Source organism: Lemur catta, chromosome 10 (genome assembly GCF_020740605.2).
Source record: "Lemur catta isolate mLemCat1 chromosome 10, mLemCat1.pri, whole genome shotgun sequence".
Taxonomy (NCBI): domain Eukaryota; kingdom Metazoa; phylum Chordata; class Mammalia; order Primates; family Lemuridae; genus Lemur; species Lemur catta.
In genome coordinates, this window is record NC_059137.1 from 83385835 (window position 1) to 83457923 (window position 72089).

At 39.4% G+C, this 72089-nt stretch overlaps 1 protein-coding gene and 1 long non-coding RNA gene across 10 annotated transcripts in view; one reads left to right on the top strand and one right to left on the bottom strand.

Annotated features, from left to right (window-relative positions):
• The window catches only part of LOC123645820, a 6675-nt gene extending 6418 nt beyond the window's left edge, over positions 1 to 257 (top strand). The window contains exon 3 of the long non-coding RNA XR_006737715.1: positions 1 to 257. This exon is cut by the window's left edge and continues 719 nt beyond it. This is a non-coding gene — a long non-coding RNA (uncharacterized LOC123645820).
• A 16099-nt stretch (positions 258 to 16356) lies between these two features.
• ZNF782 (zinc finger protein 782) lies at positions 16357 to 49940 on the bottom strand. Of its 9 annotated transcripts, none has more exons than XM_045562754.1 (7): positions 49855 to 49940; positions 48805 to 48843; positions 48192 to 48402; positions 47620 to 47678; positions 43972 to 44098; positions 22847 to 22948; positions 16357 to 19820 (listed from the first exon to the last, which is right to left on the bottom strand). In XM_045562754.1, exons 3-7 carry the CDS (start codon positions 48238 to 48240, stop codon positions 17971 to 17973), a joined length of 2187 nt encoding a protein of 728 aa, XP_045418710.1. In that variant the 5' UTR covers positions 48241 to 48402; positions 48805 to 48843; positions 49855 to 49940; the 3' UTR covers positions 16357 to 17970. The 9 variants fall into 9 exon arrangements, with proteins under 9 accessions (XP_045418710.1, XP_045418707.1, XP_045418712.1 ...); XM_045562751.1 differs by having other exon boundaries at positions 48566 to 48843; XM_045562756.1 differs by lacking the exon at positions 49855 to 49940 and adding an exon at positions 49499 to 49789.
• Positions 49941 to 72089: the final 22149 nt, after the last annotated feature.

The following is a 72089-nucleotide window of genomic DNA, read 5'->3' on the forward strand; positions in this document are numbered from 1 at the left end:
GCTCCGGTGGAGGCGGGAGATGGCAGTGGAGATGGGCCCCTGGGCTCCTGGGAGGCACCACTGTCTGTGGCCCCATCGGAGGTTGATCTGAGGTTAAAAAGAAAAAAAGGCTGTGCCTGATGCAGTCTCTCCAGACGTCAGACTCACCCTTCCTCAGGAATAGAGATTGCCTCTCCTTTCTTTGACCCCTGTCACCTACGACCCCAAGCCCCCTGGCATTTGCTTCCCGTTTCCCCGAGGCTCAGTGATAAGATGTATTAAGCTACTCTTTTTTTTTTTTTTTTTTTTTTGAGACAGAGTCTCACTTTGTTGCCCCGGCTAGAGTGAGTGCCGTGGTGTCAGCCTAGCTCACAGCAACCTCAAACTCCTGGGCTTAAGCGATCCTACTGTCTCAGCCTCCCGAGTAGCTGGGACTACAGGCATGAGCCACCATGCCCGGCTAATTTTTTTTGTATATATATTTTTAGTTGGCCAGATAATTTCTTTCTATTTTTAGTAGAGACGGGGTCTCACTCTTGCTCAGGCTGGTCTCGAACTCCTGACCTCGAGCGATCCACCCGCCTCGGCCTCCCAGAGCTAGGATTACAGGCGTGAGCCACCGCGCCCGGCCTAAGCTACTCTTAATATCCAGGTGCCATCTTAGAGGAAGAAATGAAGTCTGAAAGATCCAAAACTTTATTCTCAGGACAGGTATCTAAAAGAGATCATTTACCCTCAAGAGACTGGGATACTATTAATCAACAAACTTAAAATGCCTCCCCCCAACTGTGGGCTGCAACCGGGACATATGCTTCAAAGGAGTTCACACACTGTGCCCACAAGTGCAGGATGTGGCCTAGACCATAAGGTCAGAGGAGGATTCCCTAAGATATACTTGATATCTAAAGGATTGGGAATTGTCTACGTGAAGATGGGGAGGGAAAAGCTTTCCAGGCAGAGATGACAGAGGGATATTGCCCATGGCACAAGGCAATAAGACAGGAATAAGGGGTTAAAGAAAGGCCACATGGTCAGAGCTGAGCAAGTGAGGAGTGATCTCACGAGAGATGTACCTGAAGAGGTGGGTGGGGACCAGACAGTGCAGGGTCCTGTAAGACCTGCTGAAGAGCTTTGCTTTATCTTAAGAGCAATGGGAAGTCACTGAACAGCATCATAAGCTCACATTTGCTGCAGTGCGGAAGATGGATTCACTGGGGGTTACGGGGTGTTCACAGTCAATGACAGTGGACCAGTTAGGAAGTTACTGTGGCTTAATTTTTTCATCTAGTGGGGTGAGTCTCAAAAAATATAAACAGCCTTATTTTATTCAAAACAATTCTTAACAATCTTATTTTTCTGTTTTGATATTTCTTGTCATGTTTTACCAAACATCAATCTAATATTTTAAATAAAATTATATTAAATCTATGTGGTTCTTAGTGGATATTGTCACCTTTCCTGTATTCAGCTAAACAAATGAATTATATAAAGCCTCAAGTGTCTGTGTAAGGCTCTTAACCTCAGTCTTAACTACCAACTATCATCACCTTAAACAATCTTCCTGTAATTAGAAAAAGTCATGAAGCATAGGATTATTTTTTCCAGATTTGCAAAAATGATGTTGGTGTTTTAATATGGATTGCACTGAATCTGTAGATCACTTTGGGTAGTATAGACATTTTATGGAACAAAAGAAGACCCCGTATAGCAAAAGCAATCTTAAGCAAAAAGAACAAATTGGGAGGCATCAATTTATCAGACTTCAAGCAATACTATAAGACTATAGTACCTAAAACAGCATAGTACTGGCACAAGAACAGAGACATAAACCAATGCAACAGAACTAAGAACCCATATATAAAGCCATCCTCATATAGCCATCTAATCTTTGACAAAGCAGACAATAACATACACTGGGGAAAAGAATCCTTATTCAATAAATGGTGCTGGGAAAACTGGATAGCCACATGTAGAAGACTGAAACAGGATCTGCACTTTTCACCTCTCACAAAAATCAACTCACCGTGGATAACAGACTTAAACCTAAGTGTGAAAGTATAAGAATTCTAGAAGAAAATGTTGGAAAAACTCTTATAGACATTGGCCTAGGCAAAGAATTTATGAAGAAGACACTAAAGGCAATCATAGCAACAACAAAAATAAACAAATGGGACCTGATCAAATTAAAAAGCTTCTGCACAGCCAAGGAAACTATCATGAGAGCAAACAGACAACCTACAGAATGGGAGAAAATATTCACATGCTACACATCAGATAAAGGGCTAATAACTAGAATCTATATAGAACTCAGGAAAATCAGCAAGAAAAAAATCAAACAACCCTATCAACAAGTGGGCAAAGGACATGAACAGAAACTTTTCAAAAGAAGATAGATTAATGGCCAAAAAACAGATGAAAAAATGCTCAACATCTCTAGTCATCAGGGAAATACAAATCAAAACCACAGTGAGATATCACAATCTGCAGTGATAATAGCCCTTGTCAAAAAGTCCCCAAACAAGGCCAGGTGCGGGCTCACACTTGTAATGCTAGCACTCTGGGAGGCTGAGGTGGGTGGATTGTTTGAGCTCAGGAATTCAAGACCAGCCTGAGCAAGAGCAAGACCCCGTCTCTACTAAAAATACAAAGAAATTAGCTGGACAACTAAAAATATATAGAAAAAATTAGCTGGGCATTGTGGCGCATGCCTGCAGTCACAGCTACTCGGGAGGCTGAGGCAGTAAGATTGCTTGAGCCCAGGAGTTTGAGGTTGCTGTGAGCTAGGCTGATGCGACAGCACTCTAGCCTGGGCAACAGAGTGAGACTCTGTCTCGAAAAAAAAAGAAAGCCCCCAAACAATAAATATTGGCATGGATGTGGAGAGACAGGAACACTCATACACTGCTGGTGGGACTGCAAACTAGTGCGACCTCTGTGGAAAGTAATATGAAGATACCCCAAAGAACTCAAGTAGAACTACCATTTGATCCAGCAACCCCATTACTGGGCATCTATCCAAAGGAACAAAAGACATTCTATAAAAAAGACATCTGCACTAGAATCTTTATAGCAGCACAATTCATAATTGCAAAGATGTGGAAATAACCCAAGTGCCCATCAATACATGGGTGGATTAATAAAATGTGGTATACGTATACCATGGAGTTCTACTCAGCCACAAAAAACAATGGTGATGTAGCACCTCTTGTATTATCCTGGATAGAGCTGGAAGAATGGAAAAACAAGCACCACATGTACTCACCATAAAATTGGTATTAACTGATCAACACATAAGTGCACATATAGTAATAACATTCATCAGGTGTCAGGCAGATGGAAGGTGGAAGGAGGGGGTATATTCATACCTAATGAGTGTGGTATGCACTGTCTGGGGGATGGACATGCTTGAAGCTCTGACTTGGGGTGGGGGGGCAAAAGCAATATATGTAACCTAAACATTTGTACTCCTGTTATATGCTGAAATAAAAAAAATTAAATGCAAAAATAAATAAATATGATGTGGGAAAAAAAAAAGAAAAAGAAAAAGTCGCTACCTCATCCATACAAGATTGGAAAAGAATAAAAACCAAACTCAGTTTAGATAAATTCTCCACTGCTCCTGAATTATTCTGATTTTCTTACAGATCTTACAGGAGAACCTCATTTTGTACCCTCCAAAATTCTCTGCTAGAATCATTCACATTGAAAATTGTCTATTGCTTGCAGCTGACTGAAAGCCAAACATTCTTATCTAGGATAATCCACTGCACTTCATACGGGCTCCAGAAGGGAAAGTATTCTCAAAGATACTGTAGAAACAAATGCTGCCAAAGAGAATGCTTCATCTTTTCTTTCAAAGCATCACAGTAGCAGAGAGTGGCGGCTGCAGTGCTGACAGCTAAACTCAGGTATTAGAGGTCATGGCGGGGAGAAGGTGAAGTTCTGGTTCAGACAAACAGGAGAGACTTCACTGAGTGCCTTGGCGGTTTAGTTGATGCCTCAGGAATAAGGACTACACTACATAAATGCTATACTGCCATGGGATGAATTGCAAAAGAGAAATAAGCCTGTCTTAAGTATAAAACCAAAACTGATAAGATCAAAAAGAACTGCAAGACATTTAACAGTATACCAGAACAAAACTCAACATTCATTAAGGTAGACAACAAAATTCAGACTCCTTACATTGTACTATTAAAATATCCAGCATAAGATAAAAAATTACCAGGCATGTGTAGAAAAGTATAATTTGTAATTAAGAAAAAAAGCTGTCACAATGTCCCAGATGTTGGAATTAGTAGCCTAGAGGCTTTAAAATTGCTATGTTAATATTAAAATGTGTTCAAGGACACAGGAAAAGACTATAATGAATGGAGATGTAAACTCAAAGCAGAAAAATGGAAACTTATATAGAGTGAACCAAATGGAAATCCAACAAATGAAAAGCACAACATCTGAAATGAAAATTCATTAGATAGGCTTAACAGAAAGTATGAAATTGCAGAAGAAAAACAGTGAACTTGAACAGAGAGCAATAGAAATTATTTAATCTGAAAATTAGAGAGAAATGAAATTTTTTTTTAAAAGGTGAGTCACAGTGACTTGTGAGACAATATCAAGTGTTCAAATACACATGTAACTGGAGTCCCAAGAGGAGGGATGAGGAGGAGATTGGGGGGAAAATTTTAAAGAAATAATGGCTGAAAATTTTCCAGTGAAAATCACTAACCTGCATCCAAGACGCTCAGTAAACCCCAGGAGGATAAATAAAAAGAAAACAACACCTACATCACAGCTGACTGAGTGCTCACAAATATGTAATCTACCCTTGATTTGACAAAACTGGTCAGCTTCCTCTCCTCACCTCAGGCCCCTAATCCTTGGCTCATCCGGAAGCTAGAGCAGCACTAAGGTGCAAAACAACCTCCCTTAACAGTCATCCCAAGTGTCAACCAACCACAGAGAAAAGTATTTCCTGTTCAAATGCCCTAATTTTGCCACCTGCTTCACCCCTGCTACTTGCCTGAAGTCCCTGCTAGCTCTGCTTACCCCTCCCTATAAAAGAAAGCCTTTTTCTGTTTGATTTGGAAACACTTGCAGATCTTGAGGCTGTTCTATTGCAATAGTCTTTATGAATAAAAGCTCTCCTTATCCAAGTACAGATTTATTTTTATTTGACATAGTGAAATTGCTGAAAACTAAATATAAAGAGCTAGGTGCAGTGGTTCATGCCTGTAAATACTAACAGTTTGGGAGGCCAAGGCTACTCAGGAGGTTCAGGCAGGAGGATCGTGTGACCCTAGTAATTCTGGGCTGTTGTGAGCTATGCTGATCGGGTATCTGCTCTAAGTTTTTCATCGGTATCTAACCTCTTGGGAGTGGAGGACCAAAAAGTTGACTAAGGAGAGGTGAACTGGCCCAGGTCATAAAAGAATCAGGTCAAAACTCCTGTGCTGATCAGTAGTAGGATTGTGCCTGTGAATAGATAGCTACTGTACTCCAGCCTGAGCAACATAGCAAGACCCTGTCTCTTAAAAAAAGTAAAAACCCAGTAGAGGGAAAAAAGACATTGTGTATTGGGGAAACAATAATATAAATGAATGCTGACTCCTCATTAGAAACAATGGACACCAGACAATATTAGAATGGCAGCTTTAAAATGCTGAAAGGAAAAAATTATGGACTCAGAGTGCTATATTCAGTAAACATATCCACTAAAAATGGGTGAAATAAAGACATTTTCAGATAACTATAACGTGAGAGAATCTGTCACCAGCAGACCTACATGACAAGAAATGCCAATGGGGAGATTCTTCAGACTAAAGGAAAATGATTTTAGATGGAAATGCAGATCAACAAGGAAGAATGAAGAACACTGAGCAGAGAACACTGAGAATGATGGACATGCGTCCTTTCTGGTTAAGATGTGGGTAGAGAAACCACTAGATCTCAGAAATGTTAATACTTATGATACAACCAACATATGAGCCACATAGCGTAGTTGGTTTAGAGTCGGACAGTTCCAGATGTGAATCCTAGCTCTACCACTTCCAGGTAGCTACCACAAGCCACGTTGGCTGAGTGAGCTCCCCTGACCACCACATTTGAGCTGCCCTCAGAGCAGGGGCAGCTCCCGCTCCAGGTCCTCAACGCTCTGAGCCAGGCGGACTCTCCTAACCTCCAGCTCCAGGGCCCAGGCTCCCAGCTTCTCCCTGTCTGGGCCACCTGCCTCCTTTGGGTTAGGTCTGTCTTCCTGCCACTGATGAGGGAAGATGCTGGAGCCATGTGGAAAGGACAGGGGTGGAACGAGGAGAGATGACCCCTGAGAGCTCTCAGCTCACTCTGCCTGAGCCCACTATGTAGTCTTAGCCATGACTTTTGTCACTCTAACACTCTTGAGGTGTCAACACCTACCACACACTTGGCAAGATGCCAACGAGCTCCCTTCAGGGCTGACCTGGTGATTAATTAATGAGCATACAGTGTTCCTGGAGTTTATGCTGCCACATTAATAATGCACAGCAACAGCCAATCATATCATCATACGATGGTCACGTTTAATAATTTAGAACAATTATTGAATGATTAAATCTCACAGCATTTTATAGCACTTCACCTTATCCTGGTTTTTTTCCTTTCATTAATACCAGGGATATTTATGCATAGTGTTTCTTTAAGAATGAAGTTCTCCTGTTACTTTATCCTCACCAAATCACCACCTTCTGACCCCTCAATGAAGCTGGGGACAGGTCCCTACACCTGGTCCCTCCACTGTGGAGCTGGCTTCACAGCTGCCTGTCTGAGGTAGAGGGAGGGAGGCTGCAGAGAGGAACTGACCCCTCAGCTTAGCACCCACTGAGTCCAGATAAACCTTGGGGCCAGAATGATTGGCACAGGAAGCCAGCAGCTGCTTTGGAGTTTTACAGGATGGTCCCATTTTAGGGGCTCAGGGATCCTGTAGGGCCAGAGGAGACATGGTTCCTGCAGCCGTGCTGGGAAGGGCATCCCCATTTCATGGCCAGTACTAGGGCCCGCCCTGCCCTCTTTGTTCACAAGAGAAATTTTCCCTCAGTGGTTCAAGGGCACAAGTGCCCTCTCTTGTCATTTTGTCTTAGAGAGAGGCCAGATTTAGAAGAACTGCTATTCCAGACTCCTGATGTCAACGCCCAGGCACACACGGGCTCCTGGAACTCTCCATTTCAGGTAGCATCCCGGCTCTCCCTGCTGTGTGGAAAAATGAGAAGAAAAGCCACCCCCAGGTCCCTCCTTGGCCCCACTCCCAGAGTCACTGGCAGGGAGCAGGTACTGGGAAGAGGGGATTCCGGGGTTTCAGAGGGTATCCCAGCCCAGACGCCCATTCTGGAATGGTGGTGAAGGGCAGTGTCCAACTGCCCCTCCACCACCCAGGGTGTTATCCATTTTTAGCAACTCAGGGACTGGGGTAGGGTGAGGGGTCACTGGGCTCAGGTGAGAAAGAAAGGATGACAAGGAAGCAGCTAAGCACAGAGAGAAGGAAAGCATTCTAGCCGGTCTACAGCATGTGCTGAAGCTCCACTGCAATCTCCTTCTAGCCAAGACAGAGTAACAGGTACAGATTTACTTTCTTATTGGAAACAACCAAAACCAAAAAGATAAAGTACATTGAACAATGATTTTCAAGACAGAGGACTTCAGGCAATGAACACTGTGACCACTGAAAGACAGGAAACATATGAAGGAAGCCTTATGAATGCCCTAGCTCCCTGCCTTGACAGACTCTCCAGCCCATGACCCAGGGAAGAAAAACTGAGGTCGAGTCTACCAGACTCCCTGGGTAGGGGTGATGAAGCTGAGAGTCTAGTAAAACCAAGGCAGACAGAGATCACAGGACAGAACATGGGAGAGGAGAGAGCAGCACAGGGAAAGAACCACGGACACCTGCAGAGATCCCTCTTGGGCATGTAGAAGCGCGATGAACGATGCATGGGTGCTAGGACACTACTCAAGACCAAGGGAAAAAAGTCCTAAAAACTTAGAGGAAACTGTGCCTGGTGCTCACACAGTGCCAGGAAGAGTGTCCCTTCCCATGAGCCATGTTGGAAAAACTCACACTTCACAGGACAATGAACAATCAGAAAGGTCTTGACTCAGGAGAGGGAAATTAGCCCAAAACATAAAAGCAAGACAGGAAAGGATCAAGCTGTTTATAAGTAACTCAACTGAGTTCCAAAATGAAGCTCAAGCAGGTAAGCAGAGGTATGGAAGATATGTTTTAAAAACCAAATTGTACTTGTGGAGATGCGAATTACACTGTCAGAGATGAAAAGTACGCTGGATGAAAGGAAGCACAGATTAGACATCACAAAAGAAAAGATTCACAAATCTGAGACCTCAGTGAACTATAAGAAAACTTCAAGCAGCTAATACTTAAGTCCCAAAAGAGGGAGGACGAGAGACAGGAAAAAAAATTAAAGAAGGGGCTCCTGCTCCGTCCAGGATGATACAAGAAGCGCTAGCTCATCGGGTGTCGGGCAGGCGGTGGGGGAGGGGACGGGCATCGTCACACCTAATGGGTGCAGAGCGCACCACCTGGGGGCTGGGCGTGCTAGTAGCTCTGACTCGGTGTGGCAAGGGCGATATATGTAACCTAAACATTTGTGCCCCCATAGTATTCTGTAATTTAAAAAAATATTAAGAGAGAGCGCGGTGAGACGCGGAGCAGCCAGTTCCCGCGGGGCCAGCCCTGCCCTCCGGGTCCTCCGGGCCCTGCAGCTCCGGGTGAGCTGGGCCCCCGCCCTGCGGACACCGGAGCCCTCGCCGGGGCTGCCCCCGGCCCGGCCGGGCCCCGAAGCAGCGGCGAACGTCTCCGCCAGCCCCATCTCGGCGACCTGATGACGGCGGCTAGGCCGAGCCCCCTCCAAGCCTCCGGGACGGGGCGCCGCGGGAGGCGGGCGTGGCGGGGCGAGAACGGCGGCCCGTCAGGGTTTGGAGCGCCCGAGAAAGCCCTCTGTGGACGCCAGCTCGGTCACCTCCTCGTGGAGCGGCGCAGATCCGGGTCTTGCTGTGACCGCGCTGTCCCAGCCGGGCGAGCCCTACTTGGTCCAGACAACGACGGACAAAGGCCTTGGGGCCTGGAAGCGGAGCGGAGCCGGGATGACGACGGGTGGGACGGCCGGCGGGCCATCGGGCGGCTGGTCTCCCTTCGTCACCAGACACAAGAAAAAAACATCCCACATTTGGAAATGCCCACCACCCTTTGGGAAGATTTACTGGCTGATTATAGAAGAAGTCCTGTGTATATAATAGGAGAAAGCTGCCCTCAACTTTCCCCCAAACCTTTTAAAAGAAAACGTTTACTACATCTAATCCTTCTAGATGTAAAGAGGTTGCCGACATAGGATAGAGTTAGAAAATAACGCATCTTGTAAATGCCCATTTGTTATAAAAAAAAAAAAAATAGGAAAAGAATGTCTTCTGGAAATGACTTTTTGAAATGGAATTGTTAGACCACCTCTGGAAGCGACGCTTGTCCACCGTTTGTTCAGTGGGTTAGAGGACATGGAGCAGAAGACCTTGAGAAGGAAGAGAAGATTCTGTGCCAGACTGGTCATATTTAGAAGACATTTTCATAGTACAAGCATTATGGTGCTGAAACATAGTCCAAAACTGAATATTCATCAAGAAAAGCTAATGGTGTCTGTTTGGTGGTCCAGGCTGGTATTGTCCACTACAGCTTCATGAAAACTGGTCAATCGATTCTGTAGATGTCTACTGCAATCAACTGGATGAAATGATGAGGATGCTTGCAATTAAGCAGCCAAAACTGGTCAATAGAGACAGGCCAATCTTCTTGCAAGATGATGCTGGACCACATGTCGCCCAAAGAACACTGTCCAAACTACACAGGCTGGACTTGGAAACTCTGTCATCCACAGTATTCACCAGAACTTGCAACAACTGACTGCCGCTTCATCCAGGCTTTGGACCACATCTTGCAAGGAAAAATATTCAATTCTCAACAAGCTGTGGAAAATGCCTTTCACAATTACATCACCACTGGCTCTCCAGGCTTCTTCACTGGCATAAACAACCTACCATTTAAGATGGGAAAACTGTGTCGACTGTTTAGGTGCATACTTTGATTAATTGTACTGTTTCTTGTTTGAGATATAATAAACTACACTTTTGATTCGAAATCGGACATCTCATATTTAATGACCTAATAGTAATCATTTCACTATGTATACCAAAACATCAGGTTGTCCACCTTAAATATATGCAATAAAAAAGGCAAATTAAAAAAATAGAGTCCTACATCTGGCAAAACTGTCCTTCAGAAAGAGGGAAAAATTAAGGAATTCCCAGGTAAATAAAAGCTGAGGGAATTTATTACAACTAGACCTTTCTGTGATAAATGCTAAAGGGAGTCTTTCAGATTTAAATGAAAGGAACTCAAGGCCATATGAAAAAATAAGGATCTCTGAAAAAGGAAAATATACAATCATAAAAGTTAGTGTTGTAACTTTGTAACTTTTTGTTTTCTACATGACTCATGAGACTAATGTATAAAAAATTATCAGTCTGTGTTTTTGGTTAGATACTATATAAAGATGTAATTTTGTAACATCAATAACTGAAAGGGGATAGGAGCAGGGTTTTAGTGTGTTATTAAAGTTAAATTGGCATAAATTAGTATTATAACTTTAGGAAGTTAAATGTAATACTCATGGTAACCACAAAGAAAGCAGTTACAGAATGTAAACAAAGAAAATGAAAAGGGAATTTAAATGTCTAATTACAAAAATCAACTAAACACAAAAAATGACAAGTGTAGGAAATGGGGAACAAAAAAGCTATAAGGCATACAGACAACGAATAGCAAAGTAATAGAAGTTCCTCTTATTAGTAGTTACTTTAAATGTAAACGGATTAAACTCTCCAATCAAGAGAGAAATGGACAGAATGGATAAAAAACATAATCTAACTCTATCTATCTATAAGAGACTCAATGCTGTCTATAAAAGACTCACTTTAGATCCAAAGTCACAAACTGGTTAAAAGCAAAAGGATGGAAAAAGATATTTCATGCAAATAGCAACCAAAAAAGAGCAATGGTAGCTATATTGTCAGACAAAATAGAGTTTAAATCAAAAAAGCCTACAAGTGACAAGGAAGGAGATTATAAATTAATACAAGTTTCAATAAAGCAAGAAGACATAACAATTATAAATATTTACACACCTAATAGCAGACTGTCAAAATATATAAAGCAAAAATTGACAGAATCAAAGGGAGAAATATAGTTCTGTAACATTAATAACAGCTGGAAACGTTAACACCCCACAGTCAGTAATGAAGAGTACAACCAGACAGAAGATAAATAAGGAAATACAAGACTTGAAAAACAAAATAAACCAACTGGAACTAATAGGCATATGCAGAACACTCTACCTAGCAACAGCAGAATACCTGTTAATCTCAAGTGCACATGGGATATTCTCTAGGATAGATTATATGTTAGTTCATAAATTAAGCCTTAAATGGATTGAAAAAAATAGATACCATACAAAATTTCTTCTATAACCACAATGGGATGAAGTTAGAAGTGACAAACCAAAGAAAAATTAACATTCAAAAATTTGTGGAAATTATACAATATACTCTTAAACAACCAATGGGTCAAAGAAGAAATTACAAGGGAAATCAGAAAATACTTTGGACAAATGAAGATGAAAACACAGTTTACCAAAACACAGTTTACCAAAACTCATGGTATGCAGAAAAAGTAGTACTAAGGGGGACATTTATAGCTAAATAACATGAAAAGATAAAAAAAACATGCCAAGGAGTCTGGCTATACTAGAGTTTTTCTTCATCTTCTTTTTATTTTTTTAGGTAGCTGCAAGATTGTTTAATATACTAGAGTTAATTTAAAAAATTGCATTATTTTCCAATAAAAAATAGGATAACATGACAACAAATTACCAGTGTGTTCATTAGGAACATCATTTGTGCCCTCCTTCTTTGGCATACATCTATTAAGCAGGTTTGATGTGCCCAAGCTTAATGCAGGGTAGACTCAGGTGTGGTCCATAGCTAAAGTCATACTTTTTGTTTGCAGCAGTGGCCACTTTATCCTTTGGGTGCTAAGGCCAGTCTTGCTCACAAAGACCGAGAAGAGGGGGTATGTAGAAGGGCTCCTGAGCAGCTTCGGTGGTGCATGATGCCCACCAGCAAAAGCAAGTGCCATGATCCCAGGCCCCTGCAAGTCCCTGATCTCCACAGCTTCCTGCAAAATGAAGCTCCCACTGGGGGTGGGGCACATAGATGCCACATCATTCTCTGCCCATTACTTTCCCTCTCTGAAAAATCAAGGGGTACCAGAAATCCCAAGAGTTTCTGATTTTCAAGAGTCCTTTCCAGATGCTGGTTTGGGAAATTGCTCAAACTTTGTAGTCCAACTTGCTTTTCTAGAGCCTGGCCATCTGGGGTTTGCTGGGTATCTAGCAGGCCTGTTGGAAGACATGAATCTTTGTGCTACCCATGCTAGGCGGTCACCATCTGGAAGACAAACACTTGGTCTCCAGGCCCAGGATAAGACTCTTTTTTCCTCTTATGGGGATGTGAACACTAGATTTTGCCTTTTCCAAGGATGTTACCAAAGCAAATGATGCAAAGGGAAAAAGTACTGAAATCCTCATTCCTCATTTTAAATATATGCAGATATAAAGTGTTGGTGAGAGAATAAGTTTTATCAATTTAAATTGATGGCACTTAATGGTTTCTATTGCATACTTACAATCAATAATTTTTCCCTATGTGACTATTGTCTGTCTTCTGTCCTGCTCTAGTAATTTTCATATGAAAATAAATTATAGTACCAAATAAAAGATTGCCTTTGTCTCATCACTTGGTTCAATTTCACCTCACCTCACCTGACAAGTATGGTCATACTTATACCATTGATGAAATTAAGCTTGTCTTAGGAATATGGAATGGCCTCTAAGAACTGAGCTCAGTCTCTTCCCAGAATCCTTGTCAAAATTCTCCACTGACCCAGAAGAGAAGTTCTCAAAATCTGGCTCAAGTCATGCCCCTATGAACTCTTCAAAGTCTCAGGGCTCCCTTTAATACTTAAAATGATAGTGTTTTTTTCCCCCCAGGTTCTGGCACATCTGTGGTGAAGGATGATGTTGTCTTAGTCCATTTTGTGCTGCTGTAACAACAGCATAACGGAAACTGGGCAACTTATAAAGAATAGACATTTATATGGCTCATGGTTCTAGATGCTGGAAAGTCCAAGATCAAGGGGCCACATTTGGTGAGGGCCTTCTTGTTACATAGTAACATGGCAAAAGGCATCAAATGGTTAGAAGCATGCATGAGAGACAGCAAGAGAGGGCTGAGTTTGCTTTTATAATATAGCCACTCTCTCAATAATGAACCCGCTCCTGTGATCGTGACAATGATCCATTCATGAGGGCAGAGCCGTTATGACCTAATCACTTCTTAAGTATCCCACCTCTGAATACTGTTGCATTGGGGATTAAGTTTCCAATACATGAACTTTGGGGGACACACTGAAACCATAACAAATGTAAAACCTCATTCCTTCTGCCCATGCTTAGAGCAAAATCAACTGATGAGCTTTTCTTGTGGAGGTCACTGTGATGTAACTCTACTGCCCAGAGAACTCAGAATGCAGTTCCTGTGTTAAAATGTATCATGGGGCACAAATAAAACCACCTCCAGCATAACAAGGAAATGGAACTTGGGGCAACAGTGGCCACTATATGCTGAAAACAGTTAAAGGGTATGTGTGTGCTTTTAGTACTATCCTGAAGTGTGATTTCTGTATAGAATATTTATACATCTGGTGTGTAACTTCTACCTTGGACTGTAACAAAAAACCTAAAGTTGACAGTATTCCAGCTTAGTTCCAACTTCTAAAAGCTTCCATCAGAGGGAAGGTAGGGGTGGATGGAGTCATTTAGGGAGCTTTCTCTTTGTGGAAAAGCAATGAATTCCTTGGAAAATCAACACTTAGAAAGTGTTTGGTCTCAGTCATGTCAGGCAGTTGATAGAAGCATGAAGCCCTGAGGTGTCAAAATTTTCAGAAATGGTCTCATTAGAGAGTTCAAATAGTTGACCATAATAAAAGCAACTCCCACATACCCATCACATCAAAGCTGAATCTCTTTCAGGCCTAAATTATCCTTTTATTATGAGCTATAATCTGTCTTGAGGCTCTTTTAAAGAACACATACATTTGATTTTTAATAATACTAATAAAATAGATAATGGTGATAGTTATTATGTATTGCTTACTCTGTGCTAGGCACCATTTTAAGTGTCTGACAGATTAACTCAGAAAATGCCTCCAAAAATGATTATAGGTAATTACCATCATTATACACTTCTTACAAATGAGGAAACTAAGGCACATAAAGGAGAACTGACTTGTCCAAAGTCACAGCCATAACAGAGGAGGAAAGAGAATAAATATCCAGGTAGTGAAGTCAATAAGCCATTTGGCAAATTCAGAATCTACTGGGTCTCATAACACACTGGGGATTCAATTTTATGATTTTTAAAATCAACTGTATTGAGGTATAACTTATATAGCATGAAGTATACAAATTTTTAGAACATTTTGATGAGTTCCGAAAATTTACAGAGCTTTGTAAACACCATCACAATCTCGATATAGAACATTCCATCATGCTAAAACATTCCCTTATTCCTCTACCCAGTGGATCCTCCCCCTCTCATCCCTAGGCAATCAATGGTCTGCTTTATATCCCTCTAGATTAGTTATCTTTCCTAGAATTTCACATAAATAGAATAATGTGATACAGCTCTACCCTCCTGTGCCTGGCTTCTTTTGCTCAGCATAATCTTATTAAGATTTAGCAATGTTGTTACGTGCATTAGTAGTTTCTTCTTTCTATTGCTGAGTGACATTCCATTGTAAGGTAATATAACTTTTTATACATTTTTCCGTTGATAGATATTTCATTCTTTCCAATCTGGGGTTATTATGAGTAAAGATTCTATGAATATTTGTGTACAATTCTGTGTGTTTCTCTGGGATAAACACCAAGAACTGAAGTTGCTGGTGATAAGTAAGTTATTGTTACCTTTATAAAGAACCGTCAGATGGGTTTGTAATGGTATCACATTAAAGTTTTAATTTGCATTTTCTTTCTTACCAAAGCTTTGGACATCCTTTCCAGTACTTATTGGCCAATGATGTATCTTGTGAAATGCCTCTTTTAATATCTTCCTTATTTTCCCATTATAACTGGGTTGTGTGTACTATTATTACATTATAAACATTCTGTACATAATGTGGATGCAAGTCCTTCATCAGATGTACCTATTAGAGATATTTTCTCCCACTCTGTTGTTCTTTTCATTTTCATAATAAAAGCTTAAAATCAGAAGCTTTAAATTTTAATGAATTCCAACTTATCTTTTTTGCTTTTACATTTCATGTTTGTGTTCTATCTTAAAAAACTCCTTGTACCTCAAAGTACAATTAGTTTCTTCTGTTTTCTGGCAGAAATTTTGAACTATTAGCAATTTTGTTCAGATCTATAACTTATTTTGAGTAAGTTTTTGGTATAAAGATCAAGGTGCATTTAAAATAAATGATTACCATGTTATGTTAGTACCATTTCAAAAACAATCATCCTTTTTCTATTAAATTACTCTGGAACATTTGTCAAAAGTAGATTGATGATGTTCAGTTACAGCTCACAGAAGTGGAGAACAGGAAAGTGCCGTGCTTCTATCTGTGACTCAAGAAAACAGCTGGGAAGACATTAACAACTTTTCTTGAAGGCATCAGATATCTGAGATCACAGAGCAAAAACAGGCTGAAAATCTGGAAAGCTAGGTGGCTGCAGAGAGAAACAAAGATCCAAGCAATTGCTTAAATAAGAGAATGCCAAACGCCATATAAAATGGCTCTAGCAGACAAGCTAGACAATATGCAAGATCAGCTAGGTAATTTTGGCAGAGATGGAAACTACAATAAAATTAAAATGCCAGAAATGGAAACCACAGGATCATAAATGAAGAATGCCTTCTAAGGGCTATTAGTATACTCTAACACTACTGAGGAAAGAATCAGTCATGTTGAAGATACATATATATAAATATTTGCATTTGTATTTGTGTGTGTGTGTGTGTGTGAAATGTACTGGTGACCCTGAGATAATACAAAAGTTAGAAAACAGTCTGTCCCCTTTGAAAACAGGCAGTTTAGCAAAAATAGCCTTTCCTATCTGCACATGTCAGAGGCAGCAGGAGAAAGGGAATGTGGTATGGCACTCTGACCTTTCAGATATTTCCTATAAAAGGTTTATTTGTTATTAATATACATGTGGCAAGTCGTAACTGATGTCAAAATAGTTATTAAACAAGGGGAATATAATTCTATTATAGTGAGTTTGAGTTCCAACACACATATTAATATAAAACAAATATCTGGTAAGTGGCATGCATATACACATAATCACATAAACAATAGAGAACTCAGAAAACAGTCATATACTTTTGATGCAGCTATTTAGTTTATGCAATTTATTTCTTGTTCCTTTTAAGCTTTTTATTCTAGTGAATCTCTATTAATCTATATTGCTATACTTCATTAAAGGCTTTGACATTACATATGAAACAACAGTTTTGATATAACAATCTCTAGATAAAGGCTATTACTTACCTTTCTCAAATTGATAGATTTTCCCCTTGTAACAAACTCTGATACTAAAGTTTAATAATTTGTTGAAAACATTCACACATTCAAAACTCAATTATCAGATATTTCATGGGATTTTTTGGTAAAGAATTCCCTACATGTGTTGAAATGTTGGATTTCTTCCTCTAATATTACCTGACTGATGAGGAAGAGTTGTGGATAAAGGCTGTGGTCATTTGGAATGTTGTGAGAGATTTCTCCTTTGTGACTGTTCTGATATACACTGAATTCAAATGTCCTCAGAAATCATATCCATAAGTTTTATTAAATGCGGCTGCTGAGTTTATGTCAGTATCAAACATACCCCAAATCTTTACAAGCTCAGCAGAGTTGCACAAAGTCCAACTGTATACATGGAGAAGAAAACTCCATTCCACAGAGTACTTCTTTGACTTTGGTTCCTACCATCTTGTACTTTTCCATCAGTGCCTGAGCCCCAAGGTTTCCCTCCATTCCATTCTGATGAGGGACAGAGAAAATATTGAGAATTTGAGTGATGTATTTAATGAGACTTGTCTGTCATTGACCCCACATACCACTAGCTAGAGGTTAACAGTATGACTCCATTTGGATGACAAAGTGGTTGAGAAATTTAGATTATGTATGGCATGAGGGAGAAGTGGAAATGGTTGTTAATGAAGATTTTAATAATCATTACATGACATGCAGTGATTACTTTTGTGTAAGTCAAACTGAAGGTTGACTTAAGGTAGAAGGATTTCCTACATCCATTACCTTCATTTTTTGTCTGTTTTAATATACTGTAAGGTCTCTATCCTCTTACGTATTTTCTGCTGTACTGAAACAGTTGGCTTTTGGCTAAAGGTTATCACACACTTATATTCTAGGCTTTCTCATTATGTGATTTCTCTGATGATGTATGAGTTTTGATTGCTAGCACAAAATTTTCACATTTTTATTAGTTTCTCAGAGCTTTTCTGCAGCTTGAGTTTTCTGAGGATTGAGTTCAGAGTATTTCCCATATTTATTATCTTTATAAGGTTTCTTTGCTGGGTGACTTCTCTGATATCCAATGAGAATTTCACTGTAGCTGAAAGACTGCTCTCATAAAATATATTTCAAGAATTCCTCTCCTAAGTTCTTTGATGTTTTGTGAAGGCTGAAATTGTGCAGCAGAAATTCCAGTATTCACTACATTCACATTCTGTCCTGTGTGTGCTTTTTTGAAATACATTGTGAGGTTTAATTTCCCATTAAGTTTTCTCATATTCTTTACATGCATATGTTTAATCCCTGGGGTGGGCTTTCTGATGTTCTCTAAGGCTTGATTTCTGACTGAAAGTTTTCCCACATTTATCACATTTATAGGGTTTCTCCCCTGTGTGAGTTCTCTGATGTACTCTGAGGTTGGATTTCTGACTGAAAGCTTCCCCACACTGATTACAATTATAGGGTTTCTCCCCTGTGTGAGTTCGCTGATGTTTTCTTAGGACTGACTTCTCACTGAAAGCTTTTCCACATTCATTACATTCATAGGGTTTCTCCCCTGTGTGAGTTCTTTGATGTCCTCTGAGATTTGACTTCTGCCTGAAAGTTTTTCCACACTCATCACACTTATAGGGTTTTTCCCCAGTATGAGTTCTGTGATGTACTCTGAGATTTGATTTCTGACTGAAAGATTCCCCACAATGATTACATTTATAGGGTTTTTCCCCTGTGTGAATTCTATGATGTCCTCTGAGTTGTGATTTCTGACCGAAAGCTTTTCCACACTGATTGCATTTGTAGGGCTTCTCCCCTGTATGTGTTCTATGATGTTTTCTCAGGCCTGACTTCAGTTTGAAAGCTTTCCCACATTCATCACATTTATAAGGTCTTTCCCCTGTGTGAGTTCTCCGATGATTCCTTAGGCCTGACATATGGCTGAAAGATTTCCCACATTCATTACATTCAAAGGGTTTCTCTCCTGTGTGAGTTCTTTGATGCACTATGAGGATTGACTTATAGTTGAAAGATTTCCCACATTCATTACATTCAAAGGGTTTCTCCCCTGTGTGGGTTCTCTGATGTATCCTCAGTCCTGACTTTGCACTGAAAGCTTTCTCACATCCATCACATTTATATGGTTTCTCTCCTGTGTGAGTTCTCTGATGTTTTCTGAGGCGTGATTTCTCACTGAAAGCTTTTCCACATTCATGACATTCATAGGGTTTCTCCCCTGCGTGAATTTTCTGAGGCTGAATCAAGCATGAATTCACAGAGCAAGATTTTCCACATTTATTACACTCACAGTGTTTTGCCCTTACGTGAGTTCTGTGATGTACATTGAAAGTTGACTGGTAGCTGAATGTCTCTGTACATGTGTTACACTCAGAGGATTTATTTGTTATGTGAATTCTCTGATGCACTGGGAGGGCTGAATTATGGCTGAAATTTTTTCCATATTCAAAAGGTTTCACCCCATGAATTCTCTGATGTTCTCTAATGTGTGCTTTTTGGCTAAAAGATTTCCCTTCAGTGTCAGTTTCTTGAGTTATCCTACTGAAACAATTTCTATTTTCACCAAACTCGTACTGACTCTTCTCCTCTGGACAAATGCTCTGAGAGACAATAAAGGTTGATTTATCACATTGGTTTTCCCCAAATTTACTGATTTTATAACATTTCATTTTTTGGTGGACACTCTTAGATGTAAGGAGGGCAGCCTTTTCAAGGAAAGTGTTTCCACTTTCATTATATTCAAAAGCTTTCCCCAAAGTCTGAATTGTCTGATGTTGAATAACTTCTTCCTTATGACCAAAGGCTTTCACGTTTTTACCATAAACAAAATATTTCTTTTGAATACTATTTTTGTCATCTTTAATATTGAGGAGCCATTTCTCACACACATTATGCTTGTGAGCCTTTTCTTTTGAATACTGACAGTGTGGGGCCAATGGGCTGAGACCCAGGTGACCTGCAGTGTCACATTTACAGGGCATGATTTTTGCAGGAAAAATGTTTATGTCCAGATTATATGGTTGTTCTGAAATTTCTTGGTCTGTAGTCAATGATTTGTTGGTGAATAAAACTTGCCACCAATGTTTGTTGTGGTTTTCTGGGCTCTCCTCTGAGATTTCATCAGGTTGGGAGTCTTCTGAAAATGATAAAATTAAAAATACTTTATGATATTTAACATGCTTTTTATGGAATGGCACTTACATACATTTGTCCTATTATGTATTTGATTCCTCAGTTTCTGGCCCAGTTTCCCAACAATAAAGTAATTCCAAGTGCACGTTCCCTATATTTCCTTTCTTTTTTGTTGTTTAATAAAATTTTATCATAGAAAAAAGAGGAAACTAGAAATGAATATACATATGTATTTCGAATCTTGAAATATAAACTTCAAAACTGAATAAAGAAGAGGATACAAAGGAAAGAGACAATTGAGAATGGTGTATATTTAAGAGGGCTGGGTCCTGGGAACAGGAAAAATCAGAGAATGTGATAGATTCAAAAGGATTGTCAACACTAAGTAGATATCAATAACAAAAAAATCAGTGGAGAAAGGTTTTCAGTGGATTTGTCTGTGACAAGGTCTGCATTAAGTAGTAACTAGTCTAGATTCTTACTTAGTCAAATACAGATTAAGATGGTAGGATAATCATTAGCCCACAGGATTCCAGTTGGAGCTCCATTTCCATTTTATACATCAACACCAAAATAAATTTATAATGGCCGATTTCCTCATGTTGAAAGGAACAGTCCTATAGGCCACATTTTAATTCTCTCTGTAGTATTATCACAGAAAAACAAATGTAGAAGTGGAAGTGTAAAAATGATGGGAGTCAAAGTCATTTTTTCACCTAGATTGGACTTACTGCTCTTCCCTGGCTCCGGTGACTCGGTTTATTATATCAAGGTTGTCCAATAGTGAATCTCTCTAGATCATCAAATCTTAACTTTTCTCCTTTCAATTTGCTCACTCATTTTCCCAAAACCAGTCTTGTCTTTGTTCAATTCTTAATTCTGCTTTCCATGTACTTTTTAACACTAGTTTTTACTATGAGAACCTTAAGGATCATATGTTTCAACTGGCCATAGAAACTTTAAAAGTATCCTTTATATTTATTTATCATAAATTTCTTGTATATATATGACTGCTGTTGCCCTGCTGCTACCCACATTCCATGTAAAAATGTCAGGCCTATGCTAAAAATATTCAAAAGCCTTAAATACACTGTCCTTAGTACCAACAGATAAAGACTTAAGATGGGATTCACGAAAACAAAGTTTTACACTCATTATGTCTTGTAGCTCCCATTCCACTAGCTTACTATGTTTTCCACTCTAGCTTTGTCAGGGTATCAGTCCCCACTAAATAGTTCGTTTCCAACAATAATCTCATACTCACGACTCCTTCCCTAAATCACCCTGCATTACAGTCTTAGATCTATGTAGAGTAGATGCCCTTCAGACAGCAAAGGTATTTCCCAAACCACACACAAAAAAGACTTCTCATATCTTTTCACAAATTTAAACATTTATTTAAAATTTGAAAGGAGTTACTGTCTGTATTATTCATTTTAACAAGGGATACATGCAGAATATTCATACATCTGACACTCATTTTATAAGAAAATTACCATCACTCAAATTAGGAGGCATCTTAAAACTGTTAGCAAATGTATAGTTAAATGAGTATTTTCTCTTTCTTTGTTGTACATAAAATAATAGTTCAACTTTTAATCAACAGAACCTTATATAAAATATATTTTATGTAGCTTCGCTCTCCTTTCCAAAGTACAACCCAATTCTGATATACTTTGCATCTGTCTGTAATATAAATTAAGCCAGTGGCCCTTAAATAGCAGTATGCCTCAAAATTACCTAGAGAGCTCTTTCACACACAAGGGCTCAGATCCAATACCAACCTATACCTGATTGATTCAAAAGTCCCAGAAATTTGACTTGGGTATTTACATTTAGGGATGGTGTTTTTTGAATGAATCAGTAGGAAATACCTCTCCCAATTGGCTTTGGAGTTAATCTACAATGTTATTAAAAGTACTCATATGTTACATTCCATGGACTAGTCATATGGGAGACTGCAACAGAGACCATTCTTTTTAGTGCATTACAATCCAGGTGAGGACTGGAGCTCATTCAATAACTGTATGCTTCTTGGCACAGGGTCTCATTTTCTTTTGACATATCTATCAACTAGGTTGTGAGTTTACAAAAGGAAGAGATAAAGTATAGGCTAAAGCATTCCAAGATTATACCACAGAACTAGGAAGAATTTGAGCCAAAACTTCAAATGAATGGTAGTGCTTTTTCCCTTTTTCTAGCTGAGGCTAGCTATTTTATTTAATTATTTTTATTACAAGAAACATTTTTTGGCTTTAAAATTTATACCATTAGTTTTATCTTTATTACATCTTTTACTTTGCTTAGTTTTTCTTTTGAAACTTTTTCATTTTTTAAAATAAGTATATGAGACTAAAAATTTTCTTCTAAGCACTGCTTTATCTATAGTTCAAAGGTATAGATAACGGTTATAATATTCATGTTTTTCACTTTTGAAATTTTCTGAATAGTGGATAATTTTGATTTTGATTTACTCTTTGATTAAATATATTTTAAAATATACATTCATTATTGATATCAAGACAGATTTTAATTCTCATAGTTTACAATTTATAGTTTTATTGAACAATAATATATCTACTTTGTGGAATTTATTGACATTTCCCTAAAATACTTTTATATTTTGTCAATGTTCCAAGATCATTTTAAAGAATTGTACAAACAATATGATATGCTTAACACTTGCTTTCTACCTGAAAGTGTGGAATTTCGGTACGTGCTAGACAGGATGAGTACATGAGTAGCCCACAATAAAAGCCCTAGGGACTTAGTCTCTAACGAACTTTCCAGGTAGACAACATTTCACATGTTTTGTCACAATTCATTGCTTAGGGAACTAACTGTGTACGTATGAACTCAGAAGATTGTGCCTGGTTTCCTCTAAACTTTGCCTCATGTGCCTTTTTTCTTTCCTGATTTGCTTTATATCCTTTCACTGAATAACTTTTAGTCCTGAATCTGACTATATGCTGAGTTGTGTGAAAACCCCTAATGAATCAATGAACCTTCTGCCAGTATTCAATAACTTACCTGGGGAGCTCCTGCTTAAAAATTCTTTCTCTTTCTCTAATAACCATGGATCTTCTCCTTGTTCCAATGTGAAGATCAGTTCTGGTTTTGAAAAGCAGTACCCTGTAAGTGGAAAATAATTTAGGATTTTAGTTAGCTGCATAGATTGTGCTGTTTCTGAACGTGAAGGAAAGTATGGCTTAGAAGGGACACATTACAAATACACAAGTTAAAAATGTAAGGTAACCACTAAAAGCATAGCAACAGAAGGTGTAATTTACAAACCAGTAGAGTGATTAAAAAATACACAGCCAAATCATAAATAGCTGGTAAAAGTATAAAATTACTAAACAGAAGAATACATATAAAATCCAGCTTATTGGTTATTTCCTAGAAGGAAGGAAAATGAATGGAATACAGTTAAGATTGGTGGAGGAGAAAGAATTATCGGCCATATCTGCAACATTTTTTTAAAAAATAAATCAGGCAAAAAAAAAAAAAAGAAGAAAAGAAAGGGGCACACTAAGGTTGCTCATCTCACTGGACCTTTTTGGAGGGAGAAGTGACAACAAAAAACATTTTCTTATGGTCATAAATGATCAATGTCCTTGAACCCTTGAATTGCAAGCCTAAATTACATTAAACTCTAAAACAGTCAATGTTTCGGGTTTCAAGCAAGAGATTTCATGAGGACTTCCATATCTGGCCATAATACAGTAAAAGGAACTGATTTGCCCCTCCAAATCAGACATCTAAAAAACCATACGAAATATATGAAATTGTAATTAGACTTTAGACAACAGACAGTGCAGATAGGGATCCTTAAAAATAGGGAAACAAATGAGGTAAGCCCTATGATTATCACAGGTTACTGCTCAATTTCCAACCCACAGCATAAAAAGAGACCACCAAAACAGAGATGGCAGACTCAGTATGTCAAGGTGACAAAACTGATGTTTAAGGAAACCTTAACAATTAGAATTTGTGGGGGTAAGAAATCTGAGAAGAAGGAACTGTACTGATACAGTCTTAGAGACTGGCAGAAGGTTTTCCTGTGTACTGACTTGTATAAGCATGTAGGAAAGCCACTTGTGGTTAGAGAAAGACCAGTGAAAAAGAATAGGCTGAAAAAAATCACCAAAACATACATGGAGGTAGGAAGTTTATGTTACCACCAGCCAGGATAGAAAAACCTCCTAATTCATGACCAATTGGGTAGAACAACCACAAGGGTACTGCCTTAGTAGAGGGGCCAAATTAGTGCTAGACTAAAGTGAGCTCTGAATGCAACATAAAAAAGCTTAATATAAACCTTGAAAGTATCAAACTAATTTCAAGTAACTTAACTACATCCCCCAAAAGACTCCAAAATATTTAAAATAATACAACAAAACCTAGCACCTAGCAATGTAAAATTCACAATATCCAGCACCCAATCAAAAATTACTAGGTATGAATAGAAACAACAATATGAATCTTGTCAAGGAAAGAAACTGATCAGCAACAGAATAAGAAATGACATATATGATATAACTAACAAGCCCATTAGAAGAGCAGTTATACTCTACATGTTCAAGAAAAAAAAACATGAACATGATGATAAAAGAAGGGAAGTTATTATAAAAGTTCCAAATTGAAATTATAGATATAAAAAATACAATATCTGAAATGAGAAGACAAACCCACCAAACAACAAACAAGAACACACTGGATAGGATTAACAAGCATATAGACAACACATCACAAATGACAAAGATTAAAACTTAAAAAACAGCAATAAAACTATGAAAGAAGAAACCCATAGTGAACTAAGACTGGAAAATAATAAACAGAGTAATCTATGACCTGTGGGATGGTGTCAACTAGTCTAACACATGTATAGTCAACATTCCAGAAGAAAAAAATGAGGGGAATAAAAAAATCTGAAGAAATAATGGTCAAATGTTCCAATTTTGATGATGTGTATAAACTCTCAGATCCAAGAAGCTAAATGAATGCCAAGGAGAAGAAACGTAATGAAAACCACACCAAGGTTTGTTACAATGAAACTGCTGAAAACCACTCAAAAAGAGAAAATCTTAGACAGAAAAAGATTTAATATTTACAGAGGAACAAAGATAAAAATTAAAGCTGACTTCTTGTCAGAAATTATACAAGCCAGAAGATAATGAAGTAACACTTTTAAGTACTAAAAAAATAAAAATCAACCTAAAATGCTATACTTAGCACAGATAAGATGTTTCAAACAAAAGCTAAAAGAATTTATCACCAACTTATGGGTATTATAAAAAAAGTTAAGAAATTTTTCAAATAGGAGAAAACGGTACCATAGAAATTTTGATTTATACAAAGAAATTTATAGAAATAAACAGTACCATAAACTGGACAGAAGAGGATAAAAGCAAAACATACTTTCCTCATTTTTGGAATTCTTTTTTTTACATGGTAAATTATCTTTTAAAACAATAATGTATTATGGGGTTTATAATATAAAATCTAAGTGACACATATGATAACAGCACAAAAGATAGAAGATAAAATGTAGAAATTATACAATTCTTCTATATGAACTAATAAATTATTATTTCAAGGTATACTGTGACAAGTTAATGATATACTATTATAAATGGTACAACAACTACATCCATACATGAGAGGCATAGCTAATAAGCCAATAATGTAGATAAAATGGAATCATTAAAAATAAACAATCTAAATAAGGCAGGAAAAAATGTAACAAAGGAAAAAAAAGAACAGATAGGAAAAATTGGCAAGCAGCCAAATGTTAGATTTAAACCCAGCTATATCAATAATAACAATAAACCTAAATGGTCTAATCACTGCAATTAAAAGGCAGAGATTGACAGATTGGATATAAAAACAAGACCTGTCTTAGTCAATTTTCTCTCTTAGTCTGCTAAGGCTGTTATAACAAAATATTATAAACTGGGTGCTTAATAAATAATAGGAATTTATCTCTCACAGTTCTAGAGGCCAGTAAATCCAAGATCAGGATGCCAGCATGGTAAGGACAGTCTGGACCCTATTCTAGGTTGTAGACTGTTCACTTCTAGCTGTGCCCTCACATGGCTAAAGGAGGAGTGATCTCTCTTGGGCCTCTATCATATGGGCATTAATCCCATTTATGAGGGCTCCACCCTCATGATCTAATCACATTCCAAAGGCCCCATCTCCTAACACTATTATATCTTGGGGGTTAAGATTTCAACATATGAATTTTGGAAGGACAAAAAACATTTAGACCATAGCACCAACTACATAATGTCTACAAGAAATCCACTTTGAATCCATAATAAAAACACAAAATATAAGTAAAAGTAAAATAAAAACATACTATGTATATGTAATTTTAAAATGTCTGAGTGGCTATATTGGTATCAAAGTAAAATTCAAAAAAGAGATAAATACTGTATAATGATAAATGGAATAATTTATTAAATGGACATAATAATCCTAAATGTTTTTCCATCTCATAATACTACTTTGAAATAGATGAAGTAAATCCTGATGAAACTGGAAGAATAACCAAATCCACAATTATAGGTGGACAGTAATACCCCTTTCTCAATAATATATATAATAAGTAGATTAAAAATAAGTATAGAAGACTTTAACCATATTATCAACAAACATGACCTAACTCCCATTTATGGAAAACTGGTCCAAAAAGAAAACATTGTTTTCAAATACATATGAAACATTTAACCAGGAGAAATCATAGGCTGAATTCTGAAATGAGTTTAAATAAACTTAAAAAGAATTAAGACCTTGTTCTCTAAACAGGAATTAAAATAGAAATCAATGATAGTAAGAATTTTTTAAAAAATCCAAAAATTTAAAATTAAAAAAACACTTTCTGCCAGGCACATGCCTATGGTCCCAGCTACTTGGGAGGCTGAGGTAAGAGGATTGCTTGAGCTCAGGAGTTCAAGTCCAGCCTGGGCAATATAGTGAGACCTTTTCTCTTAAAAAAAATTTTTTTTAAAACCTCACAATACTTTTTATTGGAAATATGGAGTAGAGGTACTTTTCCTATTTTCCTAGTAAGTACTGTTAAAAACTCTGGACATTATATATTAGAAAACATAAGATACTGAAAGGTGGAGAGAAGACAGCGGATTGGCTAAGGACCTCGGGAATGACTTCCCCGTGTCTTCTCTTTGGCCAAACTAGAAGCTGGAGAAGCTGGCAACAAGCAACACCAATGTGTGCACACATGGGAGGAAAAACAAGTCAAATAAACAAACAAACAAAACCAACCCAAAGCTTGCTCTCTCCAGCCAAAGGTCCAGGAAAGATGCAGCCTAGCAAGACTGAAAACTTTTAGACAATAACTGTTCTTACTGCAGCCAAACACCACGTAAAAAAAATGCATTCTCCATCCCCACACCTGTCATGAAAGGCTGAGTGTGGAACTTAAATGTCGGTCCTCACCAGGCTGTAAGGAAGCACCCTATGTCCTCCGCCAGCGTGGCATAAGGGTTGAGACTTTCTTCTATGCCAGGCAGTGACAAAGTCCCCTGTCCTCACAGTGTCAGTAGAAGCCACAGAGGGAGTTGTAAGAAAGCACTCCTGATCCTACTGTGCAGGGTGGTATCAGCAAAGGCTCAATGGGGATCCTGAACTGCCAATGATCATTAAGCAGTAATTATAATCCCCTCCCTCCACATGTCAACAGAGGCTGAGTGGGAAACCTAGACTTTCAGTCCACCTTTTGAAATGAGGCAGCACCCCTCTTCTCCTGCCACACTAGTTTCAGAGAATAGCTGCTACATCAGAAGATATAAATAAGATCCAGATCTTATAATTTACAAAATGTATGGGTTCAATCCAAAGTCACTTGTCATACCAAGAACTAAATTTCAACTGAGTGAGCAAAGTCAATCAACAGATGCCAACAGTGAGATGGCACAGATGTAAAAATATCTGACAGGGATTTAAAATCAGCCATCACATACATTTTAAACAAGCAATAGTAACCATGACTGAAACAAAAAATAGAAAGTCTCAGCAAAGAAACAGAAGATATAAAATTATAAAGTGGATATTTTAGAGTTGAAAAATAACTAAATACTCAGTAGATGGGTTCAACAGAAAAAAATGGAGAGGACAGAGGAAAGATTCTGTGAACTTAAAGATAGAAGAGTAGAAACAACCCAATCTGAACAACAAAGAGAAAACAGGCTAAAGCCATAGGGACCTGTGAGACTACAATACAGTATCTAACATTTGTGTCATAGGAGTCTCAGAAGAAGAGGAGAAGAGGAAGGAGATAAAAAGTATTAGAAGAAATAATGGCTTATGAAATTAGTGGTTCCAGGGTAAGGATAGTAAGGGGAGTTGGGACAACTTTAACTATAAAGGGGCAGGACAAAACTCTTTGTGGTAACTGAATAAGTCTGTTGTCTTGATCATGCTGGTGGTTACATAAACCTATACATGTGATAAATGACATAGAACTATACACCTGTTGTACCAATGTCAAGTTCCTGATACTAATATCACAATATAAGATGTGATTCTTGGAACACTGTAGTATTTAGGATTTAGAATTGCTATTTCTTCTTGGCAGATTGACCCCTTTGTCATTATATCATTTCACTCAATTACTGGTAATTTTTTTTGCTCTGAAGTCTACTTTATACTATTAGCTAATAATATAGCCAATCCTGCTTTCTTATGATTAACGTCCCATGGTATCTTCTTCTACTCATGTACATTCAATCTAGCTATTATTTTTAAAGTGAATTTCTTGTAGACAGTATATAGTTGGGTAAATTTTTGGTGTATTTAGACCATTTAATGCAATTATTGCTATGTTAGGGCTTTAGTGTGCCATTTTATTTGTTTTCTCTTTGTTCCCTCTGTTTTTCATTTTTCCTGTTTCCCTGTGGGTCTCTTGAATTTTTATTTTAGAATTCTATTTTTTACTTATTTTCATGTTACTACAGTGTTTTTGAGTGTATCCCTTTACATAGATTTTTTAGTGGTTACTCTATGTAATAACTTATACATATATTACTTATCACAGTCCACTAGTATCAACATTTTACCAGTTCAAGTGAAATGTAAAGATAAAGGGACTCTTTAAGGCCCTTATTTGCTCCCTATTTATAAAATGATGATCTTAAAAATTCCCTCTATATACATTGAGAACCACATCAGACATAATGTTGTAATTTTTCCTTCAACCACCAAACAAAAGTGAGAAAACTCAGGAGGGATTTTTTCTCCCTTCCTGATGCTCCAGGAATCCTTTCATCATTTCCTATCTGTTCCAAGAACTTCTTTTAGCCATTCTTTCCTGGTAGGTATGCTGGCAATAAATTCTTAGTTTTCCTTCATCTGAAAATATCTTAATTTTCCTTTCATTTCCAAGAGATATTTTCACTGGATAGAGCTGTATTCACAATTCTTTTCTTTCAGCACTTGAAAAACTTGCCCTCCATAATTTCTGGTGAGAAATTTGCTGTCATTCAAATTGTTTTTCCCCTATATGTAAGATATTGTTTTCTTCTTGCTGTTTTTAAGATATTTTTTGTTGTTGTTTTTAGTTTTCATAAGATTCATACTATGCTTTGTGGTATGAAACATATGCTGTATGGAATTTGCTCAGTTACTTGAATCTGTAGGCTTATGTCCCTTGCCACATTTGCAAACATTTTAGCCATTATTATTATTATTTTTTTTTTTTCATTTTTGGCCTTTTCTTCTGGGGCTCCAGTGACACAAATGTTAGAGATTTTGTTGTAGTATCCCAGTCCCCTAAGGCTCTTTTCATTTTTATTGAGTCTAGTTTTTTGTTGTTGTTGTTGTTTTTCCTTTGTAAAAACTGAGTTATTTTTATTGTTCTGTCATAAAGTTCAGTGATTGTTTCCTCTGTCCTCTCCATTTTGCTGCTGTGCCCATGCATTGATTTTTTTAAATAAAGATTTTATTTTAGAATAGCTTTAGAGTTATAAAAAAGTTGCAAGGTTAGAATGAGAATTCCTGTATACCTTGAACCCAATTTTCCCCACTGTTAACATCTTAAATTACCATGCCAAATTTGGTCCATATGCTATTCAGATTTCCTTATATTTTTATCCAATGTCTTTTTTTTGTTCCACAACTCCATCCACATTATGTTTAGTCTTCATGTCTCCTTGGTCTCCTCTAAACTGTGTCTTGCTTTATTTTTGATAACCTTGACAGTTTAAAGGACATTGTAGAATATCCTTCAGTTTCAGTTCGTCTGATGTTTTTCTCACAGCTAAAGTGGGGTTATGTATCTTGGGGAGAAAAGACCACAGAGATAAATTGTCTGCCATTCTTACCACATATCATCCAGGGTTCATGCTATCAATGAACTTATCACTGGTGGTATTAACCTTGATTACCTGGCTGAAGTAGTATATGTCACAGTTCTCCACTAAAAAGTAACTCCTTTTTCTGCCAGTGCACACTGTACTCTTTAGGAGAAAGTCAACAGGCACAGCCCACTAAAGGGGTGGAGAATTCTGCTCCACCTCCTTGAAGGGGGAGTACTATATAAATTATTAGGAATTTTGTTGGGGAGATTTTTCTGTTCTCTCCTATTTATTTATTTAATCACTTATTTATTAAATATATCAGTATGGACTCATGGGTATTTTACACTTTGGGTTATAAATCAATACTATGTCATTTATTTTATTACTCAAACTGTTACAACTTTGGCTATTGGGAGATATTTCAATTGGCTCCTCTTTGACATACCCCTGCTATGGTTTGGATGTGGTTTGTCCCCGCCAAAACTCATGTTAAAATTTGACCCCCAAAGTGGTGGTGCTGGGAGGAAGGGTCTAGTGGGAGGCGTTTGAGTCATGGAGGCATATCCCTCATGAATAGATTAAAGACCGTCCATAGGGGTAAATTCTTGCTCTCCTGGGAATGGGTTAGTTCCTGCAAGAACTGGTTGATGAGGACAGTCTGGCTTCCTCAGTTTCTCACTCTTGCTTCCTGTCTTGCCATGTGGTCTCTTTGCACATGTTCACTCCCCTTCTGCTTTGCACCATGAGTTGAAGCAGCATGAGGCCCTTACCAGATGAAGTTGCCCAATCTTGAACTTTGCAGCTACCAGAATTGTGAGCCAAATAAATTTCTTCTCTTTATAAATTATCTAGTGTCAGGTGTTCTGTAACAAAAAAAATGGACCAAGATAGAAAATTGGTACCAAGGATTGAGGTGTTCCTATACCAATACCTGGGAAAATGTGGAGGCAAACATGGAATTGGGTAATGGATAATACCTGGAAGAATTTGCAGAAGTAGGAAAGAAAAAGTATTGCCATGAACAGAGCATTAAAGATGATTATGGTGAAGGCTTATAAGAAGACAAAAAGACAAGGGAAAATTTGGAACTTCTTAGAGATTTGTTAAGTGGTTGTCCACCAAAATACAGATAGAAATATGGACAGCAGGGGCCACTCTGATGAGGTCTCAGAAGAAAATGAGGAACCAGGTATTGGAAATTGGAAAACAGGCCATCCTTACATAGTAGCAAAGAATTTGGCTGCATTGTGTCCATGCCTTATGGCTTTACGGGAGGCAGAACTTAAGGGTGATGAACTAGTATATCTGGCAGAAGAAATTTCTAAGCATCAAAGAGCTCATGAAGCTGTGTGGTTACTTTTAACAGCTTATCATGAGTTATAACAGCAAAGGGATGATATAAAGGTGGAATTTATAATTAAAAGGGAAGCAGAGTGTAGGGATTTGGAAAATGGATAGCCTGGCTTTGTGGTAGAGGATGAAAGAGCATTTTTAGAAAAGAAATCCAAGGATGTGGCTGAGCAACTGCTTGCTAAAGAGATCAGCATAGATTAAAAAAAAAGCCAGGTGCTAATAGTCAAAACAATGGAGAAAAGGCCCTGAAAGCATTTCAAAGATCTTCAAGGCCACTCCTTCCGTCACAGGCCCAGAGGCCTAGGAGGCAGAACGGTTTCAGAGGACAGACCTGAGGTATTGCTGCTTTGTAGCACTTTGAGATGCTGCTCCCTGCATCCCTGCTGCTCCAACTGAAGTAGCCATAGCTCAAGTGGCCCTAGGTGAGACTTGTGCCATCACTCCAAAGGGCACAAGCAGTAAGCTCTGGCATCCATGTGATGTTAATTCTACAGGCATACAGAATGGAAGGGCTATGGAAGTGTGGCTTCCTCCATTGAGATTTCAAGGGCTGTATGGTAAAGCCTGCAATCCCAGACAGACTTCTTGTAGGGGTGGAGCAACTGCAGAGAGCATCCACTATGACAATGCTGAGTAGAAATGTAGGATCAGATCTACTGCAGAGTAGGGGAATGCCAGGTGGAGCTGCAGGGGTGGGGTCACCTCTGGGACCCCAGAATTGTAGAGCCACCAATAGCATGCATCTAGAAAAGCTGCAGGCATTCAACTCCAACTTGTGAGATCAACCATGTGTGCTGGGCCCTGCAAATCCATGAGGGCAGAGCTGCATGAGGCCTTAGGAGCCCACCCCTCACACCAGTGTGCCCAGGGTGTGGGACAAGGAGTCAAAGGAGCTCATTCTGGAGCTTTAAGGTTTAATGTCTATCCTGCTGGGTTTTGAAATTTATGCTGTTCCACCACTGTATCTTAGAAGTAAATAATTTTTTATTTTATAGTCTCATAGCTGAACTTTGGCGCTGGAATAAATTAAGATTTGGAATGATGATGGAATGATTATATTTTGCATGTAAGAAGGACATGAGTTTGGGGAGCCAGGGGCAGAATGCTATGGTTTGGATGTGGTTTGTCCCTGCCAAAAGTCATGTTAAAATTTGATCCCCAATATGGTGATGCTGAAAGGTAGAACCTAGTGGGAGGTGTTTGGGTCATGGGGGCATATCTCTCATGAATAGATTAATGCCCTCCATTGGGAATGAATTCTCACTCTCACAGGAACAGATTACTTCCTGTGATAGTGGGCTATTGAAGAGAGTCTGGATTCTTCAGTCTCTCACTCTTGCTTCCTCCCTCACCATGTAATCTGTTTGCACAGGCCCACTCCCCTTCCACTTTGCACCATGAGTTGAAGTAGCATGAGGCTCTCACCAGATGCAGCCACCAGAATTGCAAGCCAAATTAACTTCTTTGCTTTATAAATTACCCAGCCTCAGGTATTCTGTTATAGCAACACAAAACAGACATAATTTTGGTTTTGGGTTGTTTTTTTTTTTTTATTAATAGCATGTCCCTACTTTTTGGCTCTATAAGACACTCCATATTCATCTTGTACATTCCCCACCTCTGCCCTAGAATCAACCATTTTTCCAAGCAATCCTGGTTCCTTTTATTAGAGAATGGTACTAGAAGGTACTAACAGGTCTATTTGAATTTTCTATTTCTTCATGATTCAGTTTTGGTAGATACATTTCTAAGAAATTTGTCCCTTTAATCTAGGTTATTTGATTTATTGTTCACAGTATTCTCTTATAATCATTCTTATTTCTGTGGAGTTGGTAACACCATCCCCCACTTTCATTTCTGATTTTACTTTTTTGGGTCTTCTCTTTATTAGCTGATCTAGTTAAACATCTGTTAATTTTGTTGATCTTTTCAAAGACATTTGGTTTAATTAATGCCTTCTACTGTTTCTCTATTCTTTTTTTTTTTTTTTTTTTGAGACAGTCTCGCTCTGTTGCCCGGGCTAGAGTGAGTGCCGCGGCATCAGCCTAGCTCACAGCAACCTCAAACTCCTGGGCTCAAGCGATCCTCCTGCCTCAGCCTCCCGAGTAGCTGGGACTACAGGCACATGCCACCATGCCCGGCTAATTTTTTGTATATATATTTTTAGTTGGCCAGATAATTTATTTCTATTTTTAGTAGAGACAGGGTCTCACTCTTGCTCAGGCTGGTCTCGAACTCCTGACCTCGAGCGATCCACCCGCCTCGGCCTCCCAGAGTGCTAGGATTACAGGCATGAGCCACCGCGCCCGGCCTGTTTCTCTATTCTTTATCTTGTATCTAATCTCTATTTAATATTATTTGCTTCCTTTTGCTACCTTTAATTTTAGTTTGCTCTTCTTTCTCTAGCTTATTAAGATGTAAAGTTACATTTTGATTTGAGATCTTTCTTCTTTTTCAATGTATACATTTACAGTTATAAATTTCTACCTGAATATTGTTTTCACTGCATCCCATAAGTTTTGGCATATTATGTTTTAATTTTCATTTCTCTCAAGGTATTTTCTAATTTTCTTTCTAATTTCTTCTTGACCCACTGGTTGTTTAAAAGTGTGTTATTTTCCACATATCTGTGACATTTCCAATTTTCTTTCTGTTATTCATTTTTAGCTTCATTAATTATGATTGGAAAAGATACTTTGTATGACTTTAATTTTTTAAACTTTATTAAGGCTTGTTTTGTGGTTTAACAAATGGTCTATTATGGAGAATGATCTATGTGCACTCGAGAAAAATGTGTATTCTGCTATATTTGGATGGAGTCTTCTGAATATGTCTGTTGGGTTTAATTGATTTACAGTGTTCAAGTCTTCTATTTCCTTACTGATCTTCTGTCTGGTTGTTCTATCCATTGTTGAAAGTGGGATATTAAAATATACAACTATTATTGTAATGCTGTCTATTTCTCCCTTTAACTCTGTCACTGTTTCATATATTTTGAGGCTCTGATGTTTGGCACATATATATTTACAATGGTGTGTCTTCTTGGTGAATTTACCCTTTTATCAATACATGATATCCTTTTTTTTGTCTCTTTGTAACAGTTTTTGACTTAAAGTCTATTTTCTCTGATATTAGTATAACGACCTCTGCTTCTCTTGGGTTACTGTTTACATGGAATATCTTTTTCTACCCCTTTACTTTTAACCTATTTGTATCTAAACCTGTAGATCTAAATTAAGTCTTTATAGACAGCATAGAGTTGGATCACGGTTTAAAAATTCATTCTGCCAATCTCTGCTTTTCGAATGGGAAATTCAATCCATTTATATTTAAAGTAATTACTAATAAAGGAAGACTTCATCCCTTTTGCTATTGGTTTTCTGTATGTCTTATAGATTCTTTTTCCTCATTTCCTCCATTACTGCCTTCTTTTGTGTTTAGTTATTTTTCTGTAGTTTTGATTGCCTTCCCATATTCTTTCTATATAGCTTATAGATATTTTCTTTGTGGCTACCATGGAGATTACCTATAACATCTGCAGTGAATACTTACAATTTATGTTGCCTCAGCATCCATTTATGAATTCAGGTTTAGCTTTCTCTTGCCAGATGCAAAGCTCAGTCACTATTGGCTCAGTTTCCATTTCTACACCACACCCAAATGGCTCAAGCCAGTGGTCAGAGATAAAACCTTAAAGGCATTTCTTCCACTTAGACTGGGCACCCACTTTCCTGCCATTTCTTTTAAAGGGATCACTTAGCATTTGCCCATGAACTTCAAGTGACCCACACCCTATTCCCTTATATATATTGCTACTTGTCGCACTCTCCTTTCTTCTCTCTCTGCCTGAGCTCCTTGACCTGTGCGTGTGGCCTCCAGGTGTGCTGTGTACCTGGAGTCTGTAAGTACTAAAAATTCTTAAACTTTCACATTATGGTTGAGTCTTTGAAGCCATGCCTGCATTCCAGCCCCTGATGGTGAAGCTGCCACCCCACAAGGATTCATGCAGGTGCATCCCTTGCTGGTGCTCTTTTGTCCAGGCCCTGGTGGCTGCTGGAGGCAGTAGCTACCAGCTGAGAGAAACTTGAAAAATTTCATTCAAAACAATACCCTAAAGTTATAACAATCTAATTTGAGTTGGTACCAACCTACCTTCAATCACATATGAAAACTCTACTCTTATACAGCTTTGTCCCCTGCCCTTATGTTATAGATGTCACAAATGATATCTGTATACATTGTGAGATCAGTAACACAGATTTATAATTATTTTTATACATGTATCTGTTAAATTTTGTAGAAAAGAAAAAGTAGAGTTACAAAATTATAGTGCTGGCTTTTATATTTGCTCATGTATTTGTCTTTACCAGAGAGCTTTATATCTTCAAGTGGCTTCAAGTTATTATCTAGCATCCTTTCCTTTCAACCTGAAAGACTCCCTTTAGCTTTCCTTATACGGCAACTCTAGGAGTAATGAACTTCCTCAGAAGAGTCTTAATTTCTCATTTTTTGAAGAATAGTTTTACTGGAAATAGAACTCTCTCTTGATATATATATTTTTTCCTTTCAGCACTTTAAATATATCAGTACACTGCCTTCTGGTCTCCAAGGATTCTGCCGCTAATTTTATTGAGACTCCTTTGTATGTGATGTGTCACCTCTCTTGCTGCCTTCAAGATTTCCTTTTCGTGTTTGTGTTTTGACAGTTTGTGTGGCTCAGTTTGCATCTCATTTGTAGATTCATGTCTTTTATTAAATTTGGAAAGTTTTTAGCTATTATTTCTTCAAGTAACTATCTGTTCCATTCTCTCCTCCTTCTGGAACTCCCATAATGTGTACATCGGTCAGCTTGATGGTATCCCACAAGTCTATAAGGCTCTGGTCCCCCAAACCAACCAAGCAAACAAAACCAAATGCTGCCCCCCCAAAACCCCACAACTACGTCTCCAAGTCTTTGCAGATTCAGTCTCGTTTGGGGCACTCTTATCTAGGCTTGTACTGAGTCTAGGAATCACCATTCACCTAACAATAACTATATCCACTTCACGTGTATCATAGGCATCCTATAACAGATTATTACCTGTGGGCCTTGTCATCCCTTGTGGCACTGCTGTCATTCAATTCACCTATTCATGTTACAATGACCCAATACATCATTACTGTTATAATTTTCAATTGTACACTAGACATTCTACGTATTATGGGTCATCTTTATCTTCTGTTATAGTAGGCTCGCTTTGATACCATGGCAGCTGAAAAAGACACTCTTTTTGACTGCCTGGTGAGGTTGGAAATCCAAGTTCTCCACGTAGCCTCTGCTGCTGGACACCATGGGGTGCCGGTTTTCTCCAGCACCCAGGCCCAAATGTGTTAGGCAAAAATAAAGCTGAGGAAATAAGATGTCATTTCTTGGGTTCTGAGGTCCCTAGTTGGTCTGTTTCCTTCTCTCCACTGTTCAAAGTCTTCTTATGTGTGTTTTATAAATAATGTCTAGTGGTTTTAGCTGTACTTGAGGAACAGGGAGAAGCATCTGTAATCAATCTTATCTGGAACCATCAGTCTCCAGAATTTTCACATTTAAGGATTGCCTTTTAAATTTAGTGTGATTTTTCAATATGCAAAACATGTATGTAGTTCAAAACTCCAAACTGTATAAAAAGGTATATTTGAAGTCTCACTTCCACTCCTGTCTCCGACACTCATTCCTTTCCTGTTCCACTTGAGGGAAAAATACAAGTTCCCCACCACACAAAGAGGAACATTGTGCTGTGCTACCTTTGGGTGCTCAACAAAATTGTTACAAAGTAAATTAAACAGATGCCAACAGATAGTTACCAGGCACAACAGATGTGCCTCAGCACTTTCTTGAGACAGAGACAACTGTTGTAAACCAGCCCTGGCTGCTTTAGAACTGCTTTAGCTAACCTATAGTACTCTTAACTAATTGTAATACTAAAGTCTCCACCTAGTGGAGAATTAGATCATAAACATAACATGGGTTGTATGAAGGCTCATGAGGATTGTCTTGCACATGCTTGATTTGTTTCAATGTGAACACGTGATGATACAGTATAAGAGCTCTGCGTTACTCGCTGGGAGGAGATTTAAGGCCACCAACCATGGGTAGGCGCTGCGGTGCAGTTTTTACTCTCTGAAGAACTTCTGTGCCGCCCAGGACTGAGTGTCCGGAAAACTAAATGTCCAGGGAACTCCTGTGCAAGGAGTGAATGCCCTGTGTAAGTAACCTCTAATAAACCCATCTAACTCAACAAGGTGGCCTTGTCTGAGTCATTCTTTGGTCTCTCTGCTGCCTCTCAGTTAGGGGGTGGGGGGCAGTTTTTCTATACTGTCCTGGGATTTTCCTGAAACACTATTTTTCTTACTTTCTGATTTTTCTTCTAGTATTTCATTTTTGTAAATATAAACAACTGCATATACTCCTGTCCATCTTTCTTTCTTACTCAAAAGATAGCTTTCTATGCACACCATTCTGCTTTCTCTCTTTTTGACTTAACATATACTAACTACTATCACCCCTTATTTGTATATAAGCTCTTGCCTATACTATGGTTGCATAGTCTTCATTTGTGTGTAGATTTAACCCAAGTTTAGTTAACTAGTCAATGATGAACATTTGGGTTGTTGATAATCCACTGCTCTAATAATCCAATGCTTCAATGAATAACCCTTGTGCATGTATCATTTTGTGTATGTCCAGGTATCCCTAGAGATGACATTTCTGGATAAAACATAACGCATCTAATTCTTTTTAGTGCCAAAAATTATATTTCTTAAAGGCAGTTCTGATTGTATTACTGTTTTACTTAAAACCCTCAATGGCTACTCATTGCTTAAAAACTTGAAAATATGGCCTCAAGAATATAGATTATCTTGGTCCTCTGCCACATCTCGCGTACCACATTCCCTCTTGCTTTGTTTGTTCCAGATGTACTGAATCTTTGTTCTGACCCTGTGCTCACTTCTTCCCCTTTACCAAGGTCTTCATACTTGTTCTTTTTTCTGCATGGAATGTTTATATTTCCTTATTTAACTTATTCCTAGACTTTCCTTAAAGCTTTTCTCAAGTGCCACTGATCTTTTTGAGTTTGAAAATTTTCATTAAAAAAGTAAAAAGGATAGCTTAGTGAACCACTCTTCCCTGATGTATCTTTCACTCAGCTTTAACAAATGGCACAAATATTTTCTAGAAAACTTTTCTTGACCTCAGAAACTATTCAAATCACCCTATGAAAATTAAGCATGTGCCATTAAATAAGTTAAAAACTGCACAGGTAGACACTAAACAGTAGATACTAATAAACAGTTGCTAAGTTTTAACTGCATTTCTTCTCAATCATGTACTGTACAAATCAGGGTTCAGAGAAGGAGAACCATTAAAAAATATAAGAGATTTGTCTTATGACCTGCAATTTATATGATACAGCCAAAGCAGTGCTGAGAGAGAAATTTATAGCACTAAATGCTTACATTAGAAAAGAAGGAAGTCTGAAATCAATAGTCTACGATCTCACATTAAAAAACTATAAAAAGAAGAGCACAAAAAACCTAACATAAGGAGAAGAAAAAGGAGTAGAAATCAATGAAATTAAAAACAAAAACAAAAGAGAAAAATCAATGATAGAAAAAGATGGTTGACTGAAAAGAGCAATAACATCAATAAACCTCTAGCAAGACTAACAACTAAAAAAACAGAACATAGAAATTACTAATATAAAGAATAAAATGGGTATAAACACTGATCCAAAAGACATCAAAATGATAATAAAGGAATAGTATAAACAACTCTACACATATAAACCTGACAACTTAGAAAAAATGGACTAATTACTAGAAAAGCAAAAATATCACAATTCGTACAATAGAAATAGATAATTTGAATAGCCCTATAACTATCAAAGAAATTAAATTTAGGAGGAAAAAATGGTGGATTAGTGGTGACCTCCTGGCTCTCTGCTCCCAGAGAAGGAGGTGAAGAACTCGGACGGCTACACACGAGTGGGTCACTCCCCCGTAAGAACAGCATGGTGGATCTGCAGAGAAATAGTGTGGGACGCACAGTGCAGCAAAAAAAAAAAAAAAAAAGGTGAATGAGAGATACGATGGCAAAGACTGGAGATGAGATATACCATAAGGCACAGAGCGCAGGATGGCCGTGCCAGCCCAGCCAGCCAACAGTGTGATCTGACCCATAGGAGGATGTCCGGCTCCCCCACAGACCTCTACACCCACTCAGACAGGGACATACCTAAAGTTGGTGCAAAGTCGTGGCACGGGATGACAGGCTCTGTGGAGAGGAGACAATAGCCAATAGTGGAAACATTCTGAACTCCCCAGTGCTCTGTGCTGGGACCGCACTGGGTCGGGGAGGGACTGGTCGGAGTGGTTATTTCCTACGACCATGTCAGTGGGACCAGAAAAAATGAGGTGAACACAGAAAAGAGGGCTCTGTCTCTGGAAACCGCTGACCATTCGGCTGGCTCAGGGTGGGACAGAAAGAGCAGGACCCTCTGATAAGCAGATGGGAGACTGCGGGACAGTGATACAGAGGTGACAGCTGGCAGCCTGTTGATTCAGCACCCCCACCGCCACCAGCATCTGCCAAATCCTGATTGGTCACCCCCCAGTGCTAGCCCTAGCCACTGTGGTTATGGGTACAGGAACAATACAGGAAATAAATGAAAAATTCTCTAAATAAATTGAAATGTTACAGAAGAACCAAACAAATACTGGAAATGAAAAAGGCATTCAAGGAACTACAAAATACAGTGGAAAACCTTAAGAATAGGATGGATCACGCAGAGGAAAGAATCTCGGAGCCTGAAGATAATGCCTATTGCTAAACAAACCAGATGAAGAATAGGAACACAAGAGTAAGAGACAAACAAGGGAAAAACATACAAGAAATGTAGGATTATGTAAAGAAACCAAATATAAGAATTATAGGCATCCCAGAGAGAGAAGAAGAAAATACACCAGCGCTGGAAAATCTGTTTCTTGGAATACTGGAGGAAAACCTGCCTGGCCTGCCCAGAAATCTAGATATCCAGGTACTAACATAGAACTCCTGGGTGACTCAATGTGAAATGGCAATCACCACATCACATAGTTGTTAGGCTGGCCAAAGTAAACACGAAAGAGGCAATGCTTTGAGCAGTGAGACAAAAACAGCAGATAACCTACAAAGGAAAACCTATCAGACTAATTTCAGACTTCTCTACTGAAACCTTACAAGCCAGAAGGAACCGGGGACCCATCCTCAATCTTCTAAAACAGAATAATTGGCCAACCTAGAATTCTTTACCTGGCAAAACTAAGCTTCATCCATGAGGGAGAAATAAAGACCTTCCCAGACAAGCAATCACTGATGGAATCTGCGAAGACCAGACCTGACCTGCAGGAAGCGCTCAGACCTGCCTTATACACTGAACGGCACAATAGACACCCACCAAAGTAAAATACTCAAGAGTGAACAGTCCAGAACCTGGATTCCACAATGGCTCGAGAGGTAAAATAAAACAATAAGAATTTATCCAACAACATGAACAGAAATTTACCCCAAATATCAATTCTCTCAATAAATGTGAATGGCTTGAATTGTCCACTGAAGAGAGACAGACTGGCTGAGTGGATAAAAAAATCACAAGCCAAGTATCTCCTGTTTCCAGGAAATGCATCTAACCCAAAAAGCAGCTTTCATACTCAAGGTCAAGGGTTGGAAAATAAACTTCCAGGCAAACGGAAGCCAAAAGAAAACAGGGGTAGCTATTCTTATATCAGATAATATAAATTTTAAAATACCAAAAGTAAAGAAAGACAAAGATGGTCACTATATAACAGTGAAAGGAAAAATCCAACAAGAAGACTTAACAATTCTTAATATTTATGTACCCAATACAGGAGCGCCGAGATACATAAAGCAAACGCTGTTTGATCCAAATAACATGATAAACAGTAATGCCATAGTAGCTTGGGATTTCAACATCCCACTAACTGAACTAGACAAATCCTCCTAGCAGAAAATAAGCAAAGAACAGTGGACTTAAACAGAGCTCTAGAACAAATGGGTCTAACAGACATCTCCAGAACATTCCACTCAAATAAAGCCAAATATACATTCTTCTCATCAGCTCATGGAACTTTCTCTAAAATCAATCACATCCTAGGCCACAAATCAGATCTCAACAAATTTTAAAAAATAGAAATCATACCATGTCATCTTCTCAGATCACAGTGGTATAAAATCAGACATCAATTCCAATAGAAACACTCACCACTTCATGAGGTCATGGAAATTAAACAATCTATTGCTGAACGACTATTGGGTCAGGGAAGGGATCCAGATGGAAATCAAAAGATTCTTTGAACTAAATGATAAGGGGGACACAAGTTATCAAAATCTGTAGGATACTGTAAAAGTATTCCTGAGAGGAAAACTAATAGCATTAAATGCTCACATTCAAAAGACAGAAAGCTCACAAATCAACAAACTAACTGTCTCAAGGAGCTGGAAAAGGAAGAGCAAATTAATTCTAAACCTAGCAGAAGAAAAGAAATAACTAAGATCAGAGCAGAACTAAATGAAATTAAGAATAAAAGAACTATACAGAAGATTAACAAAACCCAAAATTGGTTTTTCGAAAAAGGTAAACAAAATTGACAGCCCTCTTGCTAGACGGACAAGAACCAGAAAGGAAGGCCGGGCGCGGTGGCTCACGCCTGTAATCCTAGCACTCTGGGAGGCCGAGGCGGGTGGATCACTCGAGGTCAGGAGTTCGAGACCAGCCTGAGCAAGAGTGAGACCCCGTCTCTACTAAAAATAGAAAGAAATGATCTGGCCAACTAAAAAATATATATAGAAAAAAAAATTAGCCGGGCATGGTGGCGCATGCCTGTAGTCCCAGCTACTCAGGAGGCTGAGGCAGTAGGATCGCTTAAGCCCAGGAGTTTGAGGTTGCTGTGAGCTAGGCTGATGCCACGGCACTCACTCTAGCCAGGGCAACAAAGTGACACTCTGTCTCAAAAAAAAAAAAAAAAAGAACTAGAAAGGAAAGGACTCTAATAAACTCAATTAGAAATGAAAAAGGAGAGGTAACTACAGACATCACAGAAATACAAAACATTATCTTTGAATACTATAAAAATCTATATGCCCCAAAACTACAAAACATGGAGGAAATGGACAAATACTTAGAAACACACAACCTTCCTAGGCTCAAGCACGAAGAAATAGAATTCCTGAACAGACCAATATCAAGCCCAGAAATTGAAGCAGCAATTAAACATCTTCCAACAAAAAAAAGGTCCTGGACCAGACGGGTTCACACCTGAATTTCACCAAACTTACAAAGAAGAACTCATACCTATATTGTAGAAATTATTCCACAACATTGAGAAGGATGGTATCCTCCCCAACGCATTCTACGAAGCCAATAACACCTTGATACCAACACCAGGAAAGGATACAACAAAAAAAAGTTTGTAAGACATACATCTAATAAAGACCTGAATTTCTTCAATGCAACAATAAGACAAAAACCCCTTAAAATTAAATAAAAAATTGGCTAAAGATTTGATCAGGCACTTAATGAAGATTTATGAATGGCTAAAAAGCACATGAAAAAAGGTTCAACATTATTAGTCACCAGGGAAATGCAAATTAAAATCCAATAAGATACAACTAGACATCAACTAAAATGGTCAAAAATAATTAGACTTACCAAATATCAGTAATCAAAGAGCAATGGGAACTCACATATATTGCTATGGGCATGAAAAACAGTAGAGCCAGTTTGGAAACATTTGGTAGTTTCTTATGAAGTTACATACAAACTTACTTACCAGAAGACCCAGCAAGCCCACTCCTAGATATTCACACAAGAGAAGTGAAAATATGTTGACACAAAGACATGTATGTGAATGTTCATAGCAGCTTTATTCATAATAGGCCCAAACTGGAAAAAAAACCTCATACGTTGACCAACTGATAAAGGACAACAAATTGTGGTATATGCACACAAAGGAACACTAACTTAGGATAAAAATAATAAGCTGTTGATACACATAAACACATGCATGAGTCTCAAAAGCATATGCTAAAGAAAAGAAGCCAGACAAAAGACAGTATATACTCTACAATTCCATTTATATGAAGTCTGAGAAAGGGTAAAATTATTGCAATAGAAAGCAGATCAATAGGTCCTAGGGTTCAAGGGGTAGGTATGAGGGAGGGAGACTCACAGCAAAGGGCTACATGGAATATTTTTGGGGTGACAGAAATCATGATTGGATGGTGGTAATCAACTGTATGCATTTTTCAAAACTCAGTGACTTGTATACTAAAACGTGCTGAATTTTATTTTCTGTTAAATACACCTCAATAAAAGTGATTAACATGAAAAAAAGAAAAACGAAAAAACAGAATTTCACTGTAGAGGGAGTCACGTGGTACGGTCTGCTCACCCACTGAGACGAGGTGGCTGTAGTTCTCCAGCATCACATCTCTGTACAGGGTCCTCTGAGCAGGGCCCATCTGCTGCCACTCCTCCGAGGTGAATTCCACAGTCACGTCCTTGAATGACACTAATGCCTGTAATGGCACATTTCTGATTAATCTGAGGGTTCAAAATCAGGAATAGAAAAATACTTTTGGAAACTCACTCGTTTATTGTTGAGAGTTTAAAACAAAATGCTATCAAAAATGCCTAACATGGCTCTAATTCTGTCTTATTCTTTGGGAATACATAATTGGCACAAATATTCTCATGTTCTGATTTGTTTATGTTTATTTTTAAATTATATACATACACTGTAACTTAATATACTGAGGAAGCTTAGTGCCTTATTTTTTAAAGTACAATTATTGTAAATTGGATACCTGTGTACATTTCTCATGCATCAATGGATTATGCCGAGTACTCTGTAGTGCATACACCACAACCTGGAGATCTCTGCTGGGGTAATGGGGAACCAATGAAGAGATACTTGTAAGCCCAAGAGGTATTCCACACAACCAGATTTATATTTCAGAAGCAGGGTTTCTTTAGCGTGGCACTACTGACTGTGGACCAGATTATGAATTTTTGTGATGGACTATCCTGTGCATTTTAGGGCGTTTAGTAGTATCCCTGTCTTCTACCCATTAGATGCCAGTAGCATCCCCAGTTGTGATAATTAAAAATATCTTCAAACATTGTCAAATGTCTCCAGGGGAGCAAAATCACCTCCAGTTAGGAACCATTGCTTTATGTGAATAGCGGACTTAAACAGCAAAACAAAAGATCCAAATTAAGAGATGATTTATATTAAGGAAAAACAACAAAGAAAGGGAAGCTAATCCTTATAGGAAACAAAATGTGTTCGTTATTTTCTTGTGCAGCTATATACACAGATGCTACGTACCAGCTGAGTTGGTGCTGATATCATATACGTATAGAAACTGGAAAAATGAATAAGAGTAAGAGATTGGGCAGAGGGTTGTAGTGAGGCAGATGTTCTTCATTTGTACTCAAAATACTTGTGGAACATAACAGACTTACCCACTTCCTCCACCTTTGGTCACATGATTTTGGAACAGAGAAGGAAGGTCTACAATGAAAATAAGAATCTAGGAGACATTAGTCACGAAAATGATAACTGAAGTCTTAACAGAAAAAGAGCTGGCTCAGAAAGGACATAGAAACTGGGGAGAGAAAAGTACCACGTAAGGCATTCAAGGAAATAGTAATATTTATTAATAAGAGGTAAGCAGAAAAAGAATAGGACATAAAGGCTGAGAAAGAATTTCTAAACGATGGAAAGAGAAATCAGAGAGAGTAGACAACTGAAAATTAAGAAAAGAGAGAATTGCAAACATAAATGATTCCTCTAGTTCAAGACAATAGACTGAGCACACACATTTGTATCACTTGCCTTCAAAAACACACTTAGCTAAAATACAAAACCCACTATAAATGTATGACAAAGGAAGAATACAGGGATGCATCCCAGCAGAAGCTGGAAAATCTGCACAAATTCTGGAAGACCAGAGGGTAAGATAGTATTAGATAGCAAAAACATGGCAATGTTGCCCACAATCTAATACAAACATAGAGTGGGCAAAAGAAGCTGGATGCTGAAGAGAGCCCCAGAGAGACGTCCACCACTCAAATGAAACAAAGTGTGCCATGGGGAGAGTAAATAACTGAAAACCCTTGGGAGGGCTTCATATTGTGCCTGTTCTGCAGACATCTGCAGGAAATCTTCATGAGAAGCACTCTCTACGTAAGGTCAAGACAAATGCTTCAGGAGCTCTGGGAGAAGCACAGGCTATTCTTGTATTTAGAGTTTGATGATGCTTCGATAGATGATGTCAAAGTATAAACTTTCATTTTATGATTGTTCATTAATGGGATATAGATATATTTCCATTATTTTATACTGATCTTGTATACAGCTAATTGCTAACATTAATTCTAATAGTTTATCTGTAAATTCTTCTGGATTTTCTATATATGCATTCATGTCACCTCTAAGAAATGGGAGTTTTATTTCTTCCTTTCTAATCCTTGTACTTTTTCCTTCTTTCTCTTTCCTTTCTTTCTGTAACCAGTACCACTGGTTAAAATTTCCAATATTTTCAATCTCAGGAGAAACCCTTCCATATGAAATTATATTACAGTAGCTTTTTAAAGATACTATTTATCAAATTAAGAAAGAGCCCTTCTATTCTTAGTACCTGAAGAGTTCATTAATAGGTATTAAATTTTTTCAAATTCATTTACTACATGTAATCATATAATCATATGATTTCTCTCCTTTACTCTGTGATGAATTACATAAATTTTTGATTAACTCAACCTTACATTCCTCAAAGAACAAAGTCAGAAGACTCCCATGACCTGATTTTGAGACTTACTGTTAAGAGACATTCATCAAGGCAGTGTGGTATTAGGAAAAAGATAAACACAGATCACTTGAAGCAAAGAGAGTCCAGAAACAGACCCACATATACACCCAGTTAATGATGTCTAACAGAGGTGTCAAGGCAATCCAATGGAGATAGCACATTCTTTTCACCAAATAGTGCTGACAGATGCGTGTGCAAGTGGACAGCACAAATATGGCAAATATATGTTGATCTGCTCCCAATATCTAGACTATGCTGCCAGCACAAAAAGCTAAGACCCTCAGACCCTAAAATTATCAATCTAGGTTTCAGACTGGGCCAACTAGAATATATTTTGACCATTTTTGGTCAGTAGTTTTTATACTAAAATAAAATTTAAAAGCCAATCAAAAAAGGAATTATTTATATAGCAGAGGAAATACAGACTTTTAAATCCTAAGAGAATACTATCAACAAGCTCATGAAAATACACTTAAAAATGTAAATGAAAATGAACAATTTTCTATGAAAATGTAATAAAAAATTATATTAAGAGAAAATACAAATCCAGTACAGACTTATGATAAATTGATTAATAAATTGATTCAGTAATCAAAATCTTCACAAAAAAGTCTTCTTCACAAGGTCAAAACTTATATGTGAATTTCACAAAAATCTATATAAAACAATTTTCTCGTTTTTCTAAATTATTAGAAAAGAAAAAAAGGAGCATGAAAGTACCCATTTCCTTTTGAGACTATAACCATGATACCATAATTGAATAGGAAAACAAGAAAGTATAGTCTAATCCAGCTTGTGAATACAGAAATAGAAATCCTAAATAAAATACTAGCAAAAAGCCCCAGGAAAATATGTAAGAAGAAATTTACCACGCTTATTAGCAACAACTAGGGTCCATAAAGAAATTCAAGTTAATATTAGAAAATTGATTGAATTATTCACAGTGTTCATAGATAAAAGGAAATAGCTATAGCTTTATTTCAATAAACAAACGGTATTCAATATAATTCAGTGCACATTCATGACATGAAATCTTAGCAAACTGGTAACTAGAAAGAACTGACTTACTCTGACAATGGTTATTTATCAAAAGCTGAGAGCAAACATGAGTTCGTGGCAAAACTGTGTTATTTTCCCTCAAGAATGACTTGCTCTATTTCTATTTTTCCTTAAACCTCATAAATCCGTAACAATACAAAGTGGGGAACGAATAAAGAGCTCACCTGAGATGTGTTCATTTTCTGTGGTTCTTGGGAGACTGCAGAGAACTGTGAAGGCTCAGCTGGGGGTACAGAAAGACCAGGTCATGAGGTCTGGCCTGCCTCACAGCAACCCACTTGGGGAGCGGCGTCTCTATGGGAATAGGGTCCTATAGGCCTTGAAAAGGCATGAGAAGGACGATGCAGAGGTGGTACCACCTGTCTCTATATAACTCTGAAATGATTATGGGTATTAAACCTTTTTTACTGAATGAACATAAACTTTTCTCAACTGATTTAACAATAATGCATGTCCTTCTAACTCACATAAAGAAATAAAAACAATAGAGAAGTAGCAGGATTAAAGTACACCAAACGATAAGACCCTATTCTTTTATTAAAATAAACTTAGCAGAAAAATACTCAGTGTGCATCATTTATGTATTTTTCTTAGGAATATTGTTTACCCCATGGTAATCCACAGAGGGCCTTGTAAGAGAGATGAGATGCTTTACAGCAAGGATTTTTAAATGTTTGTTTCAAATTGGATGCATTTCTCAAAAGGCCCTTTTGATAAGATGCTTTTGGTAATTCACCTGTGAGAGTGAACTGCACTGTTTTCTTCCTGGCTCTGTCATAAATCATATGCCCCTGGAAAGTCACTGAGCCTTTCACGTCGAATGTCTTTAAAGCTTTCAAACGTTAGAAGTAGATAACCTTAGAAAACCCTTCATGTATCCTCATTCTGGGATTCTGTGAGGTCAGGATGAAGTCTTCAGTGCCACATATGTGACAGCACTGCAGCATCTGTAAAGAGTGGAGAACAAAGGGACTGGGGGCTATTTTGGGATCACTGGAACAGGATTTCCACCCTCTACCTGGTTACCCCTGACCCCCAGACCTCCCCTCACAAGCTCAGCAATGACGTGGCCTTTCCTGGGCAGCCTGCCGCTGGGCCTCCCCAGCTCACCTTCCTCTTCTCAGAGCTGGACCAAACCTCCCATTGTCACCCAGTGGCTTCTGGAGGTGGTGTCACCACCAAGTCTGGCTCATTCTGGGCACAAGGATCAGGAACTGCTTCTGACCATACAAATCCAGTATCTGCTCCTTTCTGGGCTCTTTTGCCTCTGCTCTTAAACTCTGGCCTCTAGGCCAGACAGGTGCTCTCCTCCAGGTAAAACTCCTGTTCAGCAGCACTCTGTTTCCTACCTCACAAGCCTGCCTTGTTCAAGGAGCTGGGACCTGGACCTGAAAAACAAAGTCATTTCATAGCCAAAAACCTGACTCTTAGAATTCATTATTAGACTTAAAAGACACACAGCCTCAGAGTGCAGAAGGGGCCAGGAACTTGCTGAACCAAGGGAGCTGCAGAGTCACCAGAAATCCCAAAATACATACGACACATGGAGAGGTTCCATCTATATGGATCTTCCATTATATCCTTGTGTGTTTGGGGATATGTCACTCTGCGAAGTGCTGTGAAGGCTGCAATGCTAGCTTTAGGCACGGGTGATACTAGACAATGCCTGAGACCGGAAGTAATGCACACCTGCCCTTGAATCTGAGCTCCCTCACCACCAGCTTGTGACCTGAGCACATCGCTCCACCGACAGGAGCCTCAGTCATTATTTTTGATCCAAATGGTTTATGTCGACCTCATAGAGTGGTTGTGAGGTTTACATAAGCCACCCAGTGAACAGAAAAAAGTGTCTACTAAATATAAACAGCAGTTGTCACTCAGGGCTTAGTAACCTGCACCTGGCAATCTGCTTTACAGGTGATGACTTACCTAAGTTTCAAAACAACGCCATGGAGTTATTAATACCCTCATTTTAGATGAGAAACCAGACTCTTACCCAGGTTCCTTCCCTCGTCCCTTACAGGCAACAGAGCTGAAATTTACCGGGGTCTCTCTGGCTGCAGAGCTCGCGGGCTAGCGTCAGACCCACCGCCCGCGCTTTCAGGCATGTTTGTCGTCAACTTTTACAAACAAGCTTTCCCCTCCGGCCGCCGGCCGGGCCGGGCGCCCGGTCCGCACACCAGGGCCAGCACCGGGCACCTGCTCCTGACCAGCGCTCAGCCCCAACCGCGCCCCGAAGCCCGCGGGGTCGGGGTCCCTCCCCACCGGCCTTCCCCCGGCCAGCCGAGGGCCTGCCCTGCCGCATTCACTGGCGCTGCGGGGCGGGAATCCCAGGAACTTCCCGCTGCCCCTCCCGAGCACAAGCTTCCCCCCTCCAGCCTGGTCCCCCGCACTCTCACCCCAGGTCCCGACCCTCTGCTTTCCAACCAGATCGCGAGGTTCCCAGGCCGCTCCCCCAGAGAACGAGAAGCCAAATAAGGAGGCGGGGCTATGGCTGCACAGGCGCAGAAGGAGGCAGTAGCCCCTTCCCAGAGTGCCGCGCGGGGAGCCAGACCAAGTCAAGACTACATTTCCCAGAAAACTCTGCGCCCACTTTTAAAATGACTGACAACGCTGGAGGATGAACTTTCTTTTCTTTTCTTTCTTTCTTTTTTTGTTTGAGACAGAGTCTCGCTTTGTTGCCCGGGCTAGAGTGAGTGCCATGGCGTCAGCCTAGCTCACAGCAACCTCAAACTCCTGGGCTTAAGCGATCCTCCTGCCTCAGCCTCCCGAGTAGCTGGGACTACAGGCATGCGCCACCATGCCCGGCTAATTTTTTCTATATATATTTTTAGTTGGCCAGATAATTTCTTGTATTTTTAGTAGACTAAGTTATGAGTAATTTCATCAAAGGGACCCAGCCTCCTCTTTAGTTGAAGCCTCCTGTCTATAAACTAGGATATCTTAAGGACTGGGAGAGATTATCTGAATCCCTGTTATGATGATTCATGTTAGTTTTCTGCCCACGAGACCTAGAATTTCACATACATACACTATATACACACACACTATATATATACACATTATATATACTATATATAAATGAATATGTAATGAATATACAGATAGGTACCCTACTAAGGTGTATATATCTAATTCATTTCAATGAACTTCATGATCAAAAAGCAATCACCAGCCACCACAGATCCATTCAGGTTACTATAAAAGGTCAGAAATACCTGTGCGTTTAAAAAAATCTTTATCAGGATTCTATTGGAAAAATATATATTTCATTGGTATAAAATGCAGTATGGGCTGCTCCTCAGTCTACAGTGGGCATACATGTATTGATAAATTTGGCCCTAACCAAATATATTTTATTCTTTTTGGTCTAATAACCTAAGGATATACACTCATGTGTGCTACCTAGTTCCTGCTTGTACTATTAAGATCTTCAGTTTCTTTGAAGTTTTGATTTTTAATTTCTGGATTATAGCTTGCAATTTTTCTCTAGTCATAACTGTTTTTTTTTACTGGAGTCATTAAGGAAAATTATACAGAACATTCCTGAGGAGAGTGGGTGTCTCCTTTGAAGGGGTGAGTTATACTAGGATCATCCCTTAGGTTTTGGAGAAAGAGAAGTGTCAGAAGCTGGTTAATCTCCACTTCTTTTTCTCAACAATCTATAAGCAGTGACTTTTAGTAAATCTTAAAGACCTTAAAACTGCAGATAGTGCTACATATAACAAATCTGGACTGCCTAATAAGCCTCAAAAACCTAATTTGCCAGGCAAAGTATACAGAACAAAGAGTATCTGTTCTGACCAAACAGTAGTAGATGTTTGACCACATCATTTTTCTCTGATATTAATAATAGCTTTGGGCTTCCTGGATGCTTGGTAAATCCACCTAGGTGAAGGAAGACCATTTCTTCATATTGATCCTGACCTCACTCTGAGTCCATCCTACCAGGGATTGGAGGAGAAGTTGGCACTTACCAAGCACCTGACTTCATAAGGGTAGTGACAATTTTATAAAAGATTCAGGAGCACAGTGCTCTTCTTGAATATAACCTTGTATTCAGATCTTATCTGAGTGAGTACTTGAGGTAAATCTTCATCTATTGAGAGCCCCAATACATTGGATCACTTTTTAAACTGTCCAGACACCTCTATAAGGGAATTGTCCCTCTCAATTTCTATCACTATAGATTAGTTTTATCTTTTTTAAAGTTTCATGCAAAAGGAATCATAGTGTATACTCATTTGTATCTGGATTTTTTTTCACTGAGGATAATGACTTTGAGAGTCACCCTTTAGTTGAGTATCAGCAAACAGGAGCAGTCTTACCCAGGGAGAAACTGCTTATGAGATCAAGGGGTACTCACTAAATTCAATGGGTTTAGGCTATATCTGAATTCAAAGAAATGTTCCAATACCCAGGTTTCTAGACTTTCTCAATAAACGTCTCACATTTTATCAAATATACCTCCTCAAATTGTATATTAAACAGCAATTGTAATTTTTCTGAAGCAATTCTGGTCCCAAACTTCCCAAATTTGATGAAAAATATTAATTTACACATTCAAGAAAATTAATCAAGCCCAAGTCGGATAAACACAATGATATTTCTACCTAGACACATCATAGCCAAACTGTTGAAAGCCAAACACAAAGAGAAAATCTTAAAATAAAAATTTATTATGCATAGGAGAGTATAAATATGTTTAATGTCCAGCTTCTCATTAGAAACAGTGGATCCTAGAAGGTAGTAGAATGGCATATTTAGGTGCTGAAAGAAAAAAAACTGCTAATGAAGAATTCTTTACCAAGCAAATTATCCTTCAATTATAAAGGTAAAATAGAGGCATTACTAAATAAAAAAGACTGGGATAATTTCTTGATATCAGATGTGCCTTCCGAGAAATACTAAAGGAAATCTTTTGGGCTAGAAGTAAATGACACCACATGGTAACTCAAATCAACCTGAAGAAATGAAGAGCACCAGAAGTAATAAATATCTGAGTTATAAGTAAAAGTATATATAAATATATTTTCTCACTTATTCTCTAAAATTGTATAAAAACATAAGAATGTATAAAGAAATAATTATAACACTATATTATTCAGATTGTAACACACTAGGTATAATATATATGAAAATAACAGCATAAGAGGGGAAAAGAAGAGATTGGAGAAAGTATTCTGTATTTTATGGGAATTAAGTTAGTATTAATTTGAAGTAGACTGCAGTAAGTTAAGATGCATACTGTGTCATTATGCATGGAACATTGTATTTATGGAACATTTTACTCATAAAAAAGATGCGTATTGTAATCTCTAGAACAAGCACTAGAAAGATAGTTCAAAAAGATAGTAAAAAACCAATAGATGAATTAAAATGATATACCAAAACATTTATTTAACACAGAAGAAGGTAGAAAAGAAAGAACAGAAGAAAAAAATGATGGAAGACATAAAAATAGCAGCAAAATGGCAAATGTAACTGCAATCCTATAAATAACTACTAAATGTGAATGGTCCAAACACCCCAAATAAAAGGCAGAGATTGTCAGAATGGACAATCAAGCAAGATCTAACCACAGAGTTTCCTTGATGGACAACAGGGTTCTGTCCTGATAAACCCATTGTAAGTTGAAAATATCATAAGTTGAAAATGTATTTAACCTATCAATCTATCAAACATCATAGCTTAGCCTAGCCTACCTTAAATGTGCTCAGGCACTTACATTAGCCTACAGTTAGGCAAAATCATCTGGCATAAAGCCTGTTTTATGATAAAGTGTTGGCTATTTCATGCAATTTATTGAATACTGTACTGAGTATGTATTGCTTTTGCATCATCATAAAGTTGAAAAATCACAAGACAAACCATTGTAATTGGGGACTGTTTGTGTATGCTGTCTGCAAAATACACACCTTAGATCAAAGACACATATAATTTGAAAGAAGAAGGATGGAAAAGGATATATCATGCAAATAATAACAAAGATATTGCTGGAGATTAATACTGAACAATGTAGATTTTAAAACAAGAAATATTACTAGAGGCAAAGAGGGACATATCCAAATGATAACATGTCAATATATCAGAAAGATATAAAAATTATAAATGCATACAAACATAATAATAGAGCTTCAAAATATACAAAGCAAAATCTGCCAGAATTGAAAGGAGAAATAGACAATTCAACAATAGTAATTGGAGATTTCAGTCCCCTACTGTCCATAACTGATAGAAAAAAAGAAAAAAAAATAAGCAAGTTTATAGAAGACTTGAAAAACATTGTCAGTCAAGTCAACTTAAATGACATATATAGGACACTCCATTTAATGACTACAGAATAAGCATTCTTTTCAATAGCACATGGAATATTCTCCAGGATAGACCAGGTGGTAGGCCATAAAATAAACAGCAATAAATTTAACAGGAATGAACTAATATAAATATGTTCTTCAACCACAGTGGAATGAAAGAGACATCAAAAAATATCTGGAACTTAGATGACATATATCTGCATAACACATGAGTCAAAGAATAAGTTAAAAGAAAAATTAGAAAGTACTTTGAAGTGAATGAAAATGAAAAAAAAAGCACATCAATATTTAGGGGATGTGCCTAAAGCAGTGCTAAAAAGGAAATTTATAGCAGTAAACATGTGTGGTAGAAGAGAAGAAAAGTCTGAAATCAATAACCTAAATTTCTACCTTAAGAAACTAAAAAAGAAGATTAAACCGCACTTCAAAAAAGCAAAAGAGGCCGGGCGCGGTGGCTCACACCTGTAATCCTAGCACTCTGGGAGGCCGAGGTGGATGGATCACTCGAGCTCAGGAGTTTGAGACCAGCCTGAGCAAGAGCGAGACCCTGTCTCTACTAAAAATAGAAAGAAATTATCTGGCCAACTAAAAATATATATAGAAAAAATTAGCCGGGCATGGTGGCGCCTGCCTGTAGTCCCAGCTACTCGGGAGGCTGAGGCAGTAGGATCGTTTAAGCCCAGGAGTTTGAGGTTGCTGTGAGCTAGGCTGATGCCACGGCACTCACTCTAGCCGGGCAATAGAGCGAGACTCTGTCTCAAAAAAAAAAAAAAAAAAAAAAAAAAAAAAAGCAAAAGAAAGGAATGATAAAGATTAGAACAGACATCTGCGAAATACAAAACAGAAAAATTAATAAAACAAAAAAATAGGCTCTTTAAGATCAGCAAAATTGATAGTTCTTTAGTTAGCTTCCCCCAGAAAAAGTAGAATACAGAATTTACCAAAATCAGAAATAAAAGGGCAATCATTACTAAACACCTAGAAATTAAAAGACTGTAATATTATAAACAAATTTATGCCACAAATAATACAATTTATAAGGTATAGACAAATTCTTACAAAGACCCAAAGTTCTAAAGGTGATTTAAAGAGAATAGAAAATTTTAACAGGTCTATAGCAAGCAAGAAAATCAAATTAGTAATTAAAATCCTTTCAAGAAAGAAAAGCCCAGAATTAGATGACTCAACCAGTGAATTCCATTGTATATTAAGGGAAGAAATAATCTCAATCTCTCAAAATTTCTCTTCTGAAAATATAAAAAAAGGAAACACATTTCACATCGTTCTATTAAGATAGTGTTGCCTCAATATCATTGGCAAATGAAGATAGCGTATATAAAGAAAAGACAAATATCTCATGAATAGAGATGAAAAATCCTTAACAATAAAGTAATAAATCAAATCCAGCAACCTATCAAAATGATTTTATACCATAACCAATTGTGAATTAGCCAAAATGCAAGGTTTGTTTACCATCAGAAAATCAATTGATATGACATTTTATATTCATCTAAGAAAGTACAAATTCCATAAAAAAAACCCTGTCTCAATAGATTCAGGGAAAAGCATTTGATAAAGTACAAAACTCATTCATAACAAAAACTCTCAACAAACTGGAAATAGTAGGAAACAGCCCCAAACTGGTAAAGGACATCTTTGAAAAATACACAGTTACTGTCATACTTAATAGTGAAACGTTGGATGTCTAAGATAGAGGACAGGCAAGAATGTCTACTCTCATCAGCTCTTTTCAATACCATACTGGAGTTTCTGGTCAGTACTATAAGGCGACGAAATGAAATTGAAAGTATCCATATTGGTAAAGAAGCTGTCCAGCTGTTTTTATTTAAAGATGGCAAGATCCTATATGTAGAAAATCTCAAGGAACACACACACACACACACAAACACACATAATACTAGAACTAACAAAAAAATTTACAGAGGTCACAGGATGCAGGATCAATATTCAAAATCAATTCCATTTCAACCTACTAGCAAAAGAAAATCAGAAATGAAACTAAGAAAACAATTTCATTTATAATAACATCTAAAAATATTTAGGAATAAATTTAACCAAAATAGTATAAAACCTGCACGTTTAAAAATACAAAATACTGCTGAGAGAAATTAAAGAAATGGCGAACTAAGTAAATGGAGAGATATTTTATATTTATGAATTGAAATCTCGATATTGCCAAGATAAAATGTTGTCAAATTGCTATATAAATGTAAAACAAAACCCATTAAAATACCAGTAGAATTCTTTTGGTGGAAATAGACAAGGTTTCCTAAGATGTATGTCTAAATGTAAAGAAGTTAGAATAGACAAAACAATTTTGCAAAAGAAGAGTAAAGTTGGATAACTTAAACTATCCAGTTTCCAAACTTACTATAAAGCCATAGTCATCAAGACCATGTGGTACTGGCACAGGGATAGGTATGTAGATAAATGGAAGATAATCAAAAGTTCCAATAAACTTCTATACTTATGGTCAACTGATTGTTGACTAAGGTGCCAAGACCATTTAGTAGTATTTTTACCAATTGGTACTGAGAAAATTGAATATCCATATGCTAAAACAATAACAATGTCATTGCACCATACCTAAAAAGTAATACCAAGTGGATTATACGCTTAAATGTAGTAGCTAAATCTAGAAGAAAACATAGGAGAAAAATTTAATATTTATAAATATTGAAATATATATTTTTCCAATGGGATCTTGATAAATATGTTTTAGAATTTGCCAGGTATTTCTGATGTACAGTCACCTTTTGTAGTAACCTGAATGGATCTGTGGTGGTTGGAGGTCACTCTTTGATATATATGAAATTCTAGGTCTCATGGGCAGAAAATAAATTTTATGACCTTGCATTAGGCAAAGAGTTAGTTGATACAATGTGAAATGCATAATTTGTAACAGAAAATTGATAAACTAAACTTTATCAAAATTAAGTCTGTGCACTTAAAAAGACACCAGTAAGAAAATTATGAACAAGCTAAAGACTTAGAGAAAATATTTGCAAATATTATATCTGATAAAGAACTTGTATCAAGAATATAAAAATAACTCCCACAACTTTTTATATCATTTTGGGGCTCCAATCATTTAAATGTTAGATCTTTTGTCATTTTTCCACAGGTCTCTGAGGCTCTGTTCACTTTTTCCCAATCTATTTTGTCTGTTTTGTTCCAATCGGACAATTTCTATCGAACTTGTCTTTAAGTTCTCTCATCTTTCCTCTGTCATCTCTGTTCTTCTATTGAGTCCATCCAGTGCAGTTTTATTTCTACTATTACTTTTTTCATTTCTAACATTTTCATTTATTTCTTCCTTATACCTTGCCACAAATTTCCATTTTTTCATTTGTCCAAGAGTGTTTATAATTGCTTGCTGGAGCATTGTTATAATAGCTGTTATAAAATCCTTGTCAGATATTTCCAACATCTGTGTCAACTAGGTGTTGGTATTTGAAGACTATATTTTCTTGTGCAAGTTAATATTTTTCACAGTCCTTGCTATAATGAGTAATTTTGGACTGTATCCTGATGTTTTGGGCATTATGTTGTGAGACTGGTTACTATTTAAATCATTTATTTTAGCAGAGAGTCAACCTGTTTAGGTTCATAATGCAGTTTTGGCTCACTTCTATGGACTGCTCAGGAAGTTAGAAATGGCTATAACAGTATGGTTGGTTTGCTGAAGCACAGACCAGAAGGTGGTCTATAGCAAATTAACTTGAAATATCAGATATGCCTTGGTATACTGTAGAAGGAAGGATTCAAAGACTCAGGAAGATTTGAATGTTAGAGTGAATTTGTCATTTAAGTCTTACCTATCCTGGGAGGGTCCAGAGGACACACCTTCACTGCTACTATAAGAAATAAATTTGTGAGGGGAAGCTCCAACATCCTTGAAGAACTTTCTATGTAGGCAAAACTTCGGAGACTATAGTCACTGAATTGGTAAACTTAAATGCAATGGGAGTAATTGGATTGCACGGTGGCAGGGGACAAGTCACAGCACTCTATTGTGAAAGCCTCGGTAAGTGTGGTTACCATAATGGACAGCAGAGCCATGCCAACTAGTTGGCCATGGTGTTGCTAGAAGTGAAATAGATGGGAAACTTAATAAATTCTTACCTGATCTGTGTAAGCAAAGAATTCTAGATCAAGTGAACAAAGGCTAACTTGAATAAAAAACAACAACAGAGATTCAAGACCCCTCAATAAATTCCCATAACTTATTTACAGACCCAGAACCCCTTGAATGAAGAGGTCTCATTGAGGAAGGACCAGTCCAGTTTCCCCTGGAAGGACCCAGGTGCACTACAGGATATGTATATGATTAATGTATATGATTAATCTTTTTTCCCAAAGGGAAGATACAGTCACAGATGCAAATACAAGAGCGGACTGAGAAGAGAACAAAATTAAAACTAAAATTCTACAGATGGACTAGAAGAAGATAACAATGGGAAATTTTACAAAATATGTGCAATTTATGGCCAAGTCAAAAATAGGATAATAAAGATAAGAAGATAAGATAATTAGTGTGGAAAGCTTAGCACCTAACAAATGGGAATTTCAAAAAGAGAGAAAAAGGAAAAAAAAAAAAAACCCATAGGAGGAAATTATCCAAAAAATAATGTAGGAAAGTTCCTTATAGCTCAGGGATATAAATTTCCCAACTTAGGCCCAGGACAATGTACATCATGAAATGTAGGTGCACCAGAGACAAAGAGGAGATCTTAGAAGCTTCCAGGGAGAACACAGAAGCCACACAGCAATTGGTGATCAGGCTGTCATTAGAATTCTTAAGCAATGGAGCAATGCCTTCAAAATTCTGAGGGCCAAGTATTTCTAATACGGAACTCCTTGTTTACTAATAGGTCAACCAAACATGAGATCAAAATATAGGAATATTCAGGCATTTAAGACCTCAAAAAATGTATCTCCTACATACCCTTTCTTAGACTGCTGCTGGGCATGTGTTCCTCCAAAATCAGAGAGGAAATCAAGAAGCAGGGCCCACACACAGGACTTCTTTTGGGCTGCCAGTTGCCCACATCTGCTGTGTTATATTCTCAAGGCCTCTTTCGAGTTAGCCTTTGGTAAATGTTCATGGAATGGATGTGTGAACACAGTGCAAGTCTCAAAGGGAGGATTAGCCAAGTTGTACCCCTTGCTCTCTACAGCTGCAAGGTGTCCAGGTTACCAGACCTGTGGCTTCCCAAGTGACCACCTTTAGGCTGGTGTTGGTCTATAATAAAATCTTTTCACTGGTCTTTTAAAGGAAAGAAGAAACAAAAGGAATGTGTACTAGGAAGTTGCATAAACCTGAATGAATTAAATTGAAAAACCATCTTTTATTTAGAGGTAATTTTCCTTACCTGTTTTCTTATTTATTCTTTTATAAAATAATAGCAATAATGAGGGTGGTTGATTTCTTTTTAGTAAGTGAAATGAAAAGGTGAGAACCTGATATACTAAACCCCTAAGTTTTTGTTATTGTTGAAATCATAGGAACCTACAAAAATCAAAACAGGCGTACTTTGGGCAGAGGCTGGGTCCTGAGGTCCACAGTGTTTTCTTTGCCCTGCAGGGCTCAAGGCCTCCCATTCTACGCTGCTGTATTCTGAGGTTACTCATCCCCTGGTCAATTCTCCTCTAACTTTTTGGACAATGATTTTATTAATATTTTTCTATGGCACCTTGCCCAATAACTACTTGGTGAATAAATCAATGAGTAGTAGATGGCTTTCAGGAGGTAGACTGTGGGCTAAACGAGAAATCATTTCTGAATGGTGTTTAAGAACCCTGTTTTCATTGATGGCTGTACACAATGAAGCCTGGGCCAGCACTCTTTCCACATCCGCACTTCAAAAGGGGCTCCTGCCTTTTGGGTGGTTAAAGGAGTTCAGTAATGATGGTCACTTCATAGATATCTTGGTTGTGTTCCTTCCACTTGGCTTTCTTAGACTTGCCCTTGAGCAGGATGCTGAAGGACCGTGGTCCAGAGGCATTGCTATGCTGCAGAGGGGTGTGAAACTGAGGGGTTAATTTGATCAGGTCTGCCTGTCCTGGTTGCTCTTTGTCACTTGCTTTTTGTTTTTGTTTTCTTTTTTCTATAAAGCTAAAGGCCACAGTAGCTGAGGCCTGTGTTGCTAAATGCTGACTTTCACTAGCTACTTTACAGATAACATTCATAAATCACCATGGTAATGGTCCTTGCAATTATTTTTCAGGAACTTGGGCCAGCTCCTGTCCAGTCCAAACCAGTTGAGACCACCAACCCTTCAACTGGGCCTGTGTGAGTGTCCAAGAGACAGGTTTTTGACATCAGAGGGCCAAAACCTCCGCCCCCAGATCATGCTAACGCTGCCATTTTCTGTACGTGTGCCCTACGAAATTCCATGAACTCAAATATGCTTGTTTGGAATACACCCGTTACTTCATTTTTCCCCACTGTCAATCACTTTTTCCTACACCTTAGATCACCCCCCTTCCCTAATCCATAAATAATTTATCTTCTGGGAGGTGAATTTGACAGCTGTTCTCCTGCCTTTCTGATGGGTTTCTCTTTGCAAAGGCTGTGTCACAGTGACTGATTTTCTGTGTGTAGGCAGAACGAACCTGGACCTGGCTGATAACACCTGCTGGGCTACTAAATAAGGTCCCTTAGACATTTGGGGCCCTCTCTAATCCCCCTCTCTCTAGGAGTCCCCTTGCCCCTCCACAGAGGCTCTCCACAGCCTCACACCTGAGAGACTTCTCCATATGCAAACTTCTTAAAGCGTCATCCAAGTAAAGCTTGTGCGTGCTGCCACTATCTTGTGGTCATATTTTTCTTCTTGATAAGCTTCCAAATTCCTTGAACCCCCAACACTGTCTTGAGTCCTGGGGCAGCAGTCTGCTGGTGTGGGCACGGAATTTGACAGCCTGGGCTTCAGGTTCCCCAGGCCACCACTGGATGGCTGTGAGCCTGGCCGGGCACTCAATCTCCCTGAGTCCTTACCTATAACGCAGAAATAATGACAGTGCATACCACGAAGGGCTGCTGTGAGGTTTAAATGAGCTGTGTACATGAAGGGCTTGCCCAGAATGAGCACTCGAGAGATGGTAGCTGTCGTCTTCTGTGAGAATAAAAGGGTAGGCAGGTTCCCCAAGTTCACCTGGTTAGAGTTTTAACATGATCTCTGGATGCTTGTCAGATAATTGTCTAATCACTTGAAAACCATTATAAACACACACATGCACACAGAAAGAATAGGTACACTGTGGCTTTGTGACCTGCCTTTTTCAACACAACAAAATATAAGAACAAAACATCATGCCATAATTACATACCCAGATCATAATTTTGAGATAGCTATGTTGTACGGTGGTATAGGAAGTGACATTTAATGAATCCTCTATTTTGGAACACGTAAGTGGTTTTCCATTTTTCATTATGTGAGAAATTTAGTGGTGAATATGTGTGTAATTGCAATATTTTTCTTATCTGAGTTTTAAGAATATGCTTCTAGAAATGGAATTATTGGATAAAGGTATATGCATGTTTTCAAGTTTTGGTTACTGTTACTGTTGGTACTTTGCTAAAGACATTTTGCTAAGAAACTAAGGTAGTATATTTTTTGGATATGTTTTCATCTTTTTGAAAAAATACACATAACATGAAATTTATCATCTTAACCATTTCCAAGTGTACAGTTCAGTGAAATTAAGCATATTTACATTGTTGTGCTAAAATTACTACCCTCCATCCACAGAACTTTTCATCTTACAAATTGAAACATTCTACCTATTAAAAATAATGCCCAAGTGAGTTGAAAATTTATGTGCACACAAAGACCTGCACACAGATGTTTATAGCAGCTTTATTTATAATTGTTAAAACTTGGAGGCAACCAAGATGTCCTCCAGTAGGTGAATGAATAAAGAAATTGTGGTACATCCAGACAATAGAACATTCAGCACTAAAAAGAAACAAACTATCAAGTCATGAGGAGACCTGGAGGAACCCTGAATGCATATTACTGCATGCAAAACCCATGTGTGCAAAATGACCCCCAAATGCAGAAGGAGCTGAGAAACCAAAGAATGAGACAGACAAATCCAGTTTGTCAGTAAACGGTGATTTACTGGGAACATTAGACAGAAGTATAGTCGGGTGGCAGCAAGACAGGTAAATCTCTGCACTGTTAGCCCCAGACCCAGGGTTTATATACTGTAGGGAAAGGATGTACATGAAATGTGTAACACAGTTAAAGGGAACCCTTCAGAACAGGCAAGAATGCTCTGTACATCACAGCCTATAATTTGCGCAATAACATCAAGGTTGCTTTGATCTAGAGTAGAATTTACGGTGAGTACATGTTCTTACAGGCAATAAATAAAGCAGAAATCAGGAGGAATTCCCAGGACTGCGGTTAATCAGAATTCAACATTAGCATCCAAGATGGAGTCACTTATGTCTCACATTCTCTCTTATTTGGGCCTTACAATCTCACACCAATCTCCCACCTCTTCTGCAATGGTCCCTGAGGGCTGGGGGGCTGCAGTTGTTTTCAATGGTATGAGTGACATCAATTTGTTTTCCATTTGTAAGCAGAGGCTGCAGCAACAGCACAAACAGCAGGTGGTGATACCTATGCAAGGATGAGACACAGAATTAGTAATGCCTTTTGCCATCATGTGCCCCAGGAACCAAACCAAGAGGAGAGCCACTGGGAGAAAGAAAGGATAGAGTAGCCCACTGTTGGAACAGGTTTATTTTTCCTTTTGTAGAGCAGAGCAGCAACAGGAACAGAAGACTGGGCAGAGCAAGTGTTTAGCAGGTACTTGGAAGGGCAGATCTTCCCTCTCAAGGACAGTGATTGTGGTAGCTTCAAATCTGTTAGGACATAGGCAGCCAAAGATGACGGGCTGGGGGTGCATACCAAACAAGGTGCCTGAGGGGCAAAGGTGCCAGTATTATCTGTAAGGTCACAGGGGCAGCAAACGACAATGTCAAATGGCTGACCAGAGTGCCCCTTATTTATTTTTTTGGAGGAAAAAAACCTTTTATTATCAAAATTCACATACATGTAAAAAATTCAATCAATGCAGAAGGATAGATAATGAACAAATGAGTTCCCTTTCACTCCAGGCCCCTCCCCAGATCCAGACCTCCGGACTCATTTCCTAGGTATAATTGTCAGGTCAGCAATCTTGTTCTCGGTTCTTGGTGTGTTCTTGGCGGAAGAATGACCAGACATGCCGAAAGCAAGGTAAGCACGAAAATGAGGTTTATTGAGGAAGAGCAGGTTTACAGAGCAAGAGCAAGATACGTTCACCATAGACGACAAATGGGCCTACTGTCGTAACAAGAGGCCCACAGTGTCCTTGAATGGGGGCAGTATTCCAGTGTTTTGGTCTGTGGAGCCTTTTGGCCCAGACTCCAATAGGATCAATGGAGACCAATTTAATTGGCCAGGGAATTTCTCAATCTCTGGCAAGAAACACCCTATCCAGCCCGGGGGAAGATTCCAGTGCAACCCCATTCAGGTGTCCCCTCCCCTTGCTCAGGGTCTTGGGAGTCCTAAATAACATCAGCTGTGGGCCCTTTATCAGCTCCCGTAGAGACACATCTGGACAGACTTTTCTTTACAACTGTGGTTAATGGACCCTCCTCTACAGTGGTCCTGAGTAGTTGGCATGGTACCAGCCTCACATATTTGTTTCAACTGAATTAAGTTTCTTAATTACTTAAAGCAATACCTTCACCTGCCCTCGCAAGGTATAGGACTGTAAGAGCACTTGCAGTTGTGCCTTCACAATGCATTTTCCCTTTCAATCAACTCTGCCACTTGAGGATTATATAGCGAGTGAAATCTCCGATCTGTATCTTTTTCCATGTGCCCAGTGTTGGACAGATGTCCAGTGAAATGCATGCCTTGGTTGCTATCAGTGTGTACAGGGTATCCGTACGTGACACTGAGTTGCTCTAAGCCCTTAATGGTGGCTGTTTGGTTTGTCCCTTTGCAAGAGAAGGCCTGCAACAGTCCTGTGACAGTATCCACACGTTAGTGCACACTGTTGTCCCAAGCTTACTGGCAGGGGTCCAGTGTAGTGTGTGTGCCAGTCTCTCACAGGTGCGGCTGTCTTACGTATGTGTCCTAATGTACGTGGGAGACAGCAGGGGCACAGGCGGGAGCAAACTAAGCCGTTTGTTACTGCCACCACTAGATCTACACAGCAGAGGGGTAACCCTGCTCTCTTTGCTAGTTGCCAGCCGACTCTGCAGACCTTATCTCTTAGACCTTATCTCTTTCCATTTCAGTTTCTCTAAGATCAGCTATAGCTTCCCCCACATCATATACATCTTGTCCCATAAAGGGGCTTGAGAGGGACACAAGAGGGCCATGCCACTACCAGGTGGCACTTTGTAACAACTTATTTTTATGCCTGTGGTACACAGCCTTACCTGATCCTGCAAATCTTGGGCCATAGATGGCCTGGTGTATGTCCAACTCCCTAAATCACTCTGCGCTTCCTGCAGAGATGGCCAGGCCAAAGACTGACCCAGGAAGTGCCCTTCCTTTGGCCAGGTCTCTCTCACGGCCAGGATGATCCAGTCCATAGGACGGTGATTGCCCGGGGCAGCTCTAGTGTTGTGCAAATACTGCCTTGTGGGAGGATGGGTGGTTATATTGCTCATTTTTTCAGCTTCACTCCCTGCAAAGGAGATGCTATCCTCACCCGTGTACCATAGCCACACCATCCATGTGGCTAAACTTTCCCTTGGCAGTTGTTTAACAGTTTTTCTGTGTCCAATAATTCTGGTGAGGTGTACTCCCGCACAGTTGAGGTTTCCTGGAAAGGCTGTTTGTTCTTACTTAGCTGCATATTACTTAGCTGCGTAGAAAGCTTTTGCTCTCTACTGCATGAGCGGTCTTGCTCTCAAAAGGGGACAATAATTATCCTCCTCCCAAGATAACCTCTATGGATTCATCTGAGTCACTAGTTGCTTCCCAAATTTTCCAGGTCTTAGCCTCCCAGTCTGGTTTAGCAAGGACAGCTCACACTTTTGGCCAGCGCAGCTTCCTCCCTCCTGACTATACAAAAGTGGCAGGCTAGGGTTTCCGATTGCACCTCCTGAATTTCAAGCTTATCTGCCAGACTAGACACTAATGTGGACGTGGAGGTCCTCACATCATTTCATGCAGGGGCCTCAGCCGCTAACTGCACTTCTGTGGCTACTGGCACAGCCCATAACAACAGACAATCCAGACAACCCATTGTTGCTGCTGCCTGGAAAACTTCTTTACCCTAGCAGGTCATGTGGCATTCTACTGGCAAGTGTTTTAGACCTTCCAGTGCTTTCAGGGCATCCCCATCTGCAGGCAGGAGTCCACGGCCTTCTAGCAAACAGGCAACACCACTCCATGTGGGTGAGGATGGACACCCCAGGATTTCCCCCCGCCAATGCTTCCTTCCCCTCAGCCATACTTTGGTTCCTGCACTCCTGTCTGGCTCACAAATCATGCTGTGAAAGGGCCCTATAAGCAAAGTAACCCCCAAACACAGAAGGAGCTGAGAAACCAAAGAATGAGGCAGGCAAATACAGTTAGTTTGTCAATAAAGGGTGATTTACTGGGAACATCAGACAGAAACAGAGTCTTGGGTGGGAGTGAGACAGGTAGATCTCCACACAGTTACCCCCCAGACCCAGGGCTGGTATAGTATAGGGAAGAGGGTATATGTGAAATGTGTAGGACAACTGAAGGCAATCCTCCAAAACAGGCAAGAACGCCATGTGCATCAAAGCCTTTAATTTGTACCATAGCATTAAAGTTGCTTTTATTTAGAGTAGAACTTACGGTGAGTACATGTTCTTACACTAGGGACAGTAAATAAAGTAGAAATCAGGAAGCATTCCCCAGACTGGGGTTACTTAGAAGTCAATATGGCAAATTAGTATCCAAGATGGAATCTCTTTTTTCTCCACAATTACTAAGTAAAAGGCGGCATTCTGAAAAAGCTACATAGTGTATGATTACAAATATATGACATTCTAGAAAAGGCAAAACTATATAGACAGTAAAAAGATCAGTGGTTTCTACAAGTTGTGGCAAGTGAGGGATGAATAGGTGGAGCATTAATAATTTTCAGGCCAATGCATGATGCTGTACGATACTATGATGGAGATACATGCCATCGTATATTTTTGTCTGAATCTATAAAATATACAATACCAAGAGTGAACACTAATATAAACAATGGACTTTGGATGATAATGATATGTTGATGTAGGTTCATTGATGGCGACCATTGCAGATGGCCATGGCACTCTAGCCCGGGCAACAGAGCAAGACTCTGTCTCAAAAAAAAAAAAAAAAAGAAAAGAAAAGAAATAATGGCTACAAATTCCTAAACGTGGCAAGAGACATAAATGTACAGATTCAAGAAACTAAGTGAACCCAACAGGATAATCCCAAAGAAATTCACATCAAGACACACCATAATTAAACTTCTGAAACAGAAGTGAAAGAAAAAGAGAATGAACCCTGCCACAGAGACAAGACATTTTACTTAAAGAGGGAAAACAACTTGAATGACAACATGTTTCTTTCTGTGTATAACTTTTGACTCCCCCAAAACTTAACCACTAATAGCCTACTGTTGATGGGAAGCTGTACCAATAACATAACAGTTGCTTAACACAAATTTTGTATGTTATACATATGATGTACTCAGAAAAGAAAATGTTACTGAGAAAATCATAAGAAAGAAAAAATATATTTACTATGCATTAAGTGGATCATCATAAAAGTCTTCATCCTGATCATCTTCACGTTGATTAGGCTGAGGAGGAGGAGGAATAGGAAGGGTTGGTCTTGCTATCTTGGGGTAGCAGAGGTGCAAGAAAATCCACATGTAAGTGGACCCACACAGTTCAAATCTGTGTTGTTCAAGGATCAATTGTACTCAAAAACACTACAGAGGCCAGGTGTGGTGGTTCATGCCTGTAATCCCAGCACTCTGGGAGGCTTAGGTGGAAGAATCATTTGAGGCCAGGAATTTGAGATCAGCCTGAGCAACACAGCAAGATCCCATCTCTAAAAAAATTTTTTTTAAAAACTTAGTTAGGCATGGTGGCATATCCCTGTAGTCCTAGCTTCTTGGAAGGTATTCATCCAAATAAGTAAAAAATATCAAATTAAACATCAATGGCCTAAATACATAATTTAAAACACAGAGCTGTCAGAGTGGATCAGAAAAATAAGTCCCAACTATATGTTTTCTACAGGAAAACCACTTTAAGTATTAATATAAAACAGTTAGATTAAATGTAATTGAATGAAGAAAGAGATACCATTCTAACTCTTATGAAAAGAAAGCTGCAATACCCATACTAATATTAGAGCAGACTACAGAGCAAGAAAAGTTATCAGGGGTCCAGAGGAGGGAGGGAGGGATGAGTGAGTGAAGCACAGGGATTTGTAGGGCAGTGGGGCTACTCTGTGTGACATGGTAATGGCACGTACATGACATTACGCATTTGTCAAAACTCATGGAACTGGACAACACAGGGAGTGAACCCTGATGGAAACTATGGACTGAGTTGATAATAACGTCCCAGTATTGGTTCATCAAATGTGAGGACTGTACCGCACTAGTCCAGGATGTTAATTGTAGGGGACGCAGCCTGGGGGAGCAAAGGGCTGTAGTGAACTCTCTGACTCTCTATACTTTTCATTTAATTTTTCTTTAACTTATAACTGCTCTAACAAAATAAGGTCTAATGAAAAAGGAAAGAAAAATCAACTCTCATCTGGGGCCTGTGGCCACCATGTGTCCTCACCACCCAGCCTGCTCAGAGCCTGTGTTCTCTATGTCACAGAGGTGCCTGCAGCCTGAACCCTGGTGGCCCTCAGGGACCCTACACTGCCTTCAGTTGACAGTTCTCTCATTTCTCCCTCAGATGAAGATTCCGGGGATGAGTCACTCACAGCAGATTCCCAGAGGATGGACAAGGGGGCGCTGAGCCCAGGTCTACCACAGACAGAAAGGAGAGTGAGAGGCAGTTTAATGAAGTACAAGGTAGAAAACGGAGTCCCCAGAAGGACCTGCCGCCTCCACAGAAGTTGCCTTCTGAAGGTGTGTCTCCCAGGGCAGCCCGGGAGGTACGAGCTGAGGATGGCAGGGCCACACCGGGAAGGAGCCAGGGTCACTGTGCTGCCCCCTGAGCTCACACATCAAGGATACTGGATTAGGCTGGACGCCATGGCTCCTAGCACTCTGGGAGGCTGAGGCAGGAGGATCGCTTGAGCTCAGGAGTTCAAGACCAGCCTAAGCAAAAGCAACATCCCATCTCTACTAAAAACAGAAAAAATCAGCTGTGTGCAGTGGCGCATGCCTGTAGTCCCAGCTACTTGGGAGGCTGAGGCAGGAGGATCCCTTGAGCCCAGGAGTCTGAGGTTGCTGTGAGCTAGGCTGATGCCACGGCACTCACTCTAGCCGGGGCAACAGAGTGAGACTCTGTCTCAAAAACAAACAAACAAAAAACAACAAAGGACACTGGCTTGAACGAGGACAAACTGACTTTACAGAAAAGCCACGAAACTGTAAGACTCTGCCTGTTCCAAATGATTTCTCCGGAGTTCTCATGACTGAAATCCAGGTCTCTTAGTACTTTCCGGGAGACCCTTCAGCCCTGCGGCCTTGTTTACCAACACAGTCAAACACAAAGAAGCAGGGAGCCTCAGGGTGCTAGTCCTGAGGACTTTGTAAGGCAGGACCGACCTTCCCTGCAGCAGACTGAAACTCAAAACCAGAATGGGCGTCGCCGGGGACAGGGCCCTAACTAACCACTCAGCCCTGACAGAGGGTAGGTGTGGCCTTGCTTTGAGCTCTAGATTTGCTGTGGGGTCAGGTGGGGCCAGAGTGGCCCAAGCTGCAAATTGTAGTCAGACCTTTCCACTTCCTCCAGCTCACTATAGAAGTAATATTACTTCCTATTTGCAGAGCATAGTTAGGGCACAGTGTTTTCTAAAACTTTGTTGGTCTCCCCTCTCCCAGTGCAATGGATGGTCTGCCCTGATTGGCAGACACTGGTTTGTGTTAGAGGTGGAACACTCTGCAGTGTTCCGAGTGCTCAGTTGTGGCCCACGGGCCACTGGCAAGTGGAGGCAGAGCTGTGGAGCCCTTCAGAGCCACAGAGGGCCTGCTGCCCACCCCCAAAATGTCTTCTCAGCCGCTCCTGGAACAGCTGTGGGCTGCTGTACTCACGACGTATGAAAGCCTGGAGTAAGTGCCAGGAGTTTTGGGCTCCTCCGGGAGATGTTGGCGTGCACTGCTGTGCTCTTTATAGTCGAGAGGACACACGGCAAGAAGAGGGAAAGAGCTGGCCAAAGGGGTTTCAGTCTGGGGAAAAGTCTATGGATAAGCCAGTGCCAAGGCTGCACCAGTGACACAGGCTGATGAAGCCATCACGTCGTCTGTGGTGGAGGCCAGTCCTCCAGTGCTACAAAACCTTTCCCTGGTGGCTCTAAATAGAAATATGGGCAGATCTTCACTTCAGGACACAGCTGATTTTCTTGGAAAAGCACAGAGAAGTAAACCTTCCAAAGTTCCCCAAGTGACTGACGTGAAACACAGCTTACAAGCATTAAAGAACAAGAGGGAAGATCACTAGAAAAAAACAACGAATGGTTTGAATGGCAACAGTGATCTTCAACAAAGTCCAGAGCCGCTCTACCAAAACACAGCCAGACAGAAGCCAAGAGTTCAGAGGAGGTGAAGGAAAGGCCTGGCCCAAAGCCCATGGCGCGCCTCACTGCTGCACCACCTCCTTAGAGATCTCGTGGGGGTGGGCACCGCGATGTGGACAGAGGGAGGGTAGCGGGAAACGGCCATCGCCAGTCTCCTGGTCAGAAGTCCACCTGAAGGGTGTCACTGATGACGGGAACTTCACTGTGTCATTTCCCCTGAGGGGAAGAATCGAGAACCAGAAGGAAAATTACCGGAAGAAAGTCAAAGGAATGAATAGCTTATAGCACAAATAAAAAGTCTCTGAACTGACAAGTGTCTCTGCAGCAGAACTCTCCCAGCTTGAAAGTGAGATCCAGAACCTTCAGCTGAACCTTCAAATGCTACCTGACTTCAACCAAGAACACGTAATGCAATTTCAGAGGGAATCAGCTGAGGCAGGTGCTGCTCAGAACTCGAGAAGAACTTTCCCAACATGCACAGAAGCATGACCTGCACATCTCCAGTAAGCAACCTCTACAACAAGATGGCCAAAAACACGGGCAAAGAACTGGAGAGAACACTTTCTTCTATCAAAATGAGATCCTCTTCTATGGGCAAAGAGCTCAGAGAGCCAGGTGACAGCCCTGTGGACAGAGAAAAAGAAGAAGGAGCTAAGAAAAGAAAATTGTCATAATAGGCAGATACTTGGTAATACACTTTGGATATCTGGCCCCTTCAAATTTCATGTTGAAATTTGATCCCCAGTTTTGGAGTTGGGCCAAATGGAAAGTGTTTGGGGCATGGGGCAGGACCCCTCATGAATGGCTTGGTGCCCTCCCCAAGATAATGATGCTTGAGTTCTCACTTTATTAGTTCACCCAAGAGCTAGCTGTTTGAAAGGGCCTGGCACCACCTCCTCCCTCTCTCACCACGCGACATGTCTGCTCCTCCCTCACCTTGCACCTTGACTGGAAGCTCCCTGAAGCCCTCACCAGAAGCAGATGCTGGCGCCATGCTTGTACTGTCTGCAGAACCATGAGCCAAATAAACCTGTTTTCTTTATAAATTATCCAGTCTGAAGTATTTCCTTTATAGCAATGCAAAATGGACTAGCACACTGAGGAAGATCAAGTTCAAGTTCCAGCCTTTCCCGAGCGGCCCTTTTGCTTCTGCTGCCTCAGCTGCAGCCTACAGAGGCCCCAAAGTACCAGGGGAGCCCCAGGGTCATCAGGTCCCCAGGAAGGACGAGGGTCACGCTGTGAGGGCTCAGAGACCTAGGGTCACATGGGAGTTTGACTCGGCTGTCACAGCAGCAGGGACTGCAGACCCACAGCCAGGGCATTAGTGGATTGATGCCATTATTTCAAAAGTGTGTTTGATATTGCAGAAGCAGCTTCCTTATAAAAGTACAAATTCAGCCCCCTTTTGTCTCTCTCGCCCTCTCTTTGCTCTTCCAACATGGGTTGACACAGCAAGAAGGCCCTTGCCAGATGTCAGCCCCGTGACCTACAACTTCCCAGCCTCCAGAACTGTGAGGAAATGAATTGCTGTTCTGTATAAATTACCCAGTCTGTTGTATTCTGTTACAGCAGCACAGACTGAGAGACCTCCACCTTCCTTTAGATTCCGCCACTGGGGAGCCCCAGAAAGAGAACGGACACGAGGATGAGGGTGAGGCCAGGTCATTTACCTTCCTAGCCTCTTTTTGACAAGGTCGCCTTGAGCAGGCTCTGTCCATGGGCTGACAGTCATGCTCCTCTCTTGGGACTGCCCTACATGGCTCTCTTCCTCAGGGTTCCACCAACAAACCCTTCCCAGTGGCCCTTCAGGCCTGGAGATGGTGGTGATGGCTGGACCCCAATGAGCCCCAGGTTCATGCTTGTGCTCATTTCCCACTGCTGCTGTAACAAATCCCCACACACTTGGTAGCTTAAAACAGCAAGAATTCATTATCTTACAGTTCTGGAGGACAAAAGTCCAAAATCAGTCTCATTAGGCTAAAGTCTCAGCAGGGTTGGCTCCTTCTAGAGGCTCCTTCTGCCTTTTCCAGCTTCTAGCGGCCAAGGGCACTCCCTGTCTGCCAGCTGCTCCCTCCATCTGCAAGGTCATCAATGCAGCATCTTCCTTCTCTCCCCTCTAACTCCTGTCTCTTTCATCACATCTCCTCTGACCCTCCCGTCTCCCTCTTGTAAGGGCCTTTGTGATTACACTGAGACTACCTGGCTAGGGTAGGTAATCTTTCTGACACCGGGCAGCTCTCTGACAGTTCCCTCTTTCCCACTCCACTTGCCATCAGGACAGGATTCACTGCTCTGCCCTGCTCCTGCTGCCTAGGTTTACATTACTGTTGCTCCAGAAGGAAAGTCTCCCGACCGGGTCACCTTCCGCTTCCCCTTCTCAGTGTGCTTACTCGTCTCCCCAAGGCCAGCCTTGCCTCAGTCCAGTCCTTGCTTCCTACCTACTTTTCCACATATATGGTTTTTAGTTTCTGTGAGAATCTTCAGAATCATGAATTTTATCATTTCCAAAAACTTTAGAACTATCTTTTATATTTATTTATCATAAAAGTTCCTATT

Coding starts and splice junctions, on each gene's coding strand:
- ZNF782 (XM_045562753.1), bottom strand. CDS start 48,240: ATGATTTATGACAGAGCCAGGAAGAAAACAGTGCAGTTCACTCTCACA. Junction 22,949..43,971: donor CAGCCACCTCGTCTCAGTGG/GTGAGCAGACCG, acceptor TTCCACTTACAG/GGTACTGCTTTTCAAAACCA. Junction 19,821..22,846: donor TTTAAGCAGGAGCTCCCCAG/GTAAGTTATTGA, acceptor TATCATTTTCAG/AAGACTCCCAACCTGATGAA.